General features: G+C 43.7%; 3 protein-coding genes and 1 long non-coding RNA gene across 6 annotated transcripts in view; 2 read left to right on the top strand and 2 right to left on the bottom strand.

The window, feature by feature from the left end:
- Positions 1-8,858: 8,858 nt before the first annotated feature.
- On the bottom strand, positions 8,859-28,141 carry kcnj5 (potassium inwardly rectifying channel subfamily J member 5). Its single transcript, XM_067245851.1, has 4 exons — positions 28,044-28,141; positions 20,052-20,134; positions 16,992-17,865; positions 8,859-9,223 (listed from the first exon to the last, which is right to left on the bottom strand). The coding sequence occupies exons 2-4, from the start codon at positions 20,112-20,114 to the stop codon at positions 8,859-8,861; spliced, it is 1,302 nt and encodes a 433-aa protein (XP_067101952.1). The 5' UTR covers positions 20,115-20,134; positions 28,044-28,141.
- On the top strand, positions 19,062-20,237 carry LOC136951456 (uncharacterized). The gene is made up of 3 exons (XR_010877759.1): positions 19,062-19,139; positions 19,755-19,767; positions 20,039-20,237. It is a non-coding gene; the product is annotated as an uncharacterized lncRNA (long non-coding RNA).
- A 15,079-nt stretch (positions 28,142-43,220) lies between the features above and the next one.
- Positions 43,221-44,442, top strand: LOC136952059 (ATP-sensitive inward rectifier potassium channel 1-like). Its single transcript, XM_067246736.1, has one exon. It carries the CDS (start codon positions 43,225-43,227, stop codon positions 44,341-44,343), a length of 1,119 nt encoding a protein of 372 aa, XP_067102837.1. The 5' UTR covers positions 43,221-43,224; the 3' UTR covers positions 44,344-44,442.
- Positions 44,443-47,503: 3,061 nt separating this feature from the next.
- fli1 (Fli-1 proto-oncogene, ETS transcription factor) overlaps positions 47,504-72,089 on the bottom strand; it is a 24,937-nt gene continuing 351 nt past the window's right edge. The window contains exons 2-10 of one of the 3 annotated variants that reach the window (XM_067245946.1): positions 69,825-69,910; positions 61,999-62,213; positions 61,288-61,442; positions 60,687-60,890; positions 55,090-55,158; positions 49,503-49,562; positions 49,084-49,143; positions 48,917-48,964; positions 47,504-48,593 (exon numbers count right to left, since the gene is read on the bottom strand). In XM_067245946.1, coding sequence (XP_067102047.1) covers positions 48,064-48,593; positions 48,917-48,964; positions 49,084-49,143; positions 49,503-49,562; positions 55,090-55,158; positions 60,687-60,890; positions 61,288-61,442; positions 61,999-62,213; positions 69,825-69,863 — 1,380 coding nt within the window. In that variant the 5' untranslated portion in view covers positions 69,864-69,910 and the 3' untranslated portion in view covers positions 47,504-48,063. Of the gene's footprint in view, positions 48,594-48,916; positions 48,965-49,083; positions 49,144-49,502; positions 49,563-55,089; positions 55,159-60,686; positions 60,891-61,287; positions 61,443-61,998; positions 62,214-66,080; positions 66,209-69,824; positions 69,911-72,089 lie in introns of those variants that run through there. The other 2 variants (XM_067245947.1, XM_067245948.1) reach the window with 2 other exon arrangements.

Consider the following 72,089-nt stretch of genomic DNA (forward strand, 5'->3'; position numbering starts at 1 on the left):
AAGCACCATGTACTTCAACAGTAGTGTGGTGATTACATGACAATGTGATGTCCATATCTCATGTCTTTCTTGCTCTTGTTACCTCAACAAACCTGAACAAAAACACTGTGGCAACAACAAGTCATGAAAGTGCAAAACAAGATTATTAGAAGGCAGTATTTTCCACATGGACGATTGCTACATTTAGTCATTTAGCAGACGCTCTTATCCAGAGCGACTTACAGTAAGTACAGGGACCTTCCCCCGAGGCAAGTAGGGTGAAGTGCCTTGCCCAAGGACACAACGTAATTTTGCATGGCCAGGATTCAAACCGGCAACCTTCTGATTACTAGCCCGATTCCCTAACCGCCCAGCCACCTGACTCCCTACCTGACTCCTGATTGCTGAATCATAGATTCATAGAACCGTCATGATAAACCTTTGTGAAGTGTGAAAAGTCTGAATATTGCGACTACCATGGTTTGTCCCAGGGGAAACAAGCTTTATAATAGCTTTGAATGTATGAAGGTGTCCGGTCTTAATGAACAAACTCCCACAGCTGAGACTTTCTCATCCCCTCTCCTGAGGGAGGGGGAACAAGACTGGTCGAGTGCTTTGAAAAAAACGAACAATGCACAATGAACGTGCAATCTCAAAGCAGTTGGGTAACAACCGTTGGAGAGGACATTCAAAGGCACACTTAACCCTCTAAAATAACCCCAACTGCATCCTATTTTAATAGATTGACAAAAATAACATAGAACATTGTCTTTTAGGTTGCAGTGACATGTTCTGAAACCTAGTTGTGAAAAGAATCCCTCCAGGGAAATAGCTTTGCTGTTGTCACGATACTAATAATTGACGTCAACTTTCATTTAGGCTTTTGTTGGGGACTTGAATAGAAGTCTGTAAATGTAATAAAGTCAGTAGGTTAGTTTGGTACTAAAAAGATTGAAAAGATGTAGCTGTAAGAATTGAATCCCTTATTTCTCTTGACTACTCTTTCAGATCCATAATCCCAAGAAGCCCCAGTGCCTTCTGTGATTGGGATGGGCATGACATCACACTAATTGTAACTGTTTCTATAGTACATTAACAAGGCATGATCTTCATTCAACCCGACACCTTGGCGAGCAGTCATGTTGAATTCCCCGAGACTACCTGGAGCAACTTGAAGGTGTGCACAGTACAGCCAGTCAATACAACAAACAAACAAAAGATTTGTTTGGCAAGGACCAACCTCCTCCTACATGTGATGCCCTGATCAGAAATAAATGACCTGTTCTGTATTTCAGAAAATCTCATGACTCATGGTTTTCCGCCTGTGGTGAGGTATAGAATCCAGGGATGTACGAGGTAAAGTAAGCTGCCACAGAAACAGAACTGTTGTTGCTCTTAAATCCTGTATGATTGATTTGAAAAACAAAAGCAATAGTCATATTTGTCGTACGGTTACAATTTAATGCCTCCCACAAAAGCCCCACTGTTATCTGCAAATATTTTTCCCGTAAACATGGCATATAACTTTGACCATGCATTAAATATCATATAGTATTTAAGGCAGGAGATGTGTGCAGCTGATATAAGAAACAGTTTAGTGCTCAACAACAGAGGAGGTGCAAGCCATCAATGTGGAGCTTTACTTTACGTATCCACATAGCTGTCAGTGAGGTTCGAAAGAATCCCGTTGAAAGATCCTTCCGGCTGTTTGTTGATCCACCCGGTGCTGCCTCCCTCTCTGTGTAGATTCGCGTGGCAGAGCAATGCCACGGCGAGCGTTCTCCATCTGCTAGGTTGCATCAGGACAGCTTGTACAGTACTGTCACAACCCAACAGGGGACGGATGTCTGTCTTTTTTTTCCGCACGGCACACGTGCATGTGTCTGGGCCTCGAGTCTCAGGAGGCCTCTGGGATTTCATTTAGTCAAGACTGTTTCTGTCCCACGTGCCATATGGAAAGAGCCGAATGTTGTAAACCTTTATTTTTTTTTACCTGCGTGTAGTCAGTGATTGAAACTTTCACATTTAGTCATTTTTCAAACTTGACTGCTTGTTTTCACTGTCAGAGATCTAATAACTTCAGGCTGTGATTTAATAGCCTTCTAGAGTATTTCATACCTTAATAAAGATATACAGTTGGGTTTTAAGGACAATATTAGCCTGAAAAGTGTGTTTTTATTAGTCTAAAGTTTCTCCCAGTGACCCTATCTGTAACCCTTACCTTCTTGATGCCGCCTCTCCTAGTAACCATGTGCGTGCATTCCTGTAGATGCACAGTTCAAGGTCAGTACAATGTCATACCATTTTCCACCCCTAAACCTATTGTACAGTGCCACTATGGGAAGTGTGTATGGTTTCACAATGCTAATCCTTCACACAATCCACCTCCTTGAATACAAAAAGAAAAACGAATGGCATACACAATGCATAGAAAAGTATATAATTGTTTTCTGCATTTTTCAGCTGCAAGCTGTGAAAGGTCTGGATTGTGCTCTCGCATTGTGAGAACTTGGCTTAATTTTTTGAAGTACATTCATGTGGACTGAAAAAGGTTCTATAATTCTACTGTATAGCTGTGCTATCAATGGGAACACAATACAATGTGAACAGAACCTCCAACAGAAAAAAAAAGATTCAGGGTAAAGATTTCAGCCTTCCATTAGCGAGATGCTCTTAAACATGAACCCAAAGTGGAAGGGTATACAAAATAACCACTGATGCTCGTCCGTACAACCTTTTATAATTACAACCATGTTAGCAATCTGTGGAAATAAAATGCCTGTCCGACACCTTGAACACAAGCTAGCCTTTTGAAATGTTTACTATGCGGCTGTGACATACTGAACTGCAAATGACTGCAGGCGGGAGGATGTCTAGGGAATCCAACAAAAGGTCACACCAACAACAGCTCTCGTCGTTCAAGGAGAGAAACAAAATTTCACATAATGAAATAATTTAAAAATAACATTAAACATAATAATTCATCATAAAGGCTTGGGGCTGGTGCTGTATCTTAAAAATGTAAGATGACTATAGGCAGTTTTTCAACGTTTGCATATGTGATGAATTACTGTGGCTGTACAAATTGCCTACTATATCAACACACAAACGGGCCCCTGTGCTCAAATGTAATTTAGCAGCTATACTTATTCATTACTAGGCAATAAGGAATTGCAAAGCATACACATTTTTATAATTAAGCATCAGTGATCACAGCAAAGAAAGGGACCTCAAGGTACATTTAGCTGGTGCAACCCATTTATTCCAGGGCTCTTAGTACTATAAGTACTTAATAATTTCATTAGCATAGTGTATCAGAAAGCACAAACGTGATTTAAGCAAGTACAAAAAGACTGCTTCGAATTGTAAATTGTGATATTATTAAATATGACCTTCTAATTATGGAAAAATAGATAGCATGACAAAAGATGAAATTAAATAATTGACCCTCATTGAGCTCATATTAGGCTATCATATATTATTTCTGTAATTGAACCTACAGTTTCAGTCTTACTGTACACTCTTTGGATTGAGATGCTTTTCCCAAACAAATCACATATTAAACAGCCTATAACTGCTAATTTTCGCTGTCTGAGGTGAGGGGATCCAATTCTGTTGTACATGAAGGATAGTGTTACACTATCCTTCATGTACAACATAATTTTATACACTGTTAGTGTATACAACTGCTTGGGTGCAGATTGCAGAACAAATCCTGAAGAAGAACAGAACTTGGTTACGACAAAGTACCATTTGATGATAGTGCTTCCAGATACAACCAATAGAATCCATTACTGGGAGCCTTTGTCTGAAAGCATTGATTGGTTTGTGTCCTTGGAGGAGTTTTTCTTCCACTGCAGTAATACACTTCTCTCAACCATCCAAAGATTCTTCTAAGATGAAGGGACATTTTCAGTTAAATGGTATGCATTAGTTTACGATAGTTGAAAGATGAACAAAAATGAAGTCGTTTTAATAAAAAAGTTTTCCTGAATATTGTTTGTTCATTTCAAACATCCATCTTCAATCATCTTCTAACATCAAACTTCACGCTTAATTAAGTGAATGCATGTGGATAGGCTACATGCCTTTAAAAGGCTTATTTTTAGCTTCATTACTATTGTTGGTTGAATATTTTCTCTCTAAAGGTGTCAAGAGATGGAAGGTGTAGTTTTTCTAGCAGTAACCATCTGGATGCTCTTTTTCATTTTCATTTTTTACAGTATTTTTCCCTGTAAGATAGCAAATCATTAGAAACAGAAGGTACAGACAGACGGTTCTTTATTGTTGTCTGCCTAATAAGCAAAAATGTTGCTGCCACTCATACTCTGTAAACACATGAGTTAGGATTCCCTACACGTCAACTTTGCAGTGTTCTAAGTTAATAGTCTACCACATGATGCTAGTCACGCTGCACTTCTCTTTTCTATGCCCACGCATTGAGTCGTTTTATGTCTGGAAAGATATAAGAGTAGTTTTAGTCTGTACACAATAATATCTGCCTCCAAATCTTTTATTGCTCAACTGATGACCTGCTATAATTCCATACGTTCACAAGGCCCTATCGATCCATACTGCAGTCTGCTAAAAGTTTAAGAGCCGTAAGAAAGAAAGCTGGAGTAAAGTTATAAAAGTGATCTGACTGTATGTGCTTGTGTGTGTGGGTGTGTGTGTGTGTGTGGGGTGGGGGCATATTTAACACATCCTGGAATCTCCAAGGATCTAAAACATCCTGGGACTGAAACGAACCTATAACGTCTTAGTCGTGAAAAACAAAGGTGGACATTTGCTTTGTTTTCCACAGATAGCCTACCTACACCATTACCTGTGTACTGTAAAGACCAAACACCTCGTACTTCCAAATATCAACATGTCCTTAGCGTCACATGGTCGTGTAGCACAGCAGGTGGATAGTCGGGCTGAAAATGGAGGCAGAAGGCCGTCTTCTCAGCTGCCTGGTTGATGTCAGAGTCTTGTGTGGGTGCTTGTGCTGGGGGAGAAGGATCTATGTTTCCACTGGCCATGCACCCACACTTGGAGGAGAGCGGAACAACACTAGGCTTCAAAGAGGGATATCAAACACATGACATACACTGAGTCACTGACCCTTACATCAGCTAGGACTGTGGTGGGGTATGGGTCCAGAATAATGGCTGCAACCATAGTAGAGACGGATGTTAAGTAGAAACAAAGACAAGCGGGATTCAGAGTAGGTTTGGAGGCTTCGGCAAGCACATCTCTTTGAGTTTGATGTAAAAAGAAAAACAAAACAAATATAAACGTTGCTAAATACAGCACTTGACACTGTGATGGTGTTTTATGCAGACAAGAGTAATGTGATATTCCATATACTGGTTCAGAATTAACTGAATTAGATGTGACTGACTGAGCGTGTCTTATGTGCATACGTGTGGGTGTATGTTCATGTGTACTGTTTCTGTGTGTGGGTGCTCATCAGGGTCAGTCAGAAAGAGAGAGAGAGAATGAGAGAGAGAGGGAGAGAGAGAGAGAGAGAGGGAGAGGGAGAGAGAGAGAAAGAGAGAGAAACAGAAACAGAAAGAGCAACAGAGACAATCCATTCAATCGTGTTGCAATACACGCAAAGCAAATTCCTCCCACCTGCCTCATCCCTAAGTAAAATTCTCTGTCCTAAACAGGATGTTCTGTTCTGTGCACATGTTTGTTAATGGCCTATGTGGTTCCATTTTGTTCATGAGCATGAATTATCTGAAGGAGACAGAAACACCATTTTTGCCAGGCCAATTCATCTCCTGTGGCTAAACCACGTAGGCGTATTCATCACTGTTGAGAGTTCAGCCAAATCAAGTGTCAGGCTTCACACTCAGCCAAGACTGTTTGTACTATGTGCCAGACACACAGGCAGGCACTGACACACTGGTACACACTATTACACTTTATCCATAATCCTATATTCTTCATGGAGGCCTACCCATTTCAGCACATTTGTATACGCTGCACTTGTCATTAATGTTTCTTGGTTGGAAACCGTTGAAAGTAAAGGTTCTATATTGGCCTATTCCAAGAATAGTCACTTTCATTATGACCTGTCATTTTACTACATTTTTACAGGACAGTCAAAAAAAGGAAAGAAAAAGAAGAAAAGAAAAATGGCCTGTTACCAAATTTAGCTTGTATTATCTTTGAAGTAATGTGAACATGAATGTGATTACAACAGTGATTTTTCTGGCTGGCTGTCTTCTCTCATCCCCCATAATAAGTGTGACAGCTCCATAATCTGTCTTTCGTCTGTTGCCGGGCGGAAAAAACAACAATTAGCATCATTACACATCTCCCAATCTGTTTAAGAAGCTGAATCATGAACATTGTTTAGTCGCTGGTTGCTAAGATGCTTTAGGTTAGACACAATTGTCACCCCAAACAACAATTGAATTATTTGCAGGGAAAAGGAGGACAAATCTTAAAACCTCGATTTTTGTTCTAAATTTGGCATTCCCTTCTACAGTACACTTTGACATTTTGTATGAGCACATTGATACGGAGATCAGTACAGACCGACCAATTACGTTTCTTGGCAGTCAACAGAGAAAAATTGTTACTCAATCTCAATGTGGACTGATATTACAGACAGCGGCCCTGCAAACAAATCTGTTAAATTTATCTCAGTGTTTTCACCAGCAGTAGGGACTGAGAGTTACCCCTTTGCCAGGAGCTATTCAGCAGGCAAGGCCATTCCACAGCAATTATAAATGGTTGCGTAAGTCTGTTTTTCATGATTCGTTGCACCTCTAATCCTGTTGTCAGGTAGCATGTGTAAAAGTCACAATTGTTTTACAGAACCTCAGGTAAACCTCAAAGAGCTATCAAGCACAAGTTAATGTCCTCCACTCCTAGTTGTGCTTGCTGTCAGTGAGGTGGACATGATCTTAAACACTTAGGACATTTAAGTCTGGCTTGATTAGGATGTTAATCCGGTCAATACTTTCGCACACACTCTCTCTCACACACACGCCCACAAAACGCACAATGAATACTTGTACAGCAACGAAAGCACGCAAACCAGTGTCCATACACACAGAATCCCTCCCAGAGAAACACGTGCACACAGCCGTACACAGTTATCTAGCAGAAACGTTGTTGTTTTGGCCATGTTAGGTTTATTCCCATGAGAACACAGAAAATAGATGTGATGCCAGGTGAGAGAGAGGCTGCTCCTCAAATAACAAAAATGCTTTAGAATAAGATAATGATGCTACAATGTCACAGATCAATTTTAAAAACATTCATAAATAAAGGTGATAAAAGGGGCGTTCAGTAAAAGTGTAAAAGGATTGAAGTTCAATTTATGTCTCAGTGAATGAGATTAGTTATTTTATCTATCTTGTTTTTTACAGTACTGTATATTTGTAAAAATCTCCCATTGCAGTTTGCATGCCTAAAAAATACCCTGTTATTTATTAATGCTTAAGGATGGGGAGGAAGGTTATTTAACATGCAAGCTTTGACACACACACACTAATGCACACATGCACACACACACACACACACAAAGACACACCCGCAGACACAAAGACACACAAAATCTCACCCCCCCTCTTTACACGCACACACACACTCCCTCACACACTTACTCATCCTCAAAATAACTGTTCAATGCGTCACAGGACAGGTGTGTGGAATGTCTAAACAGTAGTGACATGGATCATACAGTCTTGCAAGCAGGGGCCAAATAGCGGCAAGGGTGACTGCTGTGCCAAGAAAAATAAACATTTCATTGTTTGAATCATATGACTTGAGACAAAAAAAGAATACCAAGCAAAGGTGAAATACGAGGAACAGGAGGAATAAGATAAATATCACAGTGGGCAGGAAGGAGGAATTCACCTCTTTAAAGTGAACATCATCGATACCTGTCATTGTCTTTACTTATCTAAGCGACGGTGTTCTCAAATATGCATTAACCAGTAGGAGTGGGAAGCTGTGTTGGAGTCAACACTCTAGCAGAGCTTGTGCTTATTATGCACCATAAATATTCAAACGAGCTACTGTCTGTCTCCTCTGTGTCCAAAAAACTAAAAAACAGCGGTCAAATAGTGGAGACCCAGTTCTTGGAGAAGATATGTCACGCAAAACCATCAATTATGAGGGACAGTATAATTGTGACCATGATTTCGCAAATGAGCTTGATGGTCGCTGATGGTGAAGGACAGGGTTAGGTCTACTGTGTCTCGGGTTCTCTGCAGTCCCTTCCCGTCTACAGGTAAATGGGGGCAAAAGCACGGCCTAAATATTCCCTCAATTCCTGTTTCATACCCTGGAGCAGCAGAGAATGCTGATGGAGAAAGGTACTCACTCTTATCCATTTTCATGTTTGAAAGAAAGAACAAGGGTGGCTTATTAGCGATGGAATCAATATATAGGTCCAAATGAGCTGAATCGACGCACTCTAAAATGAGGCTACTCATTCATGGGAGCCTTGATTATTCTCTTGTGGCTAATTGTTTCAAAACGAGTTACAGTATAATATCACTTTATCTATTATATGGCAGATACTGTAAGTATGCGGTCAACTCTAAAAAGACAATCTGACCAATTTAGAGCATGTGTGTACATATTACTGTGTGTATGAGTGTCTACAAAACCAACCTATACATATAGATTGACACTAGAGTGGTATAGTATTGCATGAAGAAGGGGAGGAGGGTGTCTTTGATCTCCGAGCAACGCAATGGAAGAAGCTGGCCGCTGATTAAAACAAAGCGTCTTCTGCTTGGTTCAGTTCAGTTCAGCCCAGTTCAGTTTTTCTTTCTGGGTCAACGATGGCGGAAAGGGAGGTGGGACGCGGGGTGGGGGGGTGGGGGGGGGGGGGGGTGGGGGCGGCGGTCCAGGGGACGTCCGCGTCACGGCTGGTTCTCCAGAGCGGCGGCAGAGCCGTTTGTTTCCCCCCTCTCGCACCCGTCCCCCCCCACGCCGCCCTCCTTCTCTGCCTCTCTGGAGAGGGGCCCTGGGCCCGCCAGGGGGTCTGTGGTGGGGTAGGCCTTGGGCTCGGGCGTCAGCAGCGACAGCTGGGGCAGCAGTGGACCTTCCTTCAGCTTGGCAGCCATCTCCTTGGCGCTGCACGAGGGCGTGTTGGTCTCATAGATGTCGTGGAAGTTGTTGTAGTCCACCTCGTAGAAGCCCTTCTCCAGGGAGAGGACAGGGGTGAAGCGGTAACCCCACAAGACCTCCGTGTCCAGGTAGGAGCTCCGCGCCTGGCACGTCATCCCTGAGACACACACACACACGTATACACACACAGACACGCGCGAAAGATCACATACACACGCATGAAAAGAGAGAGAGAGATGGATAGGTGGAGGGAAAGAAACCGTGAATTATTCACAAACAAGGCTCAAGTCAATATATTGTAGGTCCAAGGTCCCAGGATCAGCACACAGTGGAAGCATCAGTAAGAATAAACTATGAGGGTCCAAGGTGCGATCACTCCTGGGTCATGAATATGGAACAATCTCCACCAAGCCTACAGCACATTAGCAGTCCCTGCTTCAAGGGGTTCAAACCATGACATCGATTGGAAATACTATACACTAACTTGAGCAGGCTATGTACTTTTACTGGACGAGACGACCAACACTGTAATTGATAACGTATAGTGTCCTTGCCGTGGAAGTAATTGATCTGGAAACTCCAGCTGCTGTGGTGCTGGAATGTATGTGTGTGTGTGTGTGTGTGTGTGTGTGTGTGTGTGTGTGTATGTGGATATGTGGATATATGTGTGGTGGGGGTTCTCTACATTACAAATGTTTTTGTAGTAAATCAATTAATACAATCTTTGTGTGTCTTGGGAATGTTGAAGACATATTCTCTGATTAATGACTAAATAAGAGCCTCTTATAGAGATTGCCTGATCTATACCTGTAAATACACCAGAGACATGCAAAGTCATTACTTTGGACATTTACTCCACTTTAGGACATATATGTGCCATTATTGTACACACGGCTTTCTTTGGTTGAGAAAGACAGTGATTAAAAATCACCCTTAATAACTGGAATACATATGAAATGTGTCTGGCAATTTGACCAAAAAACAAAAGTAACTTAATGCGATATCTCTACTATACTTAAGGAGTCAGGTTGCTGAGTGGTTAAGGAATGGGGCTAGTAATCAGAAGGTTGCTGGTTCAATTCCCGGCCATACATAATTAAGTTGTGTCCTTGGGCAAGGCACTTAACCCTACTTGCCTCGGGGGAATGTCCCTGTACTTACTGTAAGTCGCTCTGGATAAGAGCGTCTGCTAAATGACTAAATGTAAATGTACTTGCATTCAAATTTCTACATGAATATCATAAAACATCCTTTCATTTGAAGGATCAACACATCACAAACAAATGTCTGAAAGGGAAAGAATAAGAAGAATTATGTGAACATATGTTTGTGTGGGAGGTAATGTCACCCTACCCCCCCACCCCCCCGTCACACATGACCACACACACCCTCCCCTCTCCCTCCCCACTGATAGGCGAGAGTTTGCAATTCTGGAAGTGTCCTTTCTTGTTTCAGAGGATGCACACCTGAGTACATCATTACATGCATTCCATCGTTTACAAAGCAATGCAGCCGATGAGATGCTTACAGTTGTCAAAGCAGATCAATTGTTCAGGCGTCCATTGTGTGCATGAAGGTAATGAAAGCCTTCTTGCACATGACAAAAGATGCTGGAGGTCAACAAAAGAATATGTGTTTTTACGGCATGTTCAGATAACTCGAACAGTTACACAACGGATAACAGTGTAGGCATTTCCTGAATGTCTTAGGGAACATACCAGAGCCTATTCACTATGCACCCGCAAAAAAACATGGAAACAATTCACAAATAAATACTTTAGACAAAAGTGTACATGTATATTTACCATATATATACAATTTATAATGCTGTGGTCCTAGAACTGTCTACAAACATGCATTGTTATGGACTATTTTGGTCCAGAGAGAAAATTTGCTGAAAGCAGGAATGTATGCAGTACAGTAGCCTGCTTAAATTGTGTACATTTCTTATTTCAGGTGATGCATACCTAAGTACTTCATTATATGCATTTCATTGTTTACAACGCAATGCCACTGGTGAGATGCTCTGGGTTCCTGGAAGAGAACTGAACAACAGCAGTTATATTTCTACCATGAATAATTCACTGAAAGTGAACTAAATAGAGAAAGTGCTTTTTAGTTAAATGACCATGGCAACACTACTATGCTGGCACCATGAACACGGATGAGCTTTGATAACTTTGAGGTATTTCAAGAGTTTTAGATAGACAATGACTGGCTAGACAGTAATCAGCTGTAAAATTATTGTTAGTGCAATGTGTTGGCCAACAGTGACAATTCTACAAAAAAAATTTTTTGTAGAGCAAGTAAATTGTTCAGGCTTCTATTGTGTGCATGAAGGTAGTGAAAGCTAACTTGCAAGAAGCAAAACATGCAGGAAGTCAACAAGAGTTGTGCTTTTGTCGTTAGTTTTGGTCTTAGAGCTGTCTACAGCAGTGTCGCCCCCAAGAATATCTTGGGCTGTCACACCAAAATCAAAAGTCAAAACTATGACAATAGGAGAGTTAAGGAATCACATTCTGATATACTTTGGTTTCTTTCATTTAAATTAATACAATTTACAATTAATGTTACTAATTATCTGATGTGCAATAGACTAATACCATAAAACCTTTTAGTAAAAAATGAATTCCAGATGATATGTGACCCGGGAGGTGCCAGTGGGGGGCCAATATCAGGGTAGCCGCGGCCCCCACCTGGTCCCCCCTGGGCGGCGCCACTGGTTTACAACCATATGTTTTAACAGGACTGTCTCACACACAAGACGTTTTGATCTAAAATGGGATTAGATGAGTGCAGGAAAGCAGAACAGTAGCCCACTTAAATTGTGAACCTGCTAAACCAAACCTGAATTACAATCACCAGCTGAACAGGATGCAATTACCATGGAGTAAGAGATCGAGTAAGGGATCGTTGAGAAAGTAATCAACTGTAAAACATTTTTAAAAGCAATGTTTTGATGAAGGCAAACCTTCCAATACCAACAACTTTTGCTAGGTGCTATCATTACATGAGCAAATTCTGACATGGCCTTCCATCATTACTATGGTTACTGAGATAATAAAGAAATCAACTGAATGGTTGTGTGAAAAAGCAAGCCTTGTGCAGAGCTATGTTTGTGTCACTGCCAGTGGAGCAGTAGCATACATTATTTACATTTACATTTAGTCATTTAGCAGACGCTCTTATCCAAAGCGACTTACAGTAAGTACAGGGACATTCCCCCGAGGCATGTAGGGTGAAGTGCCTTGCCCAAGGACACAACGTCAGTTGGCATGACCTGGAATCGTACTTGCAACCTTCGGATTACTAGCCCGATTCCCTCACCGCTCAGCCAGCTGACTCCATTATCACCAGAAGACCTACAGTACTGAGGGAGGTAAGAAGCTATAGCCTGGGAGCTTCCTTCACATGGAGGAAAGCTTTAGTTAGTTGTCTTCTCTCACAGACTCATGGACAGATTATGCTCACATGGAAAAGAATGCTTGACTAGAGTGCTTCACTGGTTTACACATGGTATAGACACAGTTTGCTGGTAACCAGCCCATTCACTGGAATCATTAACCAGCATGTTTGTCTTAGACAAAGCCACTGCAGATGTACATCTCCCGAGTAATCAGCATCAAGTTAGCTAACTAGTCACCATAACTCACACACTTCTCTAAAATGGCAAGTGACAAACCTGTGGTCTTTTAGAGAGAAGCAAACAACACTACATGTCCCTCCCTCCCTCCCTCCCTCTCCCCTCCCTCCCTCCCTCCCTCCCTCCCTCCCTCCCTCCCTCCGTCCCTCCGTCCCTCTCCCCTCCCTCCCTCTCCCCTCCCTCCCTCCCTCTCCCCTCCCTCCGTCCCTCCCTCCCAGAGCCTGAAGAGACCAGTGTGGGAGTGCTGTGTCACCTCTTTGCATTCATTTAGCCTCTGTGGTGGCTGAGCAACACAAGCCCCCGCCTGCTGGCTGGCCTCTTAACTTTGAGAGCCAATGGAAAGAGTGCAACATTACTCTGTAATGACCAGCAGGCACCTCAAGGCCAAAGTTCTCCAGGCTATTTCCAGAGGGCCGTGAAGTCAGCTGTTGTCATGGAACACTAAAGGTCACCGACGTCGAGAGTAATGCACAAGGAACGCAGACGGAAAAACGAAAGGAAAAATAAAAGATTTACCATAACATTTACCTCTCCTAACCCAAGCGTTCCAGTGCTCATTTTTCCATTTTCAACTTTTCCATGTCCCAGATGTGGTCACGCCAGTGTTTCTGTCATTCCGAAACACTGAATGACATGAAGCTCACTTTTCACACATTTATTTGGTGGCACTACTTGTAACATGTTGCTGAAATCCACACCAGGTATTCTGCAATTAATCTATGAGAAAACATTATTGCACATATTAAATGAAATTAGGTAACATTGTTGGGAAAAATACTATCACTATAAGTTCAGAGGAATATACATTAATTGCCTTACAAGTAGCTTGATGCTTTGGATATATGATTAAGAACTTGGAAAAAAAGACCATTTAAGATTTCTTTTTCTCAGACCACAGGCCATTAACTTGAAAATTATACTAACTCCAACCTACACCTCTCTATCTTCTTTTGTCACATTTCCAGTTCATGCAGGACACGAGACATGCAGCATGTTTCAACCTCAGCAGATGACAAGTTTGACTCTTGTCAATAACAGTCTCCTTATGCTATCAGATGCTTGCTGCAAGATCATAAATGTCCGCACTGCAAGATCTTTACAAGCAAATGTGTGCAATTTCACAAGGTTTGATGTAGATAACACATTCTGCTAAAGTTGCTGTTTGGAATGGGTCCTGGGCTCAGCTAAACAGAATGAGACCACACACCCTTCCCTCCAACCATGCATATAATTCTCCTATTAATCTTAAAATCATTATAGTTTTGCGGAGGGGACATTACCTACAAGCTCAGCAGTTCAGAACTGCAAGATATGTTTGTCCTCTAATTTGATGTAAAATGTACACTTACTGGCTAGACAAAACAAATTGTTTATTAAGGTTTCTCCAAAAAATTATTGGGGGCTTGCCTTTTGCAGCATGGGAATACTCTTGATTGTTAGTGACTTTATTCTAACATAATGGTTGTTACCTGGGAGTGATGCATCTAGGATAAGCCATCATTTTACGAGTAGGAGGTGCCTAGTTTTGAATTAAACTAAAAGGATTTAGTGAGTAGTCACCAAAGCCTCCTACATTATTGGTTCAGACCTTCCATCAGTCCTCTCCTTGTATGCTGAGCGTAGCTTAAATCGTGCAAAGAACATAATCAGAGACTCCTCCCATCCAAGCCATGACTTTTTTGAACTTCTGCCTTCTGGAAGACGCTACAGATCTATGCGAGCTGGAACGACACGCCTCAGCAACAGCTTCTTCCCCTCTGCTATCAGACTCCTGAACTCCCAAAGCTGACCTGGACTTTTTCTATTTAAATTTTTTTCCTATCCCCATCTCCCCCTCCTCACTGGACTGAGCTACCTATGACAAAAGAATACCACCAACATTGTTGTGTGGCAATAAAGTTTGTATCTATCTATCTATCTATCTATCTTTAGAAAAGACTACATTTTCTATAATCCTTAATCCTTAAATCAATCACACAAAGATTCACAGTTTTATCAACATGTCAAATATAGGACTTGTTGGTAATTCACGCAAAGAATGTAAAATCAATGTCATTAGCTGAGGTTGGCAGTATTTGCTCCACTGTACTATAGTTTCCCTATCTCGCAGAGGAACAACATTTAATGGAAACAGGTTGGACACTGCAACTCCCAAGTGGGAAGAAGTCGCCTGGTTGATTCCTTTGAGAAAACCACCTGATTAGATCTGTAAGTCTCGGCAGTATAATGACACTGGATGAGGAAGTGTATGTGTGTGGAGGGTCGAACAAGCTCTACGTTCAGTGATTGCAGAGATGACATCAGCCCAGCGTGCTATAGTCTTGCTGGTCAAGTGGAAGGCAATGTGATTTAATGCCTGAGTCAAACGTTTGCCGTGTGAGTGTGTGTGTGTGTGTGGGGGGGGGGGGGGGGAGTCTACTACTGGTGCCCTGAGAAAAGAAAATTAATAAATAAAAATTCATAAAAGAAGTAGAGCAGAAACGTTCAGATGCATGAAAAGCCATGTCAGATCAAATTAGAGCTCGATGATTCCTGTCTTGTAAAAGCCAACGAGGGAAGAAACGTGGAACCCTCTTTATGGTATGTTTGTTTTATATTCATATTCATGAAGTCTGAAATATGATGATGTCCAATGAAGTAACAAAAGTGATATGTATAATGCATTGTATTTAGATGAGCCCATTATAATCTGCCCTTGAACAAAAGGCCAGCAAAGATGCTGTTGGAGCATATTTACCTGAGCAAGCCAATACCCCACAGGAAACATATTACAGAAGCAAATAAGCAATTAGCTTCAGAGCACACCGTTGTAAGGGTGTCTTTATTGTCTGTGTGCCATGGTGATAAACAAGTAGATTTTCCCAATCAATATTCTGTACAATGCTTTCCAGGGCTAACCCAGCACTTGCTTGGGGGCTCACATAGACGATCAATCCCAAACTTGGACGCAAAAGAGTGCTTGGTTCCTTGCTTTCTTTTTTTTTGCCTAAATGTCAATTGAAACCGTTCAATATCCTGTTTGGGCTTAATTACAGGCATGGAAAAGTAAGTGTTCGTGCGTGTTTTTCTCCTCGCAACTTTCCAAAGAAAGTACTGTTGTTAAATCTGCCATTATCACCAGCCTGAAACCTCTAATGTGGTTTTTAGATAGAGTAGGGCAATACATCTTTCCTTGTAAATCATGTGTTCCAAGTACAAAGTATAGAGCAACCCTTTACATTAAGGTACATAAACACTATGTACATTAACTACCATGTAACTACATAGAGGGTGTTCCTTTTCTGTTTGTCCACTTTTTGGTCCACTATATGAGGACTGAGCTTGGTCCGTTTGAAAAGGACCATATGTTACAACACCCAGAGTCACTTGGAGTAATTGCTACATTGGGTTGCTATGTTATAAATTAGTGTTAGTGAGGAGGCACTGTATGGGGGAGGGGTGTCAGTAAGCAGATGGTGTAAAGGAGCAGTTGACAGTTGTGAAACCAAAGCCCATCTTCCCCACACCAAGTTTCATGGCAGTTCCTATGTAACTAAAATGTTGTTACTGTACTGGAAGTATTACTGTGTGGTTATTGCAAGGTAGTTAATGAAACCTTATCGCAAAGCATTGCCAAGGACAGAGTGGCTTTTTGCTCTTGTCCACCATTCCAAATCCTGATCTCGCCAACCATAATCACGATACTCAGAGCTTCATCCAAACCCTAACCACGGACAAGCAGCAAATACAGAAAGACGTGCTGTGGAATGCATATACATCTAGTGGGCAACTCCAAAATCTGATCGATAAATGCCCTAATGCATTACTCAAGTGCCAGAGCATGCAATAGAAAACCTCAAGAATGATACATGTTGCCAAAACAAAGGCCAGCGTGGGTAGAAATAACACCTCCAGTTGGAACCGTTTGAAAGAGTCTGCCCCTGATGCACCTGAAGAGGAAATATGGGCTGCAGTATGGACAGGGCACATTCTTCTAACTGTTGCAACCCTCTATGCAGAGTAGACATCAATAGGACGATAACTAGACTTCGTTCTTTGTCAAACAAACACACCTGTTAAACATGATGAAGTTCAACTCCAGCTACGTTTCATAAAGACAAATGGTCATTTGATGATAGTCATTCAGTCAGTATAGTCAAGTACCATTTCACCCAGCTGACATTGTATAAGGAGCCTCTGGATGGTTCAGTCAACAACACCACTGTTTTGTTAGTGTAAATGAACATTGACACGGTCCTAATGAGGAGGTCATGATGTCAGAAGGGACGGTCACGTACTGTACCTGTAGCTTCCACCATCCCCTCCAGGATGACCACGATCTCAAACTCCTCCTTCTCGATCTGCGCCTGCGACATCTCCCAGAAGGGGCTCTTCTCGTTGATCTCGTGGGAGATGATGAGAGGCGACACCAGGAAGAGCCGGTCGTCGCCGGTGTCGAAGCCGATGTTGATGTCCGTCTGGTTGAGCGGGATGAACTCGCCCTCCTTGGTCTGTTGCGAGCGAATCAGCTTGGCTCGGATCGACGCCTCCACGATGTGCGAGTTCCTCAGGTCCCCCACGCGGAACATCAGGCACATCTTGCTGTCCCGCACCGAGATCACCGCCTTGTGGGAGAACATGAGCGTCTCGGCGCGGTTCTTGGGCTGCGAGATCTTGACGAACATGCAGCCCACCATCATGGCGTTGACGATGGAGCCCAGGATTGCCTGGATGAGGAGCAGGATGATGCCCTCGGGACACTTCTCCGTGATGACGCGGTAGCCGTAGCCGATGGTGGTCTCCGTCTCGATGGAGAAGAGGAACGCCGACACGAAGCTGTTGAGGTTCTCCACGCAGGGCGTCCAGCCCTCCTCGTCGGCATGGAACAGGTCCCCTCGGATGAGGGCTATGAGCCACCAGAGCAGGCCGAAGAACAGCCAGTTGACCACGTAGACCAGGGTGAAGATGAACAGGCTGAGACGCCAGCGGAGGTCCACCAGCGTGGTGAACAAGTCGCTCAGGTAGCGGTAGGTCTCCTGCACGTTGCCGTGGTGCACGTTGCACTTGCCGTCCTTCTGGACGTAGCGCTGTCGCGGCTTCTTGACGGGGTCGGAGATCAGGTGGGTGCGCTCGGTGGAGATCTGCGCCTCGCGAAGGTGCTTGGGGAGCTTCTTCACCTGGGGGGTGCAGAGAGAGGTGAAGGAAGACACAGACACGAGAGAGAGAGAGAGAGAGAGAGAGAGAGAGAGAGAGAGAGAGAGAGAGAGAGAGAGAGAGAGAGAGAGAGAGAGAGAAACACAGAATGAGAAGATAAGCTCTTCCATTCCTCCTATTTCCTCCATGATTTCTTCCCCCGACTAGAGAGTCAATGTATTATCTTGCTGGGACAACATCTCACAACCTTTTAGGTAATTGCATTCAACCTCAAGCACCTTCAACTGCCACCCTTTATGACCATAAATAAAACAGGTCAACTGTCATTTCCCAGTCCGCTGTTTGGTGAGGGCTGCTTCACAATGCTAGGGCTAAATGAAATGAAGTGCCCTGAAAGAGCTACCACACTGCTCCTTCGCCATTGTGAGCATGACTCTGGAACACAGAGCACACAGAGACTATGTAAGTGAGAGAGAAAAAGAGAAAAAGTAAAAAAGAGAGAGAGACAGAGAGAGAGAGAGAGAGAGAGAGAGAGAGAGAGAGAGAGAGAGAGAGAGAGAGAGAGAGAGAGAGAGAGAGAGAGAGAAGGGAGGGGGGGTGAGAGGACACAAGGGCACAAGGGTCTTCTTTGTAGTTGGCCCTGCTCCAGCCAAGCGATCTGGCTCCACAGCTGTGGCCCCCAGCACTGCCTCCCTCAACCCCAATGGGACACTGACAGGCCTGGATAGGAACAGGAACACTCCCTCACCCCCTTTCAACACCACCTCCCATACACAAGCACACACACGTCCACAAATACTCTGAATATATGAATGCCCTGTGTCACACACACATTCACACACACACACACACACACACACACACACACACACACACACACACACACACACACACACACACACACACACACACACACACACACACACACACACACACACACATTCACACACACACACACATTCACACGCTCACACACTCTGCTTCCTGGCTCGCCCTCCACAAGGGGCCAAGGGCACATTGGCACCACAATTGGCTCTTGCTGTACCGATCGGAGCCACTCGGCTCAGTTGTTAATTGAAACGTGGGTTAGCCTTGAGCAGGCGACACAACTCCCGTGCCCTTGAAATCTCAGGGAGCTAATCGGACACCTGGGCCCAGCCTTCCCCCGGTCGCGCTACTGAAGCTTAGCTACAGCCCAATCGGACACTTCATTGTATGTGCACTGCAGCCTTTTCCATTCTCAAGGACTTTCACACTCACTCTCGTTGTTCACTTTCACTCGTTCACAAGGCATCGGGTAAGCTCTGGAGAACTTTACTGATCTGAATGGGAAACTATCTATAGAAAATCTATAGATGGTAATCTATAGAAGTATCTTAAATGTGACTGTACTTGAAATTCAACCTGTATGTTGTCGATGGCTCTGCATGTGTCATTTGAGCCTGTCTGGATGTTTTGATTACCAGCTACAGAAAGTGATAATAAGAGATTTGACAGTGACATTTGGAAAGACAATACTTGTTAACTAATACAACAATTACATGCAAAGGGACAATGACATATGCTCTTTAAAATATGATATTTCTGCTATCTCAAGCCCCAATAAACCCATTTATTTCCATATGCAGGTTTTTAAGAGGAAGTTGATAGTATGAAAAATGACGCTGTCAAATTAAGCAACGCAACAGCTAGTCTCTGGTCTTTGCTCCTATTCGATGGCGTTCCCTAATGCAGAAACTAACCAGATACTGCTGTATGGTGGTAATACCCAATTGGCTAGTGTGACAACACTTAGTCAGGAAGAACCAATCCAATTGGTTCCCAAATTCAAGATAAAGATCCACAGTTATTGGTGTTAAATATGCCTCCATGTCTAAGTTCTTTATAAAACCCTCTCTCTGTGCTTTCTCAGGCTCCTGGAAGAAGTAAGATGAAGCTATCTCAGCACACACGTGATTATCGCACCCACTCCCATTGTTTGGTTCAATCTTCTCTTCAGACTTTCCTCCTCATTCACTCTCCAGCGAACACCATCACTCACGATCCTCCTCACGCCATCCCATTTCTCTCTGTGTACTCCTCTCTCCCCTTTGTCTCTCAGGACTTCTAGAAATTTCTGAGAGCCTCTCTATAACTGCTTATGCTTTTTTGCACTTCGCTTTTTCTTCACTTTTTGTACTCCCTCTTTGTTGGAAGCCATCTTGTGTACCTGCCCAGGTGTGACTCCTATCTCCATGTCGTGGTCCATGTGGACTCGGGATTCTCCTGCCATCCTCAGCTGGAGCTCAACACCTGGATGGAGAGAAAGGAGGACGATGAGACCACAACGTTTGCATCATTAATTCATTTAAACAACTTTAGTAAATCTGTCTAAATTAAGACAATGTCATTTTAACGATGGTGTGTCAATTGTGGAAGTTCCAATTCTGCGTGATCCATTATCCCATTATCCTATTTAAAAAAGAATGAGTTCAAAGACAGATGGAAGAGGAATTATTTCGCCAACCCCCAAAATGAATTGTTTTCATTACATCAACAATCCAATGCCGGTGAGCACTTCTAATAAAACTCATCAGTCTTAAGGTACCTATACTGGTGTAACTACTAAAATGTCTGCATCTGTCAAGTTCCCTCGTAGCGACAGGTTGGAACCCAAAAGCACAAGAAAACAGACGAACTGCGAGGAGAGTTTTGTTTTACTAATCAATCAGGCAACTTCAAAATCAGTCAAACATGCATATCCTACAAGGGACAGGGGATTCAAAAACAGCCCAGTCTGGAAAAAAACTGCAAAGAAGAGTGCAAGAAAACGTAACGGGAGTTAAGAGAAAGTAGAAAAGCGTAGAAAAGGAGGACAGGTATACATGCGAGGACAGGTATACCTCCATCAAAGTACAGATTTACACAGCAAAAACACCCTCAGACCATCAGTGGGACGAACACTGAGTTGACATGGAGTAAGTGTTTGTTGTCTGTGTGTAGTCTTATTGTTAATCTGTACAATGACAAAGTATCTTCTGTCAGGCCTAGCTGCCTTTGTCATTCCCCTGAGAGGGCAGATCAGTGCCAGTTGCTTGGATCCCGCACCAACTCAACTGTACAGAATCCTAATGCTGTGTAGACAATCTGACCACATCACGGGTCACTGGAACAGTTACTGGCTATTCAACATCTGTTCAAAGTCTTGATGCCTCAAGTGTAAAGTTAAAAGCTGAATCCAATTATAACTTCAAGTTGTCATCAGTGGTGTTCTGGGTTGGTTGGTTCGTGAAAGGTAATTTAATCTGATTCACTGTCAATCAAAAACAAATGTTTTGTGTAATGTCATTTCTTTGTTGTGATTTTAGCTCTGCTGGTGTAATTCAGTGAAGTAGTGACATTTCATACTATCTGTGATCTGATTGGAGAGCAAGTGCAGCTCTGCGAAGCTGGGTTTGTGTTGAAAATGATATTTTTAAACATCAGTTATATAAGGCTCAAACCGGCAGAGGAAAAAAATTGAGAGGAAAAAAACGTTCAATGATTTTTTTGCAGTGACGTGGGATTTAATAATCAGTACGTCGACACTGCAGTTCATAGGAGGAGGAGAGAGATTGTGTACAGTAGATGGAGCCTAATTATAGCCATTTCAGTTGTACCTGTTCAGTTACATAAGGGCAATCAAACGTTAAGGTCTCTTTACTAACGTTTTGAAAATCAAAAGCAAGAAATCATGAAACGTTTTTTCCAAATAACCACCAACTTTCTCTTGCCCAATTTCTCTAATCATGTTTGATTAGTCTTGCCTGCCACCCTGCTGAGTTATGGTCACTGAGACATCACAGCTAGGAAATGCAAACTGGGGCTGGGACAAGTGCAAGAGACTGCGTCACACAAGCCACATCCACACAGGAATACAGTATTGACACGGACGAGTCCTGAGCAAAGGGCAGAGAGACGTGACGGGCATCTAAGAAACACTGACACCGGCAGGGAGGAGAGAGGACCCACGCACAAAGCTTGAGGGGAAATGAAAAGCTGGCTGAATCCGTTATGGTGTCGCGGTTCTTGCTTTGCAAATCGGTTACCATGCATAAAACATAGCTGGTGGGGACGAAAGACCAAAGTGGGGCCAACTAAATACCTGTGTGTGCGCGTGTGTGTGGCTATTCTCCACAGAACTGATTGCTGTTGCCTCTGTACTCCAAAAGCCGGCCAAATAAGAAGTGTGAACACTGTTTCCGTCCACCGGGTGTTTTATCTTGTCCCTTTAAGAGGGTAACAAGCGTTTATCTTGTTACCGGGAGAGAGTGACAGGATGCTTTGGTTGAATTGTGTTTCGACTCTGATAGCACGGGGACTCATCCGTCGTGTTTAGAGCCAGGAGGACCGTGGCGTCCAAGGAAACCTGTTCCCCTCAGGAGATAGGCTACTCTGTCTCCTCGTGTCTGCTGACACAACACAAACACGCTATAGGTTGCGGCGCTGTGTGGCACAACATGAGTTGGGGTTATTGTCAAAGTAGTGTTGTTACCTGAGGTTCTCATGGAGCAGCTCTTTCATACAAGAAGTAGAGGGATGTCCTTGTATGGACAGTGCTTTCCCAAAGACGCTGGTGACGATCAGGCAACTAAAGAAGTGGAGAGCTTCATTGCTACACTTCCCTATGCCAGAATAACTATGACACACCATATTTTGCTCGTTTAACTTATTTAATTTTTTACATCATTATTAAAGATAATAAAACAAGATATATACATATTCTATGACATGTATTCTATGAAGTACCACGGGACAGGGAGCAGACACTTTTCTAGCTGTCAGTCTTTCAGGGTGTGTTGGTTTTGTGAATGGAGCTCTGTTGCTCTTTAAGGGGCTGTGATGCATGCTGCCAAGAAATATGGGATGCAGAAAACACCAGTGAGAAAGCGCCGCCTCGGCACAAACTCTTTGGTTTACAACCCAAAATGGACTATTAGTGTGCGCTCACCCATACATTTTGAGGTCAGAACTTGCAGTTTTGCTGTGAAAAATGCGATTTTGAGGTGTCATCAATACAAACTGTACAGTTCTTGCACAGTGGACAGGAAGAGTAAGAGGGAGAGAGAAGAGAGAGAGATAAGAGAGAAAAGAAAAAGAGGAGAGAGCTTAACAAAAGGACAGGCGACCTGCTATGTGGGAATAAATAACAATAGATATCAGCCTATGGTGGACTCATCATTCCAATAACGTTAATGTCTCACTAGGCTAGCTTGAGGGAGGCTTATACAGAACATTCTCTCTCTCTGTTCTTGTTCCCTCAATTCAGACCATGTAGATCCCAGGTGAGGGCCTCCCATGGCTTTGTGTGAGTCCCGGGGGTTGAAACGGGTGGCCCACAGAGTGCTAGCTCTCCCTAACTTATCTCCACTTACTTATGACACTTTGAGGTCTGTCGGGGCCAATGACTAAAAACGTCCCCCGAAGCTTGCAGATGTCAGCCAGCCTGGCTCCAGGCCCAGACTCTCAACCCCTACGCCCCCCCCCCCCCACCTCTCCCCACCCTCCCCACCGTCCCCTGACAGACGAGCCTTGCGCTGTGTGCACAGCCCGGCCCCTCCCTTCCACCCACGGTTTCACCTTCTCCCAGGGCCGCACGGCCGCGCTGGGAGACTCGCCTCACCTCCACGCCGAGGAGACGATTAGCCTAATGAAAGGACGACCCATCCGTCTCCTTTACCCCCCCCCCCCCCCCCCCCCCGTCCCCGAGCCAAGAATAGCTTGCGCGCCGAGTTGAGATGCTCGCCCGTTTCCTTGCCCGTCCCGTTGAGCTACTGCAGCGCCAAGGTGATGTGTGTGTCTGTAAGTGATGCCCCTGCCTTGCCAGGGACCGTTGAGTGGGTGGTGCTGGATGAGGTGTGATCCTGCGACACCCTGACACCAAACAACACCAAACGACACCCACTCGACCAAACCAGGGGGGGGGGTTGCTGTTGCTGAATAAAGCTTCCAGGTGGTGGAAAGAAAGGGATGAGGGGAGAGGGATTGATGGATGGAAAGAGGGAGTTACGGGAGAGGGGGGGGAGGGGGGGGTGGTTAAGGAAAGGATGCTCTCTTCCAAACCTCCCCTCCCCCACTCCCCTAATTTTTATCGGGACGCTTGACAGCCTCATATCCAGATTTACAGTCCCGAGTTCGATTCCCGTTGCTTCCTCTCTCTCCGTCTCTGTCACTCTCGCTTTTTCTCTCCCTGCTCCCCTCCAGCAGGAGTGACGGATGGAAAGGGAAGGGGGGCGGGGGGGACGCACAGAGGAGGGGATGCATGGCGCATGCAAGAAGAGCCAAAGGTCAAACGATCCTAATTGCCATTCCTGATGCACCTCCGCTCCAGTCTCTGCTCCGGCTCCCCTTTGAGGGACGACTCCTCTATTAGAAAATCCATGGTGTCGCTCGATAGGTCCTGGCATTTTATATTAAACGTGTGTGTCTCTTCCCCGTCCAAATGGGATGTGACTGAGAGAAGCCTCTTTCCCCTGGGTGTTGGCTGCTGACACTCAATGGACGCTTATGTAAAGGACTAAATCCTCGATTAGATGTCGAGAACTCATTTACATGTTCACTTACCTCACCTTAATGGCAGGGCAACAGGGATAATCACGATACTCACAGCTACGCTACACATTCTGTGCGCAGTAAGAGGTAGATGGATTGGACTAACATGCTAAAAAGGTTGACATATTGTATGTGTAATTTGTTTCGGGGGGCTTTTAAAAAGCGGTGAAGTACGTACATACATTGAGACGATCATGTCGGCAATGTCCGGTAGGATCCGCATCACGTCTTCTCAGAGTGCGGGAAGACAGAACGGTCTGACACTCATGGAGAACGCAGGTTCGCTGAGGCTCTGGTGTCCTGATATTTACGTACGGTGTGTGTGTGGGTGTGTGTTTGTGTGTATGTGTTTGTGGTGGAAGTGGACGGGGAGGACCAGGGGATGGGGAGGGGGGCAGTTTTTTCCAGAGGACAAAAAGGTTGTCCCTGCAGTTCCGAGAGCAAATCGCCTCTGTCTACAACCGTCTCCTTAATGTGTTGACGGAGGGACGTGTAGAGCACGGTGTAAGGCCTTCATGTATCAGCTTAATATGTGACAGCACAGAGTGAAATACGCTCCAGCAGTGGGGCGAGGCAATGGCCGTGGACTGGCCAGTTGCACTGGGCATTAAATCTGCTCCATAAAGGAGATGGCACTTTTAAATACAGCCAAAAGAGGCCTTGGAGCCGTGATGGCCTCAGATTTATGAGGGAGTAAATTGAATCATTTTCCTTGGGAGCTGACAAGATACTTTAAAATGTATTCAGCTTCTGTTTAATTTGGCAAGGCTTGGGGAGTGTGTGAGAACGTCTCGCTGAAGGGCCACTGTTACATATACTGTTAATTATAACATTGGTAAAACAATATAATGGTACATTAAGCAAACTGGTGCAATCCACAACTGGGTTCCATTGATTGATTTGATCATTATAGTAAGCAGAGGTCATGTGATCAGGAAGTTAAAGCCTGCAAAGCACCTTACAAAAACCTGAAGATCTGACCGATGAAGTTCAAGAAACGTTCTCATCGATCGAACAAAGCATTGGATCATACTCTGAAAGGAATCCTTGCACAGAGTCTGAGGAGGAGAAGCCATTGCTGCAGTCAGATTCCAATAAAGGACAGACCAACAAGCCAACAAAAACCATGGTGTAGATTTAGCTCTATGCTAATGCTAACTATAGTACATGTAAATATACGATGCAGCCTGCCTGGTACTGTAACAGGCCTGTGGTTTATAAGTTAGCCTCCTGCTAGCCCACTGTAGCTAAATCACGTAACCATGATGTAAGTAAAGCTTTTGACATGCAAATTTGAAGTAAATTATTTTAGTAATTCAACCCAAGTGTGCGTACAGTAAAGTCATATCAATATGTGTAAACACACACTCACACTCGTCTTTTTTTGGCAGTTTCTTTCTTTCACAACCTAAAACCAGATAGATTTGGTTTTGTCTGTCAACTGTTGTTTCTTTTTCCTGTGTACGATAAAAAAATAAAATAAAGTATATATGTATAAGAGAGATTTGATCTCTTTGGTACCCTTTGTCTGCCTGGCACCCCAAACCATTAGATCACACATACACATTTTCCAGGGCACATCATAAAAATAAGTCTTCACGCTCGGATAAGCTCTTGACACAAATGCACTTCTGCAACAGAAGCCGCTTTTAAACCGTCCCCACCCCAGAGACCGTATCTTGCCTAAATAAACACCCTCAATTAATAATTCACACTTTAATCTCATTTCACTGGCTCCTTAGATTTCCACTGAACAACGCATATGAATGTATGTGCTTGTGTACATGTTGAGGTTAGCGACAGTTTGCCTCTGAATGGAGTTGCAGTCCATCGGATGCAGTTTAGAAGGTCAACAAGCCATCCATCAAAAGCAATTACACCCCTGCAACTCACAACCTCCCTTTATGCACATGTACACACATCTATTGAAAGGCAGGCAGTGCTTCAACCTAGTTATGATAGGGTCATGACCATTAAAGTGATACGCATGCCAGAGATAGTTTAGCAAGGCAGTCAACTCGGCTGAGATTCATTTAATCAGACCAAGGAGATGGTTCAGTAATCTGCATGCCGTTATTTGCAGCAATTCAACAGCACGGTACATTGAGTCAGAATCTTCACCTACTCTAGTATACATATATAATATATACATGTATTATTCAACACACAGACACCCACTTGTCATTTTGGACGGTTTCACAACATTCACCGATTAAGGGGAGAGGAAAATAGTTTTGGGACTGACTGTATGAACAACATCTGCATGCTGCTATACTCTATAGACTAAAACACACCTAGTTTTTCACTACAGCAATCTATGGTTCATCCTGTTCTGCGTCAATCGGTTTCTATAGATTCACCTTGTAAGTTATTCCTACACACTGCTCAAGGGAAAACCTAAGCCAAAAATATTGCTCACATACATCCTACATGGGTATTGAACAATGCTGTATTTTCTCAGCGTTCCCCGGTGAGAACGGCGGGAACACCTCGGGGAGGAAAACATGCTTGCGGTGACCATAAACCCGGTTGTCATCAAAGTTTTACGCCGACAACTCTCAAGATGTTTTTCTGCAGAGTGCCCTTATTGCCTGACAGCCCTGAGACAGCAGACAATGGTGCACTGCATCCTCAACCAAGCGCCTCTAATCCTCAACCTGGGCCGAGCTGAGCATTTTTGAGCAATCAATACAAACGATTTTCTCTCAATGCTTTGGTATAGTCTCCAATATAACAGCAGGAAAGCAAGGGAAACAGAAGTGCTTCCTCGCTCTTAGTTTATCTCTCTGTCTGTCTCTTTGTTTATCTCTCTCTCTTTCTCTTGTTGTCGCTTTCTTTGTTTTTGCTTTTCCGTTGAATTTGTGGAAGCAAAATCACACTGTGCTGTCTCTATTAATACACGGTAACCCCCCCACCCCCACACACACACAGGCACTTTGCTTGCCTCTATGCTCGTAAAACTCCTGCGCATTGCGAGGAGAACTAAAACATCCTCTTGCTTTCACGGACACGTAAACATACACACACACTCACACACACACGGTGGGGCACAGAAAGGCAAGCAAAGAAGCTGTGCTGACAGAGCTTTCCTAGCTTGCGTCCGAAAACCCCATCGCTTTTTGATGACCTATCCTTCGGCGCCACGGCAAACAGATGCATTGGTGATCTATCGGGGTCGTATCTGAAGTGATATGAGGACAGGCTACTGCGGTCGACCAGGATGGGACAGAGGTCGAGGCTGAAGGGGGAATCCAGGCAATCTCCGCCACAGCGCAGGCAAAGGCAGGCGCGCACATACACACAAACACGCGCGCACACACTCACACTCTCCATCTCTCTCAGAGCATTAGACCATAGGTTCCGGTCTTTCCACACGCACATTTAGATCTGAGAAATGCTAATAGAGAGTTTGCACTGCTGTCATGAATTAGAGCAGGTAGCGGCGGAACGCGCTGAACGGCAAATCAGAAAGGACCGCAATCGAGGAGGAGAGCGGCGTGTCGGAGCACACGTCGGCTGGGGTCTACTCCAGTGTCCCCTTTTCCGCTCCATCACTCCCACCATCACTCTCTTTGCGTTCGTCTCCCGCGCCCGCCCCCCCCCCCCCCCTTCTGTGGTGCAGGGAGCTTACCTTCAGGTCGCCACAGGAGGAGCAATCAGCCTCCCGTCCAGGCATCTCACAACTGGCACGTTGATCAGGTCTCCACAGTAGGTTTGCCGGCTTGGTTTCGAAAGCAAGCAGCCTTCCTGCCGCCCAGCGCTTCTCTCCTCCTAACTGCTCCCTACTCCTGGGCGAGAGTGGCGCGCGCGTGTGTGCGAATGCGAGAGAGAGAGTCTCTCTGTGTGTGCATCCTCCCTCGACTGCCGCCCCCCCCCTCATCCCCTCACCCCTCCCCCCTCAGCCTCCTTTAGCTCTTCTCACTTCCACGCAGAGCTCTCGTCTCTCAGGATTTGTCCTTTGTGTGTGCGTGCGGGTGTGTGTGCGTGCGCCGCGCGGGTGTGCGTGCGTGCAGTAAGCATATATATGTGTGCGCCTAGCACATGGCTCACCACACTCCGTAGGCACAGAGGAACGAGCTTGGAAGAGAAAAGTACAACAAAAGAGAGATAGATAAAGCGAGAAAGAGAGAGAGTCGGGGGGTGGCGGAGACACAGTGGAGGGAAGTGCTGTATAATCAATTGCTCTAAAACCGCGGTTGAAGAAAAGGCCCAGAGGGTTTCAAAGAGGGAGAGGTAGAGAGATGGAGAGAGACATAAAGGCAGGGGGTTATAAAAGGGGAGAGGGATGAGGAGACTTAATCGGATGGGAGAGAAAGAGCGGGGTGCAGGTGCAGTGAGAGGGAAGAGGAGTGAGGAGGAGGAAGGCTTGGACCTGGGTTTTCCTGCGCAAGGTCATTAGAGCGATCAGCACAGCTCTCCAGCAAAGCCCCCGGAAGGGATGAAGGCTTGAGAGAGTCGATGAGAGAGGTAGAGGAGGACGAAGAGTGGAAAGAGGAGCAAGGAAAAAAAGAGGGAGAATACTAAAGAACGACAACCGAAGAGGGTAAGAGAGACACACAGAGAGAGAGATGGACAAACACGGAAGGAGAGAGAGAGAGATGGCTCCACAGCGAGAAAGTCAGAAAGAGAGGTAGAAATGGAGACAAAGATAAAGGAGCTGAGGTAGGCATGGATAGTCTACGCTGTTTTAGTCTATACAGTCAGTCCCAAAAGTCTGGGAGAAGGCTTTATAAACTGCTGGTTTTTCCTGCATCAAGTGAGGAGGTGATTTATGGTTCTGCATTCCTTTGTCAGAGAGAAGACCCCTCACTGGAAACAAGGACAGGGAAAATTCAGTTCCACAGCTCCCATTCGAGCAGAAACAACGAATTTCAATTGAATAGAAAACAACAACAAAAAAATTTAAGAACTAGTGAAATTAAAGTTTGGTTCTACCAATGTTTGGTCAATGTTTTGTACAATCTAAACAGTGGTCAACGTTTGATTGTGAATCCTCCCTGGATGATTTGAAACCATAGACGTTTGTGGTCACTTATCTCACAGTGTGGTTTTGTTCTTTTGACCTTGTTTCTTCTGTAGGTTATTATGCTGTGCAGTGATCCATTCAAAGCACAACTATTTTCATATATTGTAAATGAAAGCCCATAGACATCATCTAGATTGCAGAATGTTGGCTTTGGGCTTATTTGCATGTAATCAAGGGATAATCCAGATGGACATGGCTTGGAATTTGTTGTTTCATTTAAAAGGTATACATATAAATCATTTTCTCCTAAGACTCCTACTTCCTGGAAGTGGCCTATATTGCAATAGGCAGTCTGTTGTGAGTTGTAATAGTAACTTATTATTTGTCATTTATCCTTTCCCCTCATTTCTGTACTGATAACATTCACAATTTTTGTCAAGAAGGGAATTTAGCAATTTTTGCAATCCGACATTAAAAGAAAAAAAGGAAATCTGTCTATTCTGCACATACAGGATGAATGAAAAGAGAATGTAAATAATTCATCTACTCGTGTGGCAAAAACAGGTCAGAAGGGACAGCTACATTGCTGTGGTTAACACTGTGAACATAGGTTCTCACGCACACCCCACATCAACCCCAACATGTCCTAGGTCGACACTATCAGTCTCTGGCATGAGTTCAGTTATCAAGATTGCATAGGAAAAGGAGTCCGGATATGTTCATGTCTTTCCTTTTACATGCACCAAATTCTAAACGGGTGGGTTTATTCATTATGCTCATCCTCCCCCTTCTGTCTATGTTCCTTCCCCAACCCCTCCCTCTCTCCCTCCATCTTCGCCTTCCACGGCCTGGTCCGGGAGTTCATTAGATGTGATTGATCTTCTTGTCAGAGCCCATGACATATCAATGAACAAGAATGTCACACAGAACAGTACAGTATGTGACAGAGAGCAGATCCAAGGAATCAATTCATCACATAACATACAAGAACTAGAGACGGTGCAATTTCTTGGGAAATTGTGAGGTGTGCTTGCATCGGTTGCAGATGGGTTCGTTTTTTTACTTACATTTTACAACTGATATTTCTGTATATTTTAAATGCATACTTATTATGTATGAAGATTGCATAGATTAAAAAACATACATTTGTTGCTGCTCATTTAGACTACATTACTAAGATACTAAGAGGGAAATGTAGAATGAAAAAGGGTTCTCTTCTCATTTGAGTGCAAGAGGGAATGGTGATAGGCTATGTGGCAGCCTAACATATTTGAAACAGTTGCATCAAAACTACTGTTATGACTAACAGTAAAGGGGTCATTGACTGCAAAACCGAGTTTACCTTGTCACAGTTGAATAACGACAGTTCGGTGGGTAAAATGGACATACAGTGAACCTCGAGGCCATTGACACCTCTTTCCTATGCAAATTTCACAATTTGAAACTGCCGCTGTAAAACGGTCGCAATCCAAAAAGCCACATTTGTGATGTCACGGCTCTGGTCTGTACCTTTGTCACGCCCCAAAATTTAGTTAAGCTAAGACACTAGTTTAGCTGCACGCTGCTCTGTGTACTTTCACAGGAATTACAAAGAAGAAAGTTTGGAGGTTTTTCAGTTAGCAGATGGTACCGTTTGAATCGCGATTCCATCTGAAAAATTGTTAAAAACGTTGTTAGAATAGCTTGTCTCAAAGGGGGTTCAGCTTGTTTCATATTAAATGGACCCATTTGCAACCGACGCAAGCAAGCACACCCTACAAATTGTACCCTCTCTAGTTTTTGTTACATTTTGTTTATATAAGGGGGAGGGGGGGCTCCCCTCCCTCCACATACACCACCAGATGCCACTGTAGAGCAGAGTAATGCCACCGCGAATACGGACGTTTATCATCATTATTATTGGGTGTGCTTTGCCTTCGGCAAGGGCACAACCTTTGTTCTCTCACATATATATTATTGGGTGTGCTCAAACCTTCGGCGAGAGCACAACCTTTGTTCTCTCACATATATATTATTATTTTTTTTAATTTATTTTTTTGCCCCCCTAAAACTCAGTCAATATTTGGCCTACATAGACAACGTAGGTGTCAAAAGTTTCGTCTTGGTAGCGATTGAGTTGCTTCTATTGGAATTTACGTTCCGTTGCATGGTTTAGGCTTAAGTTAAGTTTTTGTGGCGAAAAGTGAAGCTAACGGTGGCTAATTTGCTAGCCACAGTCACTGACGTTACTAACGTCACTGCGTCACTAACGTCACGAAAACACGCGTGACTACCTTTGGCAGAACGTTCGTTTCGCATCTGTTAACTTGGGGGATAGCTAGGCAAACTATAGCTTTACTGCAAGGCAGCTGCAGAAACGCCACAAGAAAAGAGGCCAGGGTGATAACTATTTACTCATTTTACTTTGTGATATGACACACAATTGTGATGTGTAATGTACAATATAAGCTGATATTATTAAGGAAGTACATCTACTTTCGGAAACAGTAGTCTACTATTTCACTGAAGTATTAGCATCATGACATTAGCCTGTGTTGCCCGGGCAACACATACTACAGTGGTCTATGATGTATCTGTTTTCAATCGTTAAAATAAACATTCCTCACATATACATTTTCGTTATATGATTTATTCTGACATTAGTAAACGATTTGTTGGTGAAATTACCATTACCTGTGGTTTCAAACCAGTGTAGCTCACTGCAACGCTGTAGCCTACCCGAGACACTAGTGTGAGTAGCTAACAAAAACTCCTCAGCTGGTCAATAGTTGAAACAATCTGACTACTAACCTGAACTTCATTGCCACAGCCTAAACTTTGTCAATCTGTTCATGAAAATAATTAATTTCAGCCTAAACCGTACAACAGAACGTTAAATCGAATTCAACCAACGCAATCGCTACCAAGACGAACACAGCAGTAGTCTAGTACTGTACTGTAGTAGTAGAATTTACCGGGGCAGCTTCTCCACACAGGGCTATATCGCATTTTGCGTTGTTACTGACAATGATCGCTACCAGTGAGCTTTTTATGAATGAGCGATTTTCCACTAAATAAATGTCAAGCTTATTTACGTTTTTGGGGGCATATTTTCAGTTAGCAGATGGTACTGTTTGAATCGCGATTCTATCTTCTGCCGGTAAAGTCGTAGAATAATCTTCAAAGGGGGTTCTTTATTGATGAATGAATGCAATATGAGTAGGCTAAATGCCTGAAAATATCACGAGAAGGGACAACTTAAAAGGACGTTTAAGTCATAGAGATTAGGTCAATTTTTACACCGGTCTGCCAAATGTATTCGTTTTGATTCAGCCTGTCAGCTGCCTCTTGCAGGGGAAATGAGAAGACATCATATTTCATTCGACACTTCACTCGTATTTTGAGTTGTAAATGAGCAGCAAAAAAAAGATGCTTTTAAATCTATGTAATCTTTATAAATAATAAGTAGGCCCGATACATTTTTATATAAAATATACAGACCCCTGTGCAACCGACGCAAGCAAGCACACCCTACAATTTCCCCAGAAATTGTATCCTCTCTAGTTATTATTGTGAGAATGCTGTTAAGCATTCTCACTATTGTTTTCCTGTTTCTCTTTATTATTATTATTATTATTATATCAACTTCTTAGTTCTTCCGCCGTTTTTTGGCCTTTAACTAGTTCTGCATACTTTCACCGATTCCTACAATTTATGTATCAAAACGTTCAGCTCCTTCAGGAGATGTTGGCTATGACTTTTGGTATTTCTCACTTTTATACTTTTTAAGACATTAAGGTTTTTGTGCAAATTATTCTCCCATTAAAAGTAATGGTAAATCCTTTCAAATCATTAAAAAGCTTCCTCCTCTTTCAAACGTAACTACTTCAGCATACTTTCAGCTAGAGACCCCATTCAACCTTTAAAATGTTCACAAGACATTCAGCTATTCCCAAATGATTCAGCTTTTTCAAATATTCAGCCAATTATGAATTATGACAGTTTGAAATACATTAAAATGTTTGCTCCTTCTTGATTTTTATGAATGAGCAGCAAGCAGAGTGGCACACTGCTGGCTGCTCTTTTTCTGAAATTCAACTAAATTGTCAAACAAATTCCTCTAACGTTCATATAGTTTAACGTACAGAAACAGGTTATACCTTAAAATGTAGGGGAAATTGTCCTCTTTCAGCCAATGTAACTACTAAAGAGCTCACATTGACAGATTTTCAGCTATGAGCCTTGAAGCGAGAGCAGCCTTTCAAATTCTCTCACTAACTTCAATGGAGAGGTGGGTAAAATCCGTCAGAGAAAGCAGGAAGGAAGACGATTTCGAAACTGCCGGTAGAGACATATTTCTGACCGCACATACATATAAAGGACATCTCTAGTTTCGGCAGAGTCTTGGGTCTCGTAAAATATCCTCATTTTATTGATTGGACTTGTAGTTTTGCGTCTAGGTCAACTTGTTTGAGGTGTGGATGTTAGGTAAATGTTCGTTTTTCTCTCTGCCTAGCTCGTTAGCGATCACAGCTGCTCCATCGCCGTGGCAACCAAACAAACACGCACCAGGAAAGCAAAAGGAACACGTTTTTGAAACTGCAGGTAGAGTCGTATTTCTGACTGCACAGACATATAAAGAATATCTCTGGTTTCGGCAGAGTCTTGGGTCTCGGAAAATATCCTTATATTTTGGATTGGACGTACAGTTTTGCGTCTAGGTTATCTTGTTTGAGGTGTGGATTCTAGCTACATTTCTCTTATTCTCTGCCCTCAGAGCGTTAGCAATCATAGCTGCAAGATCACCGTAACAACAGACACGCACCACTCAGTCTCTCACACAGGTGATTGGTACATTTACTTGACCATGAGAAACCCGATTACTAGCAATTGTCGGTTTATACCAATAATACGATTACTCCGTTTACATGTGTAATTAGTTATGCGATTACTCAATAAACGCGTCTACATGATTCTTTTTTATTAATCGTTGTATGCTCCACGGCCCAAACTTGCACCATCATCCTTCTGCAACAAAGTGTTGCCGTGTCTTCCTGTATCGGCTCTACTGCTGTATGTTTCATTCCATCAACACATTGAATCCTACTAAGAAAGCCGAGTAAACACACTCAATGGTAGGCTACATCTGCTACTGCTATTACTATCCCAACTATAATTTCAGCTGTTAAAACGATAATATTCTTGTTATGACTAGCTAGCCTACTTCTTCTGTTTAACAGTTCAGCTTTCAGCTTCTCCCGCATTGTAGGCTATTTTAGCTGTTAGCGTTGTTAGATGATGCAGTTCAGATTCCACACTGCCTCTTTTGTGTGACTCACACATTTTTGAAATTCATTTCAGCTTGCAGGTATTTTCTCATTTCTCACTTTTATACTTTTTAAAATATTAAGGTTTTTGTGCAAATTATTCTCCCTTTAAAAGTAATGGTAAATCCTTTCAAATCATTGTTGGAATGCTGCTCCAGCCCCTTTCAAAAATACCTTTCGGTTGCTTTGAAGCTTCAGTTTATAACTTTAAAAATGTTCAGCTTTTTTTTAGCATGGTCAGCTATCCCCATTCAGGTTTTCAGCATTCTCACTGCTGTTTCGCAGGAACAGCCGTTTCTAGTTATTATTTATTTTTTAATTTATTTTTGCCCCCCTAAAACTCAGTCAATATTTGGCCTACATAGACAACGTAGGTGTCAAAAGTTTCGTCTTGGTAGCGATTGAGTTGCTTCTATTGGAATTTACGTTCCGTTGCATGGTTTAAGCTTCAGTTAAGTTTTTGTGGCGAAAAGTGAAGCTAACGGTGGCTAATTTGCTAACCACAGTCACTGACGTTACTAACGTCACTGCGTCACTAACGTCACGAAAACACGCGTGACTACCTTTGCCAGAACATTCGTTTAGCATCTGTTAACTTGGGGGATAGCTAGGCTAACTATAGCTTTACTGCAAGGCAGCTGCAGAAACGCCACAAGAAAAGAGGCCAGGGTGATAACTATTTACTCATTTTACTTTGTGATATGACACACAATTGTGATGTGTAATGTACAATATAAGCTGATATTATTAAGGAAGTACATCTACTTTCGGAAACAGTAGTCTACTATTTCACTGAAGTATTAGCATCATGACATTAGCCTGTGTTTCCCGGGCAACACATACTACAGTGGTCTATGATGTAGCGTTATCTGTTTTCAATCCTTAAAATAAACATTCCTCACATATACATTTTCGTTGTAGGATTTATTCTGACATTAGAAAACGATTTGTTGGTGAAATTACCATTACCTGTGGTTTCAAACCAGTGTAGCTCACTGCAACGCTGTAGCTTGCGAGACACACTACAAAAACATCTAGCTACAGTACACAGCTGTTTAGGAAGTCAAACGGCGACAGAAAATGTTCGGCACTCCCCTTACTTAAATCAAAAGTCTATCTAACTACTAACCTGAACTTCATTGCCACAGCCTAAACGTTGTCAATCTGTTCATGAAAATAATTAATTTCAGCCTAAACCGTACAACGGAACGTTAAATCCAATTCAACCAACGCAATCGCTACCAAGACGAACACAGCAGTAGTCTAGTACTGTACAGTACCGTAGTAGTACAATTTACCGGGGCAGCTTCTCCACACAGGGCTATATCGCATTTTGCGTTGTTACTGACAATGATCGCTACCAGTGAGCTTTTTATGAATGAGCAATTTTCCACTAAATAAATGTCAAGCTTATTTATGTTTTGGGGGGCATATTTTCAGTTAGCAGATGGTACCGTTTGAATCGCGATTCCATCTTCTACTGCCGGGTAACGTCGTAGAATTATCTTCAAAGGGGTTGTTTATTCATGAATGAATGCAATATGAGTAGGCTAAATGCCTGAAAATATCATGAGAAGGGAAAAACTTAAAATGACTTTAAATCATAGAGATTAGGTCCATTTTTACACCGGTCTGCCAAATGTATTCGTTTTGATTCAACGATGAGGCTGCCTCTTGCAGGGGAAATGAGAAGACATCTATTTCATTCTACATTTCACTCGTATTTTCAGTTGTAAATGAGCAGCAAAAAAAAAATGCTTTTAAATCTATATAATCTTTATAAATAATAAGTATGCATTTTTATATAAAATATACAGAAATATCAGTTGTAAAAATGTCATTCAAAAACGGACCCCTGTGCAACCGATGCAAGCAAGCACACCCTACAATTTCCCCAGAAATTGTACCCTCTCTAGTTTTGTATTATTATTAAGAAGCCCCGGGCTTAAGCCCAGGTAAACCCGTGCATTAAGGCGCCACTGCTTATGATCATCATTTGATAAGCCTCTTGTAGTTAAATTCTTTAATAATATATCAGTCCCACCGCTATGTGTATCCATTCATCACTTAAGATCAAGAATCAAGGAAGGAAGGTATAGGGGAAGTTAGCGAGAGGAGCTGGGGTTGGTATGAGAGGTTCGAACGATACAGGAGAGTTCTTAAGAGATCCAATCAACATTTCTAATACATTTAGCAATGTAGAGCCAAAGTAGAATTGCAATAAGAAACTGACCAGTTGGAAGTGGGATTTTGTTCATTTGTCCACATGATAACATGTGGGATCAAATAAGTATCATTGTCATCAGTTGCAGTAGGGGTTGCAGCACTGTTTTTGGCAAGCAGTGCATTTCTTCTCAATCTTTTTTTCTTCTTCTTTTCAACACCTTAATGAATGAATCATTGAATTGATTAAACAGCAATGGGTCTGTGCCTGTAAAATGTACTTTGTTGGATAAAAACACTGTTTGGTGATGACAGAGCTCACGCAGGATAATCACTCCTCTAACGATTGACTGACTGTCCACTCTATAGGCTTATTTGGTTCTGAATCAATGTGATGAATTAGCTGCTGTTTCACTGAAATGCTGATACAAATCAACACCTTTGGGAATTGTTCCACTGGAAATGTCAAAAACACTTTTGGTGGCATTCTCTGTATCAGGTCATTTGAATGAAATTCCTTTCTCTGCAACTCCCCTGAAATTACAAACTCTTTGCTAAATTAACGGTAAGGGGCTGTCATTGACTATGAAAAGTCCTCGAATTACAGTACTGACGCATGCACATCAGAACACATCAGTAAACCAGGTTTTTCTTTCCTATTCCCCATTACAATGCCTGGTCTTACCACCTCTTAGTGTCACATTACATAAAGAAAATAACAGTGACGTACACACAGTTTACAGGGAGAGGAGCCTGAAAGGACGAGGGGGGTGTGAGTGAAATTGATTTGAAGCTTCTGAGAATGACTCGGATCTAATTTAGGCCTTCCTTTCACTTCTGCGTAATTACTTTCTTCAAGCTAGACGGCTGCTTAATCATTGTGGAGTCTTTTGAGGGGAAAATGATGAACCACTGGAGAGGATTTCAGTACCTGTAATGTGACTTTCCTCCACTGCCTGTAGGAGAGAGAAAGGACACTAATCACCATGACCCTCTGAACTCTTGTATGACACCAACAGTTACATTATGTAAATGTGTAGTGGGTACAGTATGTCTCATGCTGTAGATGTTGCCTAGCACCAATGACGCTCTTTTAAACTACACCCATATGCGTCCAACTGACCCTGGCACAGCACTCTGTGATGTGCGCACAGAGGCACACCTTGTTGCCACTCTTTCCCTTCTCTAATCTGACACAAAGCTGAGAGTCTGGGGTTTACTGGAACTGCACTATTGATATGTACAGCCACATCCATCAAAACCGGAAAATGCATGCATTTTGCGAAAGCTAATTACAATAAAAAAATGCATTGTTATTTCTGAACAATCAACTCCGCCATTTGTCAGACAGAGATTTGCACTGATGGTTTCAAACAATGAAGCTGTAGTGTGCAAAGAATCCTTCCTGAGAAGCCATGCTCTATTTCTATCATCACAAGTAGCAAGGACTTGCTGGGCATATTTTCCGTTTGTAGTGTCAGACAGTGCTTGGCATTTGAAGGCTAACCGTGTGACTCGAGGGAGAGACAGATGGTTGAGGAATATGAATGATGAGGAACATGGTGAGTCAGCAGAGCATCTTTCATTCCTGTAAAAAAAAAAAGAACCTCTTCAGGCCAATCAAAGCATGATCATGGTCAATGTTGAACCCATAAGAATGATCAAACCTTTTCAAAATCAAAAAGAAGGAAACGTCTTCAACCACATTCTTTGCATACTTTGCAAGTTTGGGATTAGGGCATGGTTTCTGTTAAAATGAAGGTAAAATGTAGGAGCTAGCGGTAGTGTGGCAAGGTGGTGATTTGTATTCCACCTAACAACTTATCGTCCCTTTCCTAGCCTGCAACTAAATCCACAGGTCACAATTGTAACACAATTTCGATAAAACCAACCAAAAAAATATAGCCTCTATTCTAGGAGCAAGATGAGAGGGTGAGGTACTGTAGAGAGAGAGATACTTACACTCTATCCCGATTACATTTCCACCCGGTGTGAGATCCACTAGTGAGAGGGTGTACATTCACACACAGGATATGTACTATTGTGTAGATTAATGAATGTACCCTGACATGTAGCACTGCAGTGAAAAGGGAAAAGGACTAATGTTCGGATGACAATGCCCCTCCACACAGCGACCTCCCACTGGAAGGAAAGAACAGAAGAACCATAAAAAGCTTGAATTCCCCCTGACAACCACTTTCTTTTCCGTGAGACTACATTATGGCAGAGGGAACAGCATCCAGCGCACAATTTGCTACCCACCATATCTGATAAAGGTGGGCCTAACACAGAGGCGTTGTTAGACATAAAACTCTACTGGGGCACAGGCCCCTATTCATATCCCTTTTTTTTCTTTCAAGCTTGCTGCGCACAATCCACTACTCAGCTATATAAACTCCCCTTGCTTAACCCACTATACAACAGTTCAGGGATGCAAGTTTGATATCAGCTTTGGCAGGGACATCAATAGTTAATGCGATGCGCACATTTTTTTCGCATTCCTTTGAGCACAAATATTATTATTTTTTGCATCATGCAATATTGTTTTTATGTTTTAGTCAAAATAAGATGATTGGTAGGCCTATCATTTAGAAACTATTTTTAGTTTTGCCATAATGGAGGACATAATGGACTTGTATTCACGTTCTCTATAAGCCCTGGACAAGTAGTAAATCATTTTGGGGTAACACTTTAGAATAATGGTCCGTTGTTAACAAGTAGCTATGCAGGAAGTACTAGGTAGTACTACATTAACACCGAATTTAATACTATTAACTAATATGGAACCAAGATTAACTAAGCAGTAAATAGCTCATTTACGACAAAAGTAGTTCCTTGGTAGGTATTTGGTTATTACTAAATAAATATATCCTCTTGAGAACTACTCGTGAACTATGACCAATTAAGAAAGAATAACCAATTAATTACTAATCACAAAAGTAACATGTCTAAAAAGTGAACAATTTGGTTGTTTTACTCTTAACATTCTTAAGACTTCCATGAAATCGTAAAAGAAAATCCTACATAATGCAAAAATGCACATGGGCATGCAAGAATAAAGCATTTTGTTAAATATGTCTGAATGAAACATTCTTTGTTTGGCACAATGATGAAACCTAGCATTTAAACACAAATTCTGTATTTTGGAATGAAACATTCAACACATTCAACAAACTGTGATGAGAAAAAGAGTCAAAGATAATGGATAAATAAGTAATAAGTAAGTACATGGCTAACCCTAACCCAAATCAACGTATAGGCCTACTCACTCTATAATGAGTCTCGTGGCCACTACTGCAAAATACAACAGCAACGTAATTCCAAAGGGATGAAAATTATGAAGGAAGAAAGGACAAACGGCAGGACTGTAAAAAAACTTGCTAGATAGCCCAATTCAGAGAACAGGAACATGGCCCAAAACGCTAGCTACAGTTGTTGCTGGCTGTAAAACCAGGCTAGCTGTCGGCTAGCTTGAAAAAAGTCCCATTCATACAAACTATTACAATTCGAAATTCGCACTAATTCGAAATTCGCACTAATTCTACAATTCGAAATTTGCACTAATTCTACAATTCGAAATTCTAGTGAAATTCACCTAGTCGTTATTTAAGGGATTACGTTAGCCAAATACTGGATATTTACCATCCATAAAAATGTGCCATATGATTACGCGCTCCAAACTCACTAATTGACGTTGCACCAGGAGTATAGGTTTAGGGAAAACATGACATGGGTTTCAGGACAAATAAATTTCGGTAAGCCAAGTCGACTGGATTTGGAAAATGGACCAGCCGGGATTTGATATTTTCCGAGCTGCAGAAAGACGTAATAGCAGTCACATCGAAATTTCCCGCATACATACAGTATGATCAAATATTGGAGAGGACGTGTCCCATAATCATACAGTATGATCAAATATGGGGGAGAGGGGGGGACGGGGGGACGTGTTATAACGTTAATATTCATAAACTGGTTTCCACAAAGAACTCATTTGAGGCACAAGCTTCTGAAATGTTATGACCATGTTAAGAGTAAAACAAACACAATTGTTCACTTTTTAGACATTACTTTTGTGATTAGTAATTCATTGCTTATTCTTTCTTAATTGGTCATAGTTCACAAGTAGTCCTCAATGAGGATATATTTATTTAGTAATAATCAAATAATACCTACCAAGGAACAACCTTTGTACTAAATTCGCTATTACTTACTGCTTAGTTAATCTTGGTTCCATATTAGTTATTAGTATTAAATTCGGTGTTAATGTAGAACTATCTATTACTTCCTGCATAGCTACTCGTTAACAACGGACCATTATTCTAAAGTGTTACCAATTTTGGTAACTTTTCCTTCAGAAGTATAATTAAAGTATACCTGATACTGATACAGGGTCTCTCAGAAAGACTAGGAAAAAAAACAATTGTATGACCTGACATGGACTCAGAAAATGTAATGTTCACAGGATCTATCTCACATAAAAGTACAGATGATTTTCTGTACACAGCAACTCAAATGTATTAAGACTCCTCTACCATATAGTCTAAAACCTTTTAGTCACTCACAAAATGGCAAATGTTCAAGATCCCTATTTCTCCCATCAACAATCCACATGTGTCTTTATGTACGTGTGTCTGTGTGTGTGTATATGCGTGTGTGTGTGTACAGTAAACATTGCTTCACACATTCTTCTTGATCTAGACATTGAAAGCTATTCTCAATACACAAGGATAGGTGTGATTGGGCGGAGGGGTGTGTGTGGGTGGTTGTGGCTGTGGGGGCGGGGGGGGGGGGGGGAGGGCATTATGGCCCTGGGTGCCAGTCCTTTGTGGAGTAAACACATGCCTACACAGCATGTGGACACACTGTTAGGGACAGGAGGTGGGGGTGTACTTTCTGAATGTGTCGGTGTAAACATCACCTGGACTGAAGGACCACCTGAAGAGGTTCCAACAAGTGAGGACGAGTATAAAAAGTGTGCAGGTGAGGAAGAGCTTCCAAGAGGCCAGTCAAGGATCTAAAGAGTTTAGACTCATAGACTCAAACTCCAGCAGGCAGGCAAGTTATGATTTACATTTGGCATTCATTTTTCCATGTATTTACTCTGTGGCTTTAGCAAGTGATAATATTACAAATACTACTGTTGTAGTGTTCTAGAATTAGCAATGCATTGCTTCTTACTTGCGATTTTATTTATATCAGAGACAAATGACAATTTCTTAAAATATGAGGGAATATCTGGAGTTGGACACCCAAAATATGATTAGCTTCAGGTTTTGAATACTAGTCCACACAGGGCATTTGTGTGGTCTTTAACATTTTAGTGGTTCTTAGCATTAACATAATAATGTCTAGAGAAGAAGAAACATATGTATCCAGTGAGTTTTTGCTGTTACAGAAGTCAAAACCTAAATACAGGCCAAATCCTTTGTGCATAAAAGCTGTCTAATTAGACAGTTAGAATTGTCAAAATACTGCAAATTCTATGTGAGTTATGTGTAATGTTCACAAAAAAACAGTACATTCACCCAGTTTTGTTGTGGAGGATGTATGGTTATACTTGATCAACTCTTAAACCATTCCATCTAAATACTAACTGAAAACAAACAAAAAATCTTGAGAAAGGAAAGTTACAATTAAGGAATGCAGTGGATCATGTTTATGTGGAAAGCTAATGAGCAAAACAAGATAATCCTGTAAAGGCTCAGGCTGAAATGAATATGTGTGAGTATGATTATCAGCTTTGTTGTTGTGTAATGCAGTACGGGGAGTCTCCAAGCTTTGAATGGAAAGAACTATAACACAAGCTTACAGCACTGGTCATTTTGTACTTTAAATTCCTTAAACAGCTCACCACTGTGAGCCAGACTTTTTCCAGAAATTGTTACAGTTACCCCTGCCAATAACCATCTGTAAACCATGATGGACTAGATATCAGTAGTATAACAAAATACAGCTGACAACTTTCTTGTGTGAGGATGTGAAGTTGAACATAGCATTGAAAGCTTTTTTTCCTGATTGTTTTAAATCAATATAAACCAAACTAGAGCTTTGGAAAAAAAAACGGATTACAGAATTCTTCTGAGGATTAAAATTGTTCTGAGGCTCAACATCTAGTTGTTAGAACAATACTTTACCATCTACATATGGTTATATTCCCGAATAAAGAGGCATGTGGATAGACAGAAGCAGTGGCATTTCTTTGTTTTGATCCTATTCAAAACCTGTTGTAAAAATGTGGTAAAACTGGCATTTTTGCCAGAACAGTTTCTATCTTTAATGCAATAAAAAAAGAAAGAATTACAGCTATAATTGACTATACATGAAATGTGTGTAATGTCAATATGTATTATTTCTTTTCAGATCCTGAAAGCCACAACATGTTTGGGTTCATGCAGAAGCGCCTCGAAGAACACCTAATAGAACGGAGAATTTGGAAGAACCGGTTGGTGACCAAAGATGGCCACTGCAACATCGAATTTGGCAACGTAAAGTACAGCAACCACTTTGCCCTACTTGCAGACTTCTGGACGACCTTCATAGAAGTCCGCTGGCGTTTCATGATCTTCTTCTTTGTCGCATCCTTCACCCTGAGCTGGTTTATCTTCGGGTTGCTGTGGTACTGGATTTCCCGAAATAACGGGGACCTGTTCTGGCAGGAACATCTAGATGAACACTCTCCCTGCGTGGAGAACGTCTATGGAATGACCACTGCGTTCCTCTACTCCCTGGAAACCCAAACCACCATTGGCTATGGTGGACGAGCCATTACTCCCGATTGCCCTGGGGCTGTGGCCCTGCTAATCATCCAATCTCTGATCGGAGCCATTATTAACTGCTTCATGTGTGGAGTAATCCTCGCCAAGATCTCCCTACCTAAGAAGAGGGCCAAGACCATTAACTTCAGTGAGATGGCCGTCATCTGTCCGAAGAATGGCACCCTTTGCCTGTCCATTAGGGTGGCCAACCTTCGCAAGACCCTAATGATTGGGAGCCAGATCTACGGCAAGTTGTTGAGGACAACCATCACACCAGACGGAGAAACCATTATCATGGACCAGGTGAACATTGATTTCATGGTTGACGCTGGGAAGGACAATCTATTCTTTGTGTGCCCCCTCACACTGTACCACGTGATTGACAAGGCCAGCCCTTTCTTTGACATGGCGGTGGACACGCTGCACAAGCAGGAGTTTGAGCTTGTGGTCTTCCTGGATGGCACAGCCGAGTCCACGAGCTCTGCTTGTCAGGTGAGAACCTCCTTCATTCCCCAGGAGATCATGTGGGGTTACAACTTTATGCCTATCATCTCCCGCAGCAAGGAGGGCAAATACAAAGTGGACTTCTCCAACTTCTCCAAGGTGGTGCCAGTGGCGACTGCACACTGCGCCTACTGTTTCCATGACATCAAGGGAAACCACCATCACTCCATGACCGGAACTGACAACCAAGGCTTTGAAGTGATTGAAATCGAACAGCCCAACAACACCAAAATGTGATACGTTTGTTTGGTACCAGTGTCACACAATATGTGTCACAACGTAATGTTAGGAATAGAGTGAATCAACTCTGGCTGAGGCAACATAAATGACCTGTTTGAGGGCAGCCAGTGCCTTAGGGGAAGCAGTGTTGCAGGTTTGGCATCACTGCTATTTGTCAGATAAGATCAGATAACAAGCTTACTTATTCGCAAACTACAACGATTTGACTACAGAGAAACAGATCATTCAGAAATGCCAGCCCAGGCAGAGAAAACATTCTGCCACATGGCAGAGAATGAAGTTTGACTCGACTACAGCATTAAACTTGAGGCTTACAGCGGAGCACAATGTGGTAATGCTGATATGTTGCTTTACCTTACAATGTGATTGACATGAAAGATTAAGTGAATTTGGAGAAATTCATGCCTGAACTTAAACCATGAAGAGATTTAAGATGTATCCTTATATAAGTTGAGTGATGACCGATGTACTAAAGACTGATGTTTGGCTTTTGCCTAAAAAGCATCACTCAGGAAAACAGTTGCATATATCCATGACTTGTATGTGATTGCACACCATATAATAGATGATTTGTGAGTATTTGGGTATTTTATCTCAGGGTGAAAGTAACATTTAATAAAATATATTTTTGTTAAAACCTTTTCAATTTGTAAGCATTTACTTTATCAATCGACCCAACACGATTGAAAAAAGTTGAAGAAACAAAAGACAGGTGCCACCAGTATAATAGTCTTTCATCCACAAACAAAAGGATGTTGTGGTAACAAATCATTACTGTAGCACAACATACACAGGCAAGTTGAATTGTTTAACAGCAATGCATGTTGGCGTCTATCACTTGGTATACCTGCACTACTCATATTGTGTTTTTGAAGGTATGTCCTTTTTCTAAGCAGTTTCTCTGTAATTTATCATTCAGAAAAATGCCATTTGGCAAAGTTTTTTTTGACGGTAAAAAAATTCAATTTACCTACCTCAACTTCATGATATTTTGGCTGTACATACGCCTGTAAAAACCTTTCAAAGAGACAAATATAACAAATATGCAGTAAAGAAATTAAAAAGATTTCTGTTTATTCACAAGATCTTATGCACACACGCACACCCACACCCACACAAACACACTTAATCCATAGACCTATTCTCAACTGTCCAGATCCTGACCTCTTCAGATTATTGGCAATGGAACAACTTCTATTTACCTCAAACACATTGTCCTGTTCAGCTCAAAACAATCTAGTGTGGTCTAGATCTTTCCAAGAAGAAGTTGCCATGATGCTTAGATGGCTTTGAAAGTACTGAATCATAGTGTAGGTGCAATGGACAGTTTCATATGTAAAAACATTTATTTTTCACATTTTTCTGATACAAAAGGCCTTTTTTAAAAGGTATTAATACATTGCAGGAATGAACAATAATACTACAATGGTTAATTGCAAAATTACACATTTATATATATATATATTTTATATCCAAAATACATTGCATATACGAAGTAGCACAATTCCCCTCCCATTAATGATTGAGAGCGAGGGGGTAAAAGGGTACATACTTTTTACCTTTATGCTAGTCATCAAACGTTCCCTTGCGAATACACTTCTAAAGCAATGGAACATAAGAGAAGCGGGCTTTGAATTAAACTTATCTGTGCCTTTTTTCTTTCGTTTAATACCAGGGCAAACTGAAGACATAGGCAACAGCTTTTAATTCTAGACGTTTGGCTGAATGATTAATGCATAAAAAGTCCTGTATTCCAAAATTGAAAGCAACCACCGCCATGGTACAGTATATATAGAATAACAGATTGTCAATAGACATTGAATTATGATTAAAGCAGGCATTTGTGGTTTTTGGAATTCACCAGAAGTATTCACTGCAAGGCACTGAGGACTCTACAAACTGAATTTCAGGAATAATAATAAAAAAAATATGTAAAAATGTATTGCCCAAATGTACAGATACAAAACGCTTAAAATGTTGAACATAGTATCTCAGAAACGGACTTAAAAATGTTTGCATTTTTGACCGAGGTCAACTCGTATTAATTCTCTTGACTTTCAATACTGTGTCACATATGAAAATAACTCTGCATAATTTATACAGTAAGTTGCTTTTAATGCCTAGTTGACCGCTGTTTACAAAATAATAGAAAAAAGGTCTAACGAACGCACAGCATTCGTGAATCGGAGGATTTCTCTGTTCTCATCCTGTTTTAAATTGCTATTGCTGGTTTTGATCTTTAAAATAAAAGAAAGCACATTCTCTAAGTAATACTTTATTTTCATTTGTTCTGTTTCAGCTGTTTAAAAGTATTGTTTTAGAAAGCTGAAAATGGGTCTCTGTGGCACTGTGTAACCAGAGTCTGACCCCAACTCCAGATCTGCATGTGACAGGTTTATACCAAAATCACGTGCTAATCTCACTTACAGAAATCGGAAATCTAGACTCTAACCTGAATGCACATTCAGGTTTTGGTCTTACGTAACTCCATTGTGTTGACATTGGATTCTGACTGGCCTGGAATGAAGGAAGGGAGAGCACAGGGACTCCTCCTGGAAAACTGTGATTTTCTAATGAAAGCGACGTTCCACCTTTGAAAATATTGAAATGGGGCGTTTTCAAACCTCAAAGTTTCTTATTGTTGTGACGATTCAGTGTTGGTGTAAATCCAGCTCAATACTAACAAAATTATTCAAAATTTTTGGACATGTAGGCAGTGAGCTGAGATGACACAGTAGGTGAGGGATGGCTAACCATTTCTACAGAAGACTACTTTTGAGGTAAACTTATAAACATCACGTTAACATCGATTTTTAGGTGGACTATCCCTTTAAATGTTTATCCGTGGACCAGAAGACGTTCACATTAACACTGACTTGATCCAGCAAAACATTTGGGAAAGGCACGGCTGCTGACAAACAGCATTGCAAAACAAACTAAAACAGCCAACTGGTGTGTGGCCCCCTGAAAACATACAGCGCTTCCAACTCTGGTCTCCAACACTCCCAGCTTCCAGTTTGGAGGAGAAGTTCATTGTGACATGGCATATTCCAGTTGCCAAATTTCATTCAGTGCTGAGAAGTCCTTCTCGTTGGAGTCCCCCCCACCCCCCCTCCCCATTCCCCCTCCCTCCCTACAATTCTAGAAGAAACTCTCCACACATTCAGGGATGGAGTGAGGACAGAACATTGGAGAGAACTGATATGGGAACATAGCCAGAAACTGGACTAGGAAGAAGGCACGTGGTTTGCTGTATGCATTGAATGGTTGAGACCCAAAGAGAAATAGGCCCATGTCTTGGAATAGAGGCATTTAGAATGGAGGGTGAGAACATTTGCTCTCTCTTTGTCCCATCCCTGGGACTCTGTGGTTAACTGTGTATGATTTCAAAGGCACAATAACTGGATGCAGCTTCCAGAGGATGGGAAGGCAAATAAAAATCATCCAAAAAAACAAAAAGGGAAACAGTCGCAGATAAGTAGTATTCCATTTGGAGTGTAGCATCCATTTGTTCCCTAAACCCATTTATATGTCATTTATAAGTCCTTCAATTTGGCAATCCTTCATTTGACCATATATGGGCACAGTCTCTAAAGAGAGTGTTTCCCTCAATCTCTTTCAGTTGGTTAGGTCTCATTAGTGAGAGAAAGTGGGTAATGATTGGTTTGGTTGTCGTAAAGCAGGGAGGAGGGGATAATCAACGGTGAGGGGAAGTACTTAGTAGTAACTGCCCAGGTGCGAGGGCACATGGGCGTTGGGGTGGCGAGGCACACTGGGGTTGGGGTAGATCCCCCCCGTGGGGGAGCTCCAGTAGGGAGCGGTGGGTCCGAAGAAGTTGGAGGAGGTGACTGGCATGGAGGGGGGGTGAGGGGACACAAAGTTGACCTTCTGCTGGTGGGCGTGGTAGCTGGGTACATAGGCCAGGTCCGAGGGGTATTTATACATGGAGGACTCGGTAGGGTGGGGCTGCAGAGCCTGGGCGATGCCGTGGAAGTCGAACTTGTAGGCGTAGCGCTTGCCGTGCACCTTGGTCATGATGTTCTTGTCGTAGTAGTAGCGCAGCGCGCGGCTCAGCTTGTCGTAGTTCATGTTGGGCTTGCTCTTGCGCTCGCCCCAGCGCCTCGCCACCTCGTCCGGGTCGGTCATCTTGAACTCCCCGTTGGTGCCCTCCCAGGTGATGCAGCCGGCGTTGGCACTGTCCGATAGGAGCTCCAGCAGGAACTGCCACAGCTGGATCTGACCAGAGCCTGAGGCAAGGAAGCACACAAATGCCCGCAAATAAACCCACACAGCTGAAATGATTTACATTATTCATGACATTATTTATGATTTATTTTATGATGTTTAGAAATCCATAAAGACAAGAGGCGAGGATCTGCTGCTTGTCCCAGAATTCCTGGATGACTTAACAAGAGGACTAAGAAGCATCTTTACCATACTAAAACAACTCAGACCCAATCTTGTAAACAATAACTTTCAACGTGGCTACAACAAACAGCAATGCAGACCACCAAGACATTTGAAGTACTTTTCCCTCTCTGCCAAGGTATGCCCACGCTCCAATCCTTACCTGGGTTGGCCAGTCGACTGCTGGTGGGTCCCAAGATCTGGTAAGGATCTGTGAGGAGAAGGAGAGGTTTGTCAGACAATATCAAGTACCCATCTCTGTGGTGAGTCTGATCTGACTTGTGTGATGTATACGCTGGACTGAAGAAACAAGCTGCAAAAATCCATTACCTGGCTGAGGCCTGGCCTGCTCAGCGGACTTGGACACGTTCTGTGTGACCACCGGCGAGCCTGGAGAGGAGAGAGGTTAAAAGAGGGAAGAAAAAATTAAAAAGAGAGAGGAAAAACAGAAGCGGGTTCAGCCACGGATAACATGCAGCCTATCCTGATGGCACGTCCGAAGCGTTCCAAAGCAAACAGGGCAGGAGCTAGCGGCTATGCTAAGTGCTGTGAGCGTCTGGTGTTCGGAGGCTGACGGCTGAGGTTTTAGTCGTTGGTGGTCTGGCCTGACGTGCTCGCGGCCGAGCGTGGCCTCTCACATGTGCCTCTGCGATGTGGGGCCTCGGTGTAAAATGACGAGGAGAGAGCTCAAAAGTTAGCTCTCAGCTAACTAAAAGTTCCCGGTATGTTCCCGAGTGCACGATGCTCACCTTTGCCGCTGTGCATGCTGTTTGACCATCCTGTCCGTCTTACAGCATCGTATGAAGGGTCTGAGAAGGAGGAGATGGGGAAAAAAGAGGGCTTTGTTAATGCAAACGACTACCTCAGTCTGAACTCTATTATTAATCCAGTTCATACATATACACTTTACATCCACCCATCCCAATGTCACAAATGGATGAAGTGGCTCAGCTAGAGAATCTGGTTCTTAATGTTCTTGGCAGAGAACCCTATTGCTCCACTCTCCAACCCATCTCTGGAAGAGAACCTAGCCTTGAGGGAGCAGAGAGACTGTCTCGGAAATAAGGGGAGAGAAGGATGCCAAGAGGAGACTATAAAAAGGTCTGCCTATCTCAGTGCTGTCCAAGAAACCCGTTACAGGATATCTGGCATGGGCGATGTGGTTTTATTTGGCATGCAATGATGTCTCCGAAAGTGAATGAACAAAGAAGATGGCTTTGATAAAACCAAAAAACGTTTGTGGGGAAAGTTGCAGCACAGACGACCATGAGCAGAGATGTCCACGTACACAAGCATGTGCCCTGATGCAACCAGATCCAACCGAGGATGCATCCCTTCTTGGTCATGCCACAAAAATGACTCCTGCACTCTCACATCATAAACAAACGTGGACCCTCATTTCACTGTCTTACATGGCCCAAGAGGTCATTTGCTATGTACACAAGCTACTTGCAAGCTAGCCATGTTCCTGACTAAGTGACAAACCCTCATTGACCAACTCACAGCGGCAGGAAGAAATATGATGCCTTTGTAGCCATGCTTGTTAGTCTACTTTCACTGTGCTGACGTCACGCTCCTTCAAGCCTTTGTGTCATTTCAGAGATCCCAGAGGGTTGCTTAACCAAGAAAGACAGGATTCTAGTCCAACTGTGCACCCCTCCAACCTTTTGTATCATCCTTTGGAGTAGATTGTTCCCGTGTGTGAACCAACTGGCCTGAGACATTGTTTGTGTGTGTTGGTGTAGTTGTGTGTATGTGTGTGTACGTGTGTGAGTGTGTGAGTGTGCGTGTGTCTGTGTGTGTGCACTTGGTGTGTCATTAGAAATGTTGCCATGCTGACAGCTAGAACAAGACAGACTTAGTCATGTCATGACGAAGACCTTTTTTTGTCACAGTAACTTTACATTATTGACTCAAATGTTCCCTCAAAGGCACGTTTGTTGAGAGCATTCAGTGACTCATCAATGACCTCAGAGTCTACAATTGTCCAAGCTGGTTGTGTTCCGTGTCAAGGTTTAATATGCTATTCAACACTGCCCTCTGCTGGTCACAAGTCAATCGTTCAATACAAAATAATGAACAAATTGACTCTCATAATTTAAGTCTTGGTGTTGAATATACTATATAATATATTAGAAAGTGTCTCTGGATAACTTTGCCAACACAAAGTATTTTTTGTCAAATATTATTTTGTCAATGTAATCCTTCACAAAAACAATATTTCCAATCTAATCCAAGTCTAAAAGTACTTTAACAGGATGTTAGTTTATTTCATTTCCTTGCACTCCTGAGTGTTGACACTTTATAAAAACGTCCACAAGAAGAAACCGATCTAGACATTAAAGAGACCCCCGTTTCACTGATTTCTAACTTTTCAATTTTTAACCCTAGAGTTGCCTCGCGGACCTGAAATTGGACGTGCTGAACAAAGGCAGGGGCTCTCCTTCCTCTCCGTGGGCTGGGTCTGAGGCTAAGATGGAGGGATGGAGGTGGAGGTAGGAAGGGAGGGAATGGAGGGGATGACAGAGTGAGAAAAAAATTGTGTAAGAGAGAGAGACAGAGAGAGAGAGAGAGAGAGGGGGGGGGGAAGGAATGACAGAGTGAGCAAAATATAGAGTGCAGGAGAGAGAGAGGTAGGTAGGTAGGTAGGGAGAGGTGGAGAGGGGTGAAGGAATAACAAGCGAGTAGGCTAGAGGGCTTAGCTGACTTGTCAGGTCCAATCTGTGGAAGGCCGGCGGGATAGCCAAGGAGCAACGACTGGGGGAGAGTCCTGGGAGAGTTGCGTTTCCTGCCTCCTTTCGCCTGCAGACAACCTCTCTTTGTTTTAACTGCCCCCCCCCCCATCCCACTTTCTGTTTCCCCCCTCAACTCCCCCAAAAATCACACAGGGGCTACCTCCTTCCAAGAGAAGAGAAGGGTCACTAACAGAAGGGCAGTAAAGAGAGAGAGAGGGATAGAGAGAGAGACAGAGAGAGAGAGAGAGAGAGAGAGAGAGAGAGAGAGAGAGAGAGAGAGAGAAAGAGAGAGAGAGAGAGGAGAAGGGAGAGGATATGAGAGGAGACTTAGGCAGACGAAACACAACGGTGGAATTTGAAAAGACAACAATGATGGCGGATATAGCTACTGTCTGGTTCAGGAGGGGGACTTCTTAAATAGTGTTGGCCTGAACAGCCTACTTCCAACGAGACAGGTCACATAGCCAATATCCTCACACACACTGCGGACTAGAGAAGCTACTGCGTTCACACACACATGAAGCACAAAGAAGCAAAGAAACACACACACACCTAGCGAGGTCAACTCAGACATTGACAGAACTATACACACAAAAACACATCCAGTGTGGTTAGACACTGATACGAGCGGGTGTGCAAATAGAAGCCCCCATCTCTCCCATCATTTTCCAGGCCTCTCTCTCCTCGACTCTCCGCCTCTTTCTCTGCCTGTCTTTCTCTCATTCTCTCTCTCTCTACCCATCTCCCTCTCTCTCTCTCTCTCTCTCTCTCTGTCTCTCTCTCTTTCTCTTTCTCGCTCTCCCTCCCTCCTTCCACGTTGCGCCAGTTTCCACACGGGCCGGGGTGTGGTGCACAATCCTGGGAGACACGACAGCAATCCAGCTAGTCAAAACAAGGGGCTGAGCAACCGCTGAGAGCGTCCAGCCATAGACCGCTCTTAACCCACACTCTCAGCTAAGGAGGGAGGCCGCCCCAGACAGACTGGGCAAGGTTTCCCTGACCCCATACACAGGTGCATCTGCTCAGCACAAGACAAGAGCCCGAGGCCGTACCGTACACGTACAACCACAAGGATACAGCAGCCCGCGCGACGAGAGTTTCCGCGGACGCGGCGCGCCTCCAGTGTATGTCTGGAATATAGAGTGAGTGCGAATCAAACGGTTTCAACGTGGGAGGCCAAGGAAGGAGAGATGAAGGAGTGAGCCGAGGACAAAGAATGGCCCATCAATCTCTCAACCTGCCTCTGTAGTGGCTACTGAGCACCCATGTGGTAAATCACTGAATCTAGGGTTTCCTGCTCGCGTCCTCCAGGTTAGACGACATGCATGGTGTGTGCACGTGGACGCACGCTCACACACAAAGGAGCAAACACAAACACACGCAAGCACGCAAGCACATACTAGCACGTGCACGCGTGCACACACACTTTATCGACTGAAGACACATCAACACACACACACACACACACACAAACGCACACTTCCATAGCTGCTGCATTCCATTTCTATGCTTTCTTTTATTCATAACATTGCATTTGACACCAGACAGTCTGGAAAAGATTTAGAGGTCTCCAGCTGAATGCCAGTACTTGCTCTACCCTGGGAGAACCTGGATGTGGTTCAACCAACTTTCTAAAGGCAATATGACTGGGAACATCTGGCCATTTGGGATGTGAGCGAGCCTTGATAGAGGTTCAGAGCTGGCTTCTGTTGTGAGCTCCTAAGCAAGACCCATTTTATGAAGTTCTGGCGGCGGCTACCCGTATTCTGTTATTGGAAGCAGTGAGAAGCACTGGGTGTTATGGGGATCGGTCGTGTAGTGCTGCGAAGGGGAAACGCTGCTGAGGGAGTGACCGGCTATGTGTGCCAGTCCAAATACCTGCCAGTGAGAACCAGGAAGACAGGGGTCAGGGGTCGGCCCGCAGAATCTTATCTCTCCCTGTCCGTTGGTCCGGCCTCGCTGCGTGGACAGGGAACGGTGTAGCACCGATGAGGGGGGGATTTATTCATCTGCACAGTCGTCGTCACCCCCCCCCCCCCCCCCTACAGCCCCCTCCCTTCCCAACCCACTCCGTCTAGATAAGCGCTTGTCCTGTGAGCGAGACTATCATTGTTATTGCAGCCTGCTCTCTGGTGGGGTGGTGACTTCACGTTTCCACTCTAAAGGACTTGTAAGTGGTTTTCACAGAGTTTGAAGAACAACCCCCCCAAAAAAACTTTTAAACAGGTCAGATAGATCGGTTATCCCTCTCAAAAGACCGTAAGGATTAAGGAATCTATAACTTTTTATTTGGGGGATGCCCTTCAAAAAACTCAAGGACATCTTACAGAAAATGAGCTTCTATAGGTTAAAAACTGTGGAGGTTTAAAAAATACGTCTAAAATCAGGATACAGATCAAACAAACATTTAGTACAATGTGCCTTCAAACTGAATTTGAATTACCACAATAATCCCCCACAGCTCTCCAAAAGTTCCTCAACCACTGACACGCACAAAGACCCTGGCGTTTCCTCCGCTAGGCCTGTTTTCCTTAACACGTGCCCCTTCCCCTCACAATAAACTCCAGTCCAGTCTATAAAAACAAAAACTAGCTTTCCATCTCCCTCCCTTTCCTGTTAAACTCGGTTCCTACCACCTGTCTCTTCACATCCTCCCTACCTTCCTAAATTATGTTCACAGCCCTTCTTCCTTCAATCTTTTATCTTCCCCTCGCCTCCCAACAAAGATCCGTAGCCACGTGTGCCTTTATCTTGCTAATCGCCCTCCATTCTGAGCTAGCCCTCCATTTCCCTCTTTACAGGTATAGGCCTCGGAAAGCATTGATTGGGGCTAGTGCTGTTGTTATTTGGGAAACACAAAAGGTGCACCTGCCGATGCCGCTGTCTGGGTTGTCGGCGGTGAATGTGTTCTCCGTGGCAGGGGAGGGGGAGCTGGCGCTGGCTCTGAGCGCGTCCGTCTCTCAGGGGCTGGCAGCACGAGGCAGAGCGTGGCGCTCCATTGTTTTGGTTTAATGATCCTGCCTAATGAGAAGGTTCTGTCTTCTCAGAAGGGACCCTTCCTCTCCTCAATGTCTGTCTCCCATGCTTTGCGCTGTCTCTCTCTGTTTTGCGCTCTCTCTCTCTGTTACTAGCTCCCCTCTCTCTCTCTCTCTCTCTCTCTCTCTCTCTCCCTCCCTCACGGTCAGTTTCTTTCTCTGGTTCTCACGCACTGTTTCTCCCTCTCTATCTCTCAATTCGTCTCTCTTTCTCTCTCTCTTTCTGTCCTCCAGCATGCTAACCTGTGCACTCACCTCAACATCCCTGCCAGAAGAACTCCTCACAGTGACTTGAGTATTCAATAGTCTCAGGCAAAGGATGATGGACCAATTACACACGCAACGCATGCAAATCCAAATAACGAACGACTGTAATAGACACATAGTGGTCCAGAGAACAGACTGTTTCAGTCACCCGGGCTCAAAGAAAGCTCAGCCACTCAAAAAAACCCATCTTCAAGAAGATAGTTACCCATTACAAAAGGGAAGCATCTCCATTGTAGACTATTTGAATCTTTGTTGAAGTAAAAAAGTGTGTTTATGTGGAGGGAAATGTCAAATCCTACCTTCTTTGGCAGCCAGGCGTGGAGACTGGTCCGTGTGAGATGGAGTGTTATAGGATAGCGATGAGCTACCTGCAACAAGCAGCCACATCAACATGTCAGAGATCTCAAAAGCAAGGGGAAAACTTGACAGAAAATCACTACAATCCTGAATATTGTGTCGCATTAGCATACCGCCCATAGTATCAATATTATTTTCTGCACCTCTGTATGTGTTTACTTCTTTACAAATGTTTGTTCAGCAATGATGTTTAAACAGCTGACACCGGGCTAGCACTGGCTGCCAGCCAGCAGATGGCAGTAAAAAGATTTCAGTTCCCTGTTACAAGGATGTGTGCTCAGCATGCATAAGCTTAAGCTCTACAGTAACGTCCTAAGTGACCATCCAGGGGAAAAACACATCAAGCTATTTCAAGTTTTTTTTTTTTTTTTTTTTTTTTACCAGCAGAAGGACTCAAAATGTACACTCTAAACCTGGAATGCAATGTAGTCGACGGGTTAACAGTGAAACCTACTTCTGAGCACTAAACTAAAGGAGGGAAGCCTCAGCTGCACATGGCTGGCTATTCATTTCACCTTATGGAGCAGAACTCTAGACTGCATTCCTCCGCTTACACTTGCACCCTGGGCGGCACCAAAACGCTCTCTTAATTTTAGCCGCCCCGAGGCATAAATCAAGGAGTGGAAAAACAGACCCCAAAAATGCGCTGAGAAAACACTGCTCGACTTCTGCGTGGGGAGCGTTGGCCTGAACACGACTACCAGTGGGAGTCTGGCTGGCTGGGAGATCGCTCTTCTCTCTTTTCTGAATGGAGGGGCAGATACGAGACGCGTGTAGGTGTGTGGCACCATGGCACGCCCGTGCCGAGGACAGGGGGGGGGGGGGGGGGGAATGGGGGGTGGTAGCTGGAGGTGGGGGTGAGGGGAAGGTGGGGGTGAGGGGAGGGTGTGGACGAGGAGGGGAGGGTGGGGTGTGGAAGGGTGGTGAAGGTGGGGGTGGGGATCGAGACGCATTGGTTCGTGTGTGGAGGACTGGAGGTGAGGGTCGGCGGTTGACCCTGGGGGTCTGTTTTTTTTGGTGTGTGGGGCGGAGGGGGGGGGGGGGGGGCAGGGTAGTTCTTGGGGGACTTCACACACATATTCTAACCCCCCCCCCCCCCCCACCCCCAACCCACGGCACCCCCCCCCTAAGGCTCTGGTCCCAGTTTGGATCTTGGGGGTGGCTGAACAGGGGAGGCATTGTGTGGATGGGGGTCCCTGCACAGCAATCAAACGCAGCTCGGCGTACAAAAATAATTCCACACACCAGGCAGTGGAGGCACGCCGCCGAAACATCCACGCTGAAAGAGAGGGCTGAGGGAAGGAAGGGAGGGGAGAGAAGGAGAGTGAAAGAGAGAGAGAGAGGGAGAGAGAGACAGGGGTTGACTCTCCCCACACTCTCAGACAGGCAAACGGGCAGAGAGGCTGAGAAAAACCACAATCCAGCCCATAGCACTGACAGAGGGAGGGAGAGAGAGAGGAGAAAAGAGGCAGACAGACAGAGAGAGAGAGAGAGAGAGAGAGAGAGAGAGAGAGAGAGAGAGAGAGAGAGAGAGAGAGAGAGAGAGAGAGAGAGAGAGAGAAGAGAGAGAGAAGAGATTTGGAAATGCAGCCCTTGACACTTTGGGAGCGAGGAAATCTTGGCCACAGCTTGTATTTATTTGGACCCCCCCGACCCAAAAAATCTAAAGTCTACAGTAATCTGAGGGATGGGGGGAGCAGGGGGAGGGGGGGGACTGGCTGGTTTTCAGCTTCTCCTCTCCTCCTCCATCCCTCCATATCCACATCTGCGCAGGGTCTGCTCTATGACATAACACACCTCTATTTTCTTTCCCTCTCTTTCTCCTCCTTTTCTATGACTGATTGCTTCTTTAAAAAGACCCCCCGGCCACCATCTTTGCACACCATAATATTGACAGAAATCTTTCAGAGATGGCATGACGTCACGGCCAGCGACTGGGCCTCTGGTGTTGGTTTTGTCCCACCCGCTCAAAGATGCCGCCGGCCGCCTGCACCCTCCTCCTTCGGGCTAAAGGACACCCCCCCACACACAGTCAGCCAAATGCCCGAGAGACCCGACTTTCAGACACTTGGTTAACCCCGGTCCCCCTTTAAAACAGACCCAGAATGCTTTGTAATGGTTGCTAACGACGACAGCTGACAGCCAGGCCACACGGCTCCAGCTCTGCTCCGGTGCTAATCTGCCAATAGAAAGCACTAATGCAGGGAGAGCCCCCCATAAAAACGTAGCATGAGACAGCGGCGAGAAAGAGAGAGAGACTGACCGAGTGACTTAGGTACATAGAGAGAGAGAGGGACACTGAAAGAGAATGACACAGAGACACGTTGTGTGTGTGAGAGAGAGAGAAAAAGAGAAAGAGAGGGAGAGAGAGAGAGAGAGAGAGAGAGAGAGAGAGAGAGAGAGAGAGAGAGAGAGAGAGAGAGAGAGAGAGAGAGAGAGAGAGAGGGAGAGAGAACTCCAGACCTTCCTCCACAGCCCTCCAGCCCAGATGTTTATGGTCTGCATAAACTATTGAGGGCTTGAGAATGTCCTCCAGTCTGGAGTAAGCACACAGCACACAGCAGCAGCAAGGGCTGCAGTTAAATGTGGGAGCCCAGACTTATCACTCTCTCCCACTCTCTCTCCCTCTCTCCCTCCCTCCCTCTCTCCCTCTCTCTCCACAGTAAATCCATCCAGACACATAGAACAAGGAGAGCTAGGAAAGAAAACCATTACAATTCTCCAATGACAATGTTCATTTTCACATACTTCTATAAAAAGCATCGCTCTCTCTCGCTTCCTCTTTTGTCTCGTATCTCTTCTCTACTTTTGCCCTCTCTCTCCCTTTCTCCCCATCTCTCTCTCCCTCCCTTTCTCCCCATCTCTCTCTCTCTCTCTCTCTCTCTCTCTCTCTCTCTCTCTCTCTCTCTCTCTCTCTCTCTCTCTCTCTCTCTCTCTCTACCTCCATCTGGGCCAGTCTTCCATGTCAGAAGATAGATCCTCTCGTTGTCTGAGGTTTTCTGGCTCTGCTCCGTTTACAGCACATGTGGTATCAAACCGACCTACACGGGTGCGATAAAGCAAACAGTCCACAGTCCCTCCCTGACAGACTAATTTGTACAAATTCTCAAATTGCGGCCCCAAATTGAAAGCACATTGGGGCGCGGGCGGCCATCGCTTATAAAAATCTGGATAAGTGACCAACAATGAGGCCAAAATAATGCAGAGGCACCCAGCCTCTTTCCAGCGAGCAGCTGGGTAGGTGGGGGTTCTGATAGGTCCGGCACGGTGTCTACGTGCCATACCTGGCCCTATGTGGGTGTGTGTGTGTGTGTGTGTGCACATATGTCACTCTTTCTGCCCCCAAACAAAAGAAAAGTGCTTCATGACACGAATAGTTTTTAGTTAGCGTATCAAAACGCGTACACATGATGCACACAGATGTGTGTATGAAATGATTGTAGCGGGGGGGGGGGGGGGGGGGGGGGGGGGGGGGGAGAGGGGAATTGTGTGTATGGAGGGGATAGGATGGGGGGGGGGGAAGCAAGGCGGGGTTGTTGGAAGACATCACACGGCCTATAATCACTAAATACTTCCAGGGCCTGACTCCCCCCCCCCACCTCCCTCTCTCTGTCTGAGCTGGAAGCTCGGCCGTGCTCCAGCTCTCGTGAGTGAAGCCAGAGGTCTTCATTCTGGCCCAGGCCACTCCTCGTCTGTGATTGTGTTTGTTTGTGCTGCGGGAGTGGGGGGGGGGGGGGGGGGGGGGTGGATAGAGATCGGCTTCGGTTTTTCTACGAGAAAAATCTGGAGTGCCCGCGGGGGTCAGGATAAACGCTGGAACCTCCCCTTCCCTCCGACATGCCTTCACTCACTCACGCGTTGCCTCCGAGCCCTCGGGTGCAAGGCCGTATACCATACCATGGCCCTTCTCTCAAAGCGCCCCTGCCTGCCACTGGTCAGTCCACGCACGGGTCGCTCGGAGCGCTTGTCTCTCCGGCTCAGGAACGCATCCAAAGCAATTTAAGTTGCCGAGCGGGGGATTCCGAAAACATCTCTTCTGTTTCCAAAACACACAAGGGCTAAATCAAAAGGACGAGTGGCAGAGAGAACCACAGTATAGTGAATCTAAGCCCGGGCTAAGGTCTGCAGCAAACCGTCCCTAATGAAAACTGCTGCCCTGCATATAGAGAAGTAGAGAGATAGAGAGAGATAGAGAGACACAGAGAGAGAGAAAGAGAGAGAGAGAAAGAAAGAAAGAAAGAGAGACAGAGAGACAGTGGGCTCTGCGATTGACAAGAAGATGCAGAACTGCCTGATGATCCAGACACGTGCGCGCGCACGCACACACACACTCGCTCACACCTACACAATGGGGCCGTTATACTCAACAACAACCATCCTCTACTCCCAGACGCCACGCTACGGAGAAAAACTGTTGACACCCGCGGAATAAAGTTCCCATTACATCACGGGCTGAGACATTTTTAGGAGCAGCATTAAATGCAGCCGACCCATCAGCGGCTCCACCCAGCTCAGTGTCATGATGTTCTCTGCCCCCGCTCCGAAGCACAAGCCATTAGCATCTCCTGCTAACTAGCACATGTGTGTTTGTGAGGCATAGCAGGATGAAAACCGAGACATCTATTAGGACATTTATGACTAGCTGATTTAGAGTAATAGACTGTTCACTCTTTAGGCCAAGAAAATGAGTAACGTATTCATCCAGTCCAACCTCAGGCTAAAGTGCTATGCTAAAATACTAGCAGTGCAGCTTGCCACCACGATGCATCAAATACATACAGCCAAGGCTGAATTGACAACTACCGAGGTAACACTGAACACTGAGCAAACTTTACTCAGTCCAGTTGACCGGCCATGTGCCATATGCTGTACTTCTCCCTGACATGCTGCTTCTAAACATCATTTGCATGTGGGCGCAGGGAGAAAGCATGTTTCTATGGAGCCGTACCTCATTGCCAAAACATGCAGTAGAAAAGTGCACAGAAAGGCCCCTCAATAGGATGAGAGCAGAGCAGGCTTCTCTAGTCAATTACAGATAAACTTCCCTTGCCAGGCTGAACACACAGGCCTTATGTCTGCTCCTGAGGCAATGCACCTGGGCTTCATCTTATTGTGGACTATGGCCTGTCCCCAGTAGAGAAGGGGGGGGGGGGGGCATGATGGTTATCTAAAGAGGAAAGTTCCCTAAAATCCACTATAGCTGTGCCAAAGTCCGGCCTGCCATTTTGGATATAAACAGTTTCCTAGGAATCGGTATCACTGTTAGGCAACTGTGTGCAGTGACAATGCAGCATGAGTGATGCTACTCCCCTGGTTTGGCTTTTTTGTAAGGGCTCCCCATCCAAACGCAGAAAAGAACAATATGTTTAAAAGTCTACACTTTGAGGTCTGAAATTGTGTAGACAATAGACAATACAGTATTACCATAGAATTACAGAATAGTTTACTGTACAGTTCTTTGTTTGTAACAGGCTAGTGATAGTGATCTAGAAAGCATTTCTAACAGGTTGTGAATACATTTTGTTTTTTCTCAACTCACTTTCCCTGAGGTAATTGAGATGTGAGAGCAGGACTTCGGCGTTGTACATGGTGGTGAGGCGGAGGAAGTCTTCCTTGCTCATCTTGCACAGATCCTTGCCGTCCGTGTTCTGGAACATGGCCGTGTCGATCTCCAGCAGGCCGTACTCCTTGATGGCCCATTCCAGCCACTGACGGACATGGTCCTGCGACCACAACGAAGGGTCTGGTGGGAGAGAAGCAGAGAAGGCATGGAAGTCACGCAAGCTGTCGGGCCTGAAGTTCTCCTTCAGAACATGGAGCAGCTTATTGTCATTCGATAATATCTACTATTCTGATGCTGTGGATGCCTAAGAGAATACAGGATGTTTTTACTGAGGCGACAGCCTAGTGATGGCCTAGTGATGTCAATTGAACTGCAGTCAAAACAAACAGAACAATATCGAATTAACTGTACTCAGGCGTCCGCAAGACTGATTGAAAGCATAAAGGCTGAAATGTTGACATCATGAAATGTAATTGAATAGAAGCAAATCTTGGATGTTTGGGTTGATAACTTGGGTGTGTGGGTTCATTGTGATGGGAGGGGCTGAATAAAGAGGGAGGCGATGAGCAACCGTTACCTGCGGGGACAATGACCCTCCTCTCATTGGTGGTCATGTTGGGGGGCGCGGCGTTCTTCTCGTCCATGTAGTTGCCGTAGTTCATTTGAGATGTGTCGTTCCCACCCACCAGCTTATTGCATTTCCCCACAGTGCAGTCTACAGGAGACTCCCGACTGCAGAGACACCAGGGTCATCAGTTTAGATAAATGGTCTGTCTCAGACTTTACGTTGTCTCAGAGTGTACACACAATTGGATGGAGCCTTTCAGTAACGTTTTGGATATCTGGACCCCATGAAAGACCAAAGTCCCAACCCACAATGAGACACTGTTCCTGTTAAATGCGTATTTGGTTAAGTAGTAGATCGTTCTGCTGTATTAATGATCTCTATTAACAGTAATACTGTACCTACTTAAGGTTTCAGCAAGTGGACAAAAGGTATTTCCAAAGACTAGACTACCTGTTCAGATTTAGCCTAGACAAATTATTCCTGCCATTTGAGATACATAGTACTTTCTAAAATGAGCACTTATGGGTTTATTGGTTTCCTGAACAGGGATTAAGCCAAGTCATAAACCCCCCCAAAAAATATTCTATAAGAACTCTCGGCAAAAAACGAAATCTGTGTGTCTATTGTGACTATGTCTAATCTGTGTCTGGGACTCCAAATCCAAATTTGACCAGCTCTAAAATACTGGAGTCTAGTAAAATGGGTGGTAGGCTACTTTACCTAGATCCATTCATGTGTTCATATTCTCTCTTGACGTTGACTGGACGGACAGGTTGGTTAATCCACTCTTGCTGGGGGGGTAGGGGGTTGATTTTGTGGGGCTGGCCATAGTCCTGTGTGCCAGAAGCAGTCATGTCTGTCTTGGGGAGGGGGGCGGCAGCAGTGTAGGGCGGCTCAAAGAGGGACTGGTCTTCACTCACCACTGACAGCGCCTCCTGTGGGTGGGGAAAAGCACAACGTTACAGAAGTACACCTATCACGTCATCTCCCATCCTCCATCTCTTTCCCTCAGCCACATCTTCTGTTTACTGCAATTACTGCGCAGTTATGTGTTCCATCGCATATCTGCCCTCCTAAGTGGTTTGTGTATGCAGCAGTTGGGCCTAGCTAGCTTAAAGACAGCTTCCTGTTGACGTTATTGTGACTTCAAACGTGTCCACGCGGCCGCGTCCTGGGCGCCGCCGCGTGCAAGCGGTCTCGCCTCCGGCTCCCGGTCCGTCCGACGAGGGAGGGGGAGACTCGCAGCTGAAGACTGAACAGAAGCAAACGGGGGTCAGTTCTACACTGACCCCTCTGCAGTGGCTCAGCTGGAGCAATGTCGGTTTATTAAAGAAAACAAACAGAGCAACTGGGGCTCGATGGAGGAAGGCTTTGTGTCCACGTGTTTGGTCTCTCGTCTTGGAACGAACGCTTGGAAACGCGGCCGTGTCTGAAGAGTGTCTGTCTACGAAGGGTGGCAAAACAAACAGGCTGACAACAATGTGGTAGCTATGACCCTCAGACACACAATGCCCAAACCTCTTAGTGCTCCTGGGTTCATTTCAATAGCCGGAGAATGATGCCGAGTCCTTCAGACCTAATGAGGTGTCTATGATACTGGTGACTGTTAAGACAATGCCAAATCAAACTGGGACAAATATCAAATGGTTTGCATTTCAGGGATTAGGATCACATCTGACGCACTTTGGGTCTCACAGCATCTGATGGCTAAGCCAAGAGCAGGACATCTTTAATCCTTGAGATTAAAGGTATTTATTTGCTAATGACATCTGAGACAGATCGTTTTGTGAAGGCATATTCTGTGCTGTGTAAAGGATGTGACGATATCATGAGCATTGTTGTCATTTGGTGTGAAGTTTGGGTAGAAAACAACAACGATTTTACAAACAGGACTTGTTTGTGCAAATATACAGTATGTTTTCTTACACACACTGTATCACAGCTGAAATACAACGACAAAGGACTAGCCTACATAATTATATACTTTCTAAATATATACGTATATACTACATACTGTATATACTTTTATACTCTAGTCTCTCGGCATATATACGCAAAATAGTTGACCCATTGGAGTTACAACAATGCATGCGGCTGTCTGGTTGCTGACTGTATCCACATCCTGTGTAATCTTATCTTGAGATAGCTCATGATGTTCATCATCAAGACTAATTAGAAGAACAAGTAGGGTATATGTACTGTACATGTCAGCGGTCTCATGGTAAATAAACACGGGCCCCACACGGGGTACAGACAAACTGCTTTAAATACCAGAATCTTAGTCAGAAACGATTCACAAACACTTTGGGAATTGCTTTTGGAACCCCGGGTTCATGCCACAGGTACAAACTCTTCAGTAAATGAAATGTCTCAAACATGGTAACTGTACAACAATAACATTTGTGGCCAGTCTAGTCCAAAGCAAAGGTCATAAAAAAACAGTGCTGGCATAGCTTGGCGACATCACAGCGATGACATCGTTTCAGATATTGGCGTAGGTGGTTGAAGGAGGCTGGATGATATTGAGGGGGACATCTGTTTTGGCACTTTGGCCTTCTGGACAGACATGACCAGTGATTTCATCGGCAAGACCAACATAGGCTGGGATATCTGAACCACCCAGCCCAGCTAGCTAGTGGATGATAAGGGCAGGCCAGTGAGGGAATGTCTCAATGTGGCCTGATAAGGGCAGACTCTGCTATTGTGGCTGTTGCACGTTAAATTTGCACTGACATATCAGAGTGACATATACACCATGTCATTCATGATTGGCAAGTGGCATGTGCCTATCAAGATTACAGAACGTTTTAAAAATAGGAGCGTGTGTGCGCTGACGAGCAGGCTCTGACGGCAGGCTGTGCCAAGGCATTGTTTTCTACTCTGTATCAGTGAGAAGCACGCAGACCACCAGTGGCAGGGCGGGATAAGGATACAGTTGATTGATCTTGATTCTGACTGGGCACACTTCGTGTGAGCACCTACTCCCCGAAATGTGCTCCCATCCAATCTCTAAAATTTTTGTTTTATAGAAGAAGCAACCTAGAGTCAGGATAGGTTTCATGTGTGAAAGCTCCTGACAAAAGTTTCAGATTTTTGATAATCATACTCTCTTTATACGATGGCACATCCAGTAAACATGTTATTAGCATCACTTTCAATATTGCCATCATCATTAATGTTATCTTCCTTATCATCAGCCTCACTATTATCGTCACCACGACCATAAATGGCATGGTTCAGTGATCACTGCTAACGGTGTGACACCTGTAACCTCAAATACCCCAGGGATTATGTCCACAGCCCTCCGTCGCAAAGCAACGCCTGAAAAGTGCGCATGTGCTTCATATTAAGACGTGCACATGTCTAGTTGGCGTTCATAAATCCACTGGAGGTGGGAGTGTAGGGGCAGGGGGGGGGGGTCATTCCTGTCTTTTGTTTGAGAAGGAAGAGGAAACCTGTCAGGAAACAAGATTGTGTAGCACAGGAAACTCTCATGACTCGAGAACACCCTCTCTGGGTGAGTATGTTTGAATGCAGTCAGATCATTTTAATACATACAATCAGAGATGTCCATAAATAAATACTTCCACCGCAGTCATCACATCGAACAATTCATCTTTGTTTTCCAAATGTAAGTCTGCAATATGGACACGCTGACCGTCATTCCCATCCTCATACTAGTATAATGGCTTTTATGCTTTAACAACAATTGATTACCCTTGCTGTTTGGTCAAAGATTACAGTGTTCCAAAACTCATACCACACCCAGCTGCCACACTGACCACACATCCCCACCCCTCGCCATCCAAAGAAAACATGCCAGAATTCTGTACGCAAACAATCACTTTCAATGTTTCTATATGGTTGGAAACCGTCTTATAGTGAATCTAGGCCGAGCGTTGGCAATATCTTCAAACAAGGACATATCTGAATGTTGAAATGTTGAATTTCAGGACCCTTGACACATCTGTACAACGGAGCATCTGGAATTCCAATACCGGGGCCAGCAGCAGGCTACCGTGCTACTCTGCTAGCAAGAGTGCACCAGCTCATTGTAATAAACTAATTTAAACATTTAACACTGTTAAATCCTTTGTTTGTGCAGATTAACTTTGACAACAAGCATTACATTTGTACGATGTTGAAATGTGTTGTGACACTTCGGTTTTTATCTCAATTGAGTTAACGTTTTTCTAAGCAGAATTGGGAAACAGACTTACACATAAACAGTGCTGTGATGAGCACACACTCTGAATCACCAAAATTGTTTCGAATGAACCCAGACATCGTGAAAGGGTCCAAGGCGCCGTGCCACCAGTGTTGCGCAGCACTGACACATCGCTCTTAGCGAACGAACGCATTAGCCTATATGCATAACGACATGCTGTCTATTGTCAAACGCTCACTTATTTCTCAAATCCATAAAACCAAACGCAGTTTACATGAGTAATATAATTGCTCTGTTATTTGTTTTCTAAAATTCATATTCTAAACAACAACAAAAAATCACACATTTCGATTTCAGACGTGCGTAAAGCGCGCTCGTTCCAAAACTTCTGTGTAGTCCTCTCTAAATCCCAACACGACTTTTTCCCGAAGATTTTGGTTGCAAAGGAAAAGGAAACTTGGTGAGAATGAGGAAAGGATAAGGTAATCTGGTTACCGCTCTTGGAGTAAAGAAAGAGCTACGCATTTCTGTATCATATGGCTACAGCTTAGACATAGCTACCCATGCTAAAAGGAGGCGCAACTCGAAAAAAGCATTCTCTCTCAAACTCGTACACCCCAACCTCCACCCTTACCTTAATAGTTCCGTCCATTTTGCGCAATTTTCAGCGGACCCCAACAATAATCCAAACATGACACGCTCCTGAATTAATTCCAGCCCCCGATATGTCGCGGAGAGAAAGAGTTACCGGATGGATTTTTTTCCGTCTAAATTTGGGAAGTGAAGTCACCGCTTTTGAGAAGGAAGCTATGTGTGTCACTGCAAGCCCTGCCTTCATCACAGCACCGAAAAGCAGGATACTTGTCCCAAAGAGATAAGCAGCAAAAACAATTGAGTGTTACAGCCCCGCTGTTAATGTTTTTACACGGAAATATTTACAGGATGGTTGCCAGCCTGTTATGCCACATTGTTAAGACTTCGCATATCACAAACACTAATGAATGGGTTTGCTCTCAAACAATTTCATTTCATCAATGGGTTATTTGAACAAATACGATTAGCTGAATGGAAAAGCTTTTAACAGATGATACATGACTATTATTAAACGGCGTTTTAGTGTAATTGCTGTTAATAAATCAGGTCATACATCATACTGTCCATATGTTTACTGCGAAAAATAGATAAAATAGGGGTCTACTTTTAAAGCAGACAGATGTGATCCTATAAATGCGGATTATATAGGCTACCTCTAAATTAAACTTAAGGGGAATGCAAACTTGAACTACCTGTGGAAGGGATTGTTGCAGTCTAGTCTTTGTTATAGCTTCCAAAGCCTCTGTGGAGTTTTCCCGTAACACCATTAATAAAATCCAAGCACGCAGTGCCTCAGTCACATAATGCTTACAGTCTGTTCTACACGTGTGCGTCTGTTATTCGACACATGAATGAATGATGATGGTCTGTGTACCTCCAGGAGGTTGAGATAGCTTGAAATGAGACCCTTTTTTAATTTAAGGATTTAAACATTCACCGAAATAAGTGTCGGCTATGTGTAGCCTATTGTATGATATACCGTAAATATTATTAGGCCTACTGTTGCTTTTCTCCCTATTGTTCCTGCATGCTGTTAGCTTAACGCTGGAATTGGCCCTATAGTGTAGGCTAGTTTTAGGCTTTGCCTCTCCTCATTGACGCACTGAACAAAGTCCCCACCCCCACGTATTTTTCCTTCCCTACCTTTCGAAATTGCCCTCATCAATTCAGGCACAATTTCGGCGCAGATTCTAGACATGGAGCCGGCTCTGAACGTGACCAGACCAACAGGACCCTGCCTGAGGGGAGCGGCCTCTGAGCGTCCAAAAGGAGCCCGTGCCGCAGCGACTGACAGACGGGCCGGTCTGTCTGCTCTCGACTTGGGGGTCTGTTGGGGGAGAGGCCCCCTCGAGACTACCACATCTGGATCCTGCTAGGGGTCAAGGCTTCTCCTGCCTGGGGCCAGCTCAGCCCATGTGTAATTAAGGGAGACACCTTGTTTAACTGTTAAGTTGCTGTTCCTTTTTCATATTCAACATTTAATAGTTGTAATATTCGTCATTGACATAATAGAATGACTCTCTTTAGGAGTTAGGACAGGAGAATGAATAGCCAACATCCGACAATAAAATATTTCTTGGTGACCATTTTGACCATTGCAGCGAACACTAGCCCCCAAATAGGGGAATTGAAGTTTGAAGTATGGTGCTAATAAAATTATTCACATAGTAATTTACTGAACACTCGTTGTGTAGAAAGGCAAAGGGTGGGTCTAAGAACAGCCAAGGCCATAATGAAAACAATGTTAACAAACATTTTGGAAGGCCAATAAACAGATGCAAGTTGGTTTATACAGTGAACCACAGAACATCTGGCTTGACGCAGAAAGTTGACAGCCAGACGTTTCTTCCTACCACAAGCAGTAGGACACCAGTAGCGCCTATCCATTGGAGAAAGCATGAAGTGGGTGGATACCATTGAGGTTATGATCTGTATTTAAAGACCTGCCCTTGCCCATGCTTGCCCACTTCAATTTTATGGACAAACTGAAGCGCACCATTTGAGTCTCATAAATAGACATATAATTTAAAGATGGCAACTGCGATGTTCAGTGGGCTGTTGACATTTTGGTGTACGGTATCATTATTTGACAAGCCACCAACAAGCCATCATTGACTTGTGTGGCTCGAGTAGGTTTCACTAAATGGCGAGGGCCCGGCTTCACGTGCATTAATTGTACGATCATCATTATCGGAAAACCCGGGAGCCATCTCGTTAAGTTGGCATAGGCTAGGCTTCCTTGGGCAACGCCTATGAATTCGCTTTTGTGACACACGCTTGCGGCCTTTATTATTTTAACCATGACATAGCCCCCGATATGGATCAGCCATTTAAGATTGTTCATTAGACGGGAAAGTTCTGTTAAGCCCCATACCTCTCACGGGCAGAAAGAGAACCGAAGTAAAAATACCGAGGGCAAAAAAACGGAGACTGCTGCACACAAGAGCGAACTGTCTGGCCCCTTGCTTGAGGCCATAATTAATTTGAGATTTATTTTTATTGGAGAGCTCTGGTCTCGCCTGGCCTTAACCAAACAAAACCAATGCTAGACTGTGGATTCGCTTGAATAAAGCAGAGTATTTCTTTAAAAGTTTGTCTTGAGGCATTCACATTCTGAGCGACATTATCCCCCGAATGCAAAACCGTATTGTACGTCTGGCGTTTACATTTATTTTATTTGGCTGCTACTATCATTAAGACCTTGGTAGTCCTATGCCATAATAGACTATATCAAAGTTAGTAGAAATGTTTGGTTAATTCATTTTAGATCCACTATTCCCAATTGAACAGCATATTCGCCCTAACTCAAGAATCTCAATCAATAGGCTAAAAATAAAAAGTAGGCTATTGGGTTTTGCCAAAGTTCCTGAGCCATTTGTTTAATAATTATTTACCTACTTCACACCAAAAAAAAATCAAACCATATTTTCTCCTCAAAAGTTCATGCTTTTTGAGTCACTCAAAACAAATCGTGAATTGTTCACAGAACTCCAGCATATGGCACTGAAATTTAAGTCTCTCAGCAGAGGCACAAACGTGGCTGTATGAAAAGGCCCCTTATGCAAAGGGCAATAAGTCTCCAAAACATAACAAGTAGCTGAAGGAAAATACCATGATTATAACGATATTATGAATGGCTTGGCCTCGCACAATTGCTCATTTTCAAAGTGCCTAGTATCCATGTTTGTGTATGCTTTAAAAACACCAAACAAGACAGATATCCATGAATGAATAGCAACAAAGCAACATTTCAAATGAGCAAAACAAAAAGCTTTTCTAAAAGGATTGGCTTTAGGCCATTGTAGACTATTCCAAAGCTGTAGCCTACACTGCAGGTTAATCGGTCTACAATTATGAGCGTGTATATTTCATTTATATCAAACTGTTCAAGGACTATCAGAGTTAGCCGGTTGGAGCAATTCCACGCTGTACTATGTGATTTGATGCAGAGTTTAAACGTGAAAACCAGATGTCCAGTATTTTCTTTGTTTACATTTTTTGAGACTGCAGCGGAGAGGGAAAACAGCATGATGTAAAAACTTCTGCATTTTAAACAAAATAAATGTAATTGTTATTGACACTAAAACAGATCACTTGAATCAAGGTGTGATTGAAAATCATTATCGAAACACGACATCAAGCGGCTGTACAGATGCAATTGAAAATCATCGGAGGGAGATCTTATGCTATAGCCTTAAGGGAGGCCCCTGAGGCCCCCCTGAGTCCCCCACCACCCCCAACACACACACAACATTACCTGATCGAAGAGACCATGTTGTCTTACCTTGACGTAAGACGAAGTGTCAGGTACGGTCTGAAACATGTTCTTTGGACTGGAAGGCCCAAAATGTGCAACAGCGTTCAAGAGCCCTGAGGAATAGCAAACTAAAATGAGTCGATATTAAACTTGTAGGATATTGTGTTCATATGTGTTTATTGGTACATTATTATTGGTGTTGCTGTTGTTGATTTAGTTATTACCAGAAATAACAAGCAGCTTTTTATGGATATACTTTCAATAGTGCAATTGTATAGGGTGCAATATGTGTGTGATATGCATAATAACAAAACTGTTATTACAATGTAAAAGGCCAATGTATTTCGCACTAGTCAGCAATGGTAGGCCTATACATGTCTCAAGATTTGGCTCTGTATTTGATTTCCAATTATATCTTTCTGATTGGGTTTATACGCTTCATATTCGAGGTAGGCCACTAGGCTAATGTGAACCCCAACTCCAGCCCACTGAAATTGACTTTTTTGTCTTCCAACAAAAATTATATAAAAATATTATTCACTCGCGTATTTGCAATTATAATTTTGACACACAACCGTGGTAAACGTAATTTAGAGCCCAATTTGACTTTCCAATTACACAATTTATGGGCTAGACCTAATTGAAACAGCACATTTTCACTTCGTACTGATGTCCTTGACTACAGTATAGTCCTGTGCTATCGAAAACATGTCAATAGCCTTCATCAATTGAGCAGTTCACATTAGCGAACGCCTTGTGGTTTGGTGAATTGCGTTCAGTTCCGAATAACCACTTCCACCAAGGAGGAAGGTCATATTTGGTTCACGAGCACCACCGGAAGTTTTAAGGGACATAAGTTTCATTTTCAGCCATGTGACTGTCCTTATTAATTTGCCCCACAAATTAATTGACACATCCATGTTACATAGGGCAGGTTTAACATCGTGCAAACAGTTTTTCTGTCCATTATTATAAATAAGCTACCACAGATCTCTGTAAACAGTACAACAGAACTGTCCCTACTAGGTTCAGTTCCTCTAACTTGCTCAATAGACCCGTGTGGAGCAGGGTAGCAAACAGAACCCTTCGTCCCTACCCCCATCGCGTTCTCCCCTGAAGCTCGCCACATATTGAAGCACTTTTCGCTTTAATAAGTGCAGCTTACAAAGTCTAGGGTGAAAGGGCACTTCGAGGACGGTGTCTTTAGCCCTTCTCTCAGTATGTAATTAACAAGAAGGCTGGCACAAGCTGCATTTTACATTCCGGGCATCAATCTGGACATGCAGACTTTTTACTCACAGTTGAATTAATCTGAATTAATGGATTAAGCGCGGTTCTGTGGACTGGCACTGTGTCTAAACTGACTGTCCATAAGTGGGCAGTAGGCGATTTATTCAGGATAAGTCACTGTGCTGTTGAATTGTGGGTAGACGTGGATATAGTTTTGTAGTGTAGGCCTATATGGTAGACTTGAAAGGCACAATTGGGCACTGCATTGCTAATATAGACTCAGACATTCTAAATATAATCGGTCCATTAACTAAAACACGGCATGCACACATAGGCTAGCCTATCAGCACCCATCTTTTTTGTTCTTCATTTTTGGCTACATAACAAAAATACAAGGGATACAAGACGAGAGTGGCCTATGAAACATTCTGAGTAGTAGCCAAATGACAAATTGCCTATACCAAGTGCTCACGAGATGATGCAAACAAATGACCATATTTCGTTCAGAGATATTTTCGTTCAAAATATCGTTTCATGGTGCCATTTCACGTTTCGTTGAAGTATTTTTTGTTATTGGCTTTCTGCCTTTTCCACCTTGCGTCTTATAAATTACCCAGGGGCTTATGAACATGACACGATGTATAATTGTAGGGCACCTCTGTTTTCTTCTTTTTGCTCCTTCGGGCAAACGTTGGGCTCGCCTCATAAAGTTTCTCAAATGCATCCAATTTCTAAACGGTAAAAGAGCATAGAATTCCGCATCTGTAGCCAATTAGGCGGCTCGCGGCTCAGGAAGACTGTTGAATAACTGCATGGACTTTTCTCAAAGACAGCCCGTGGGCTGGAAGCCTCTAGTGTTACATTTTAAGCATCTTACCTTGCACGAAAGCGCGCAGTTATCCATCATAAATGAGAACAAACTGCCCAAACCTGCACTTTTCCACTCCAGTCTACGTGCATAGTAAGGCAAATAAAACGACATTTGAAAACAAAATAACTTGTTTTCCATACAAGAACAGGAAAATCTAACTTAGCCTATTCGAAACGGTATCGTCGTAACAT

This window comes from Osmerus mordax, chromosome 11 (genome assembly GCF_038355195.1).
Source record: "Osmerus mordax isolate fOsmMor3 chromosome 11, fOsmMor3.pri, whole genome shotgun sequence".
Taxonomy (NCBI): Eukaryota; Metazoa; Chordata; class Actinopteri; order Osmeriformes; family Osmeridae; genus Osmerus; species Osmerus mordax.

Coding starts and splice junctions, on each gene's coding strand:
- kcnj5 (XM_067245851.1), bottom strand. CDS start 20,114: ATGGCAGGAGAATCCCGAGTCCACATGGACCACGACATGGAGATAGGA. Junction 17,866..20,051: donor TAGGAGTCACACCTGGGCAG/GTACACAAGATG, acceptor TGCACCCCCCAG/GTGAAGAAGCTCCCCAAGCA. Junction 9,224..16,991: donor GGGGATGGTGGAAGCTACAG/GTACAGTACGTG, acceptor TGTGTGTCTCAG/GGATGACGTGCCAGGCGCGG.
- LOC136952059 (XM_067246736.1), top strand. CDS start 43,225: ATGTTTGGGTTCATGCAGAAGCGCCTCGAAGAACACCTAATAGAACGG.